Source organism: Pelmatolapia mariae, linkage group LG3_W, assembly GCF_036321145.2.
Source record: "Pelmatolapia mariae isolate MD_Pm_ZW linkage group LG3_W, Pm_UMD_F_2, whole genome shotgun sequence".
Taxonomy (NCBI): Eukaryota; Metazoa; Chordata; class Actinopteri; order Cichliformes; family Cichlidae; genus Pelmatolapia; species Pelmatolapia mariae.
In genome coordinates this window covers 60938592-61010680 of record NC_086229.1, presented here as the reverse complement: position 1 = coordinate 61010680, position 72089 = coordinate 60938592, and the positions used below count along the sequence as shown (strand labels likewise).

Here is a 72089-nt window from a genome sequence, read left to right as displayed (position 1 = left end):
GTTTACACCTCTCCACGCTGCGTGCATCCATTAAAATCAATTGTTTGACCGACCTCTTCTGGACCATCATTGTTTTACTCTCGTCCTCAATTTCGAACCCGTAACATTTGGTGCATTGGCCGAGGGTTGAGAGAGGGAGAGAGTTGGAGATTGAGACCGAGAGGGTCCGAGGTACTCAAACAGGCAGACGCGAGTCAGTGGTCGAAGTGAGTTGACATAAGCCGGCTTATCTAAAGGTAAGGCACTACCTGTTGAATTATTTCCAAACTGTGCCAGATTGACGATTACAAAATTGAAAGTCTACTCACTGAAAATTACTGGTAAAGGTCTGTTTTGATTTTGGTGAAAATCTCATGAGAATTGAAGTTGAACTAATGATAATGTAAGGTTAAGTGACAGTACTGATTAAAGGAAATGCAGTTGGACTGCTAAGGAAAGAGAATTTAAAGTAGTTGGACTACTGAATAGGAATAGGTAAAAGTAACGGAAATAGGAAAAGGACAAGTTAAAGTAGTTGGACTACTGAATTTAGGATATAGGTCATTTGAAATCTGTATATGGTCATACAGTTATAATTGAATATAAAGCTGGGCTTGGACATCAGTAAAGTCGGTTTGGTGGTTTCATAGGATGTCTTTAAAAACATAAGTAAATTTATGTAGAACGGAACTGTGGGATGTTCTAAGAAGCGCATTTCTCGGAGGTGACGCTCCAAATTTCCTGGGGACGCTTGGGATTTTCCTTTGGAAGGGATAGTCCGATTGGCGATCGTGGAGAACTTGGGAACCTCCAAAATAGCTAGTGGTTGGACCACTTTACCGTTTGGAACGGTACTTGCGCTTTTTTGGGTAGCAAAGGTTGGACCTTGGGCGTTGGACGCTTTTAAATTGACTTAGGAACTTTAGCAATTAGACCAGATACAGGTTGGACCTGATACTGTCATTGATTATCAAAAACTTGGAGTTTGTCCCTTGGAGGGTTAATTCAAATTTTGTCTAAATTATGTAGGTTGTGCAATTTAAGGCCTTGTAAATATTATTTAATTTATCAGACGTCTCTGTGTTACAATTTCTATGTTTGTATATAGGCTCTGTCTGCCACGGGCGCTGCAGCAGGCTGGTTATTTTGAGAGTGTGTCTGTGTCTATGTAAATGAGATGCCTGTGACTTATTTAGAGTGACATTTCCTGTTTACTAATGAGTGGCTAATGACTGACTGCAGAGCCTGGGTTAAGGACGACTTATTGGTGTTTTAAGGGAAGAATTGCTTTTATTTCTACTTTGTTGGCATTACGGTTGTTAAATACGATGATTACTTTATGATAGATGTCTGTCTCATTTTGCATGTGTGCGATTGGCTTTCAAATGTAGTTTTGTAATGTAACCTGTACACTCCATGGAGGAAATAGACCATGGAGTTTTGGAAGACGATAGCAGAGATATGACTGGCTTTACGTTTAGTCTTGTGTTGACTCCAATAACGGATGGTCAGACAGGGCTGGTTGAAACAGAGGTGCGTGTTTGCTGTGAAATAGAGGCCACTGACCATGACTCAAAACACAAAGGCTGTGAGATTAAAAATTACTGTGAATAACGGTTTGACTTTTGACTAGGGAAATAATATGCTTGCTTTTGGGGCTATGAAGATATTTGACCTTGAGTGATGTTATGAGAGGTTGAGTTTGTTTTTCTGTTTAAAAACACATAAGTATATGCACTTAGTACACCCACTCAAGAAATGATTGTGTGACTGATGCTACAAAACTGACCTAAAGAATGGTGATGTGTGTGGAGAAGTGTTAGTTGTCCTGATATGTGAAAGAGCGCTATTAAAATGTGTGTGAGTGAAATGAAGGCATATTGCTTTTAAATAAAGATTTAGTAGAATTACTGATTATTTGTAGACTGTGAAATTAAAAAAAAAAAAAAAAAAAAAGTCTCTGCAGAAGCTGTAGAAACAGGAAATACTGTGCTGCTGTGTGGGTGAGAGGAAGGTGTGTGAGTGATTGATGATGTGAGGGGAGCACCCAGAGAAATAGACAGACCTTAAATTCTAAGAAGATTAAGCGAATGCATGTTTTAAGAAAAGTAATAAAGTAATAAAATTATATTAATTACAGGGTTTAGAAAAGAGACAGACCGAGAGAAATAAATACATGAACTAACAATTACATTAATGAAGGGAAAACGCACGTACACAAACTGTTACATGTGAAATTATTGTTGGAAAGCTTAATACACACATGAAATAAAGAAAGCAGTTTACACTCCTTTAATTTCCAGAACCAGTGTGTCCCCCAGACCTGATAACACCCTTGCCCAGTTGGCCCCCGTATCAGGCGAGCATGGAAGGCTGGACAGCCCATGACGGGTAAGATCCCACCTCGAAACCCTGGGACAACCTAAGGCAAGGCGCAGTCACGATTGCTTGTACCTAAGTCCCGGAGTGACCTTGGAGTCACTGGAGGAGACGGGACTTCAATGGGTAAAGCTGCTGGGTACAGGCGAAGGGGAAATGCCACTAACAATGACCAGTGATGAGCCAGAGAGAGAAAACACACCCTGTCAAAAGGAGTCTGAAACACTGCAAAAGAAACATTTACGAGATCACAAAGATCACGAATAAACATTTATAAAAATCACACATACAAACAGAAAATGCACTAACCCTACAGAGATAAGCTCATGAAGAGTAATGCATAGATAGTGATTAAAACCTGCCTAAGAACACAAACATATGTAATTAAATGAGCTTGCTAATTTCATGAGTGTTAAACTAGTGTGAATGTTGAAGAAAATAAACTTAAAACACACTTGGATAAAATAGAGTTGTGGAATAACTCAAACGAAGCTGTATGACAAGGGAGTGAGTTATGGAAAAAACAAAAACAAAAGAGAAGTGATTAAAGTAGTGTTAAGTATTTCACTATAAGCAAAGTCATGTCCAAGTGACGAGATGACGTCAGAGAGGTGCGTGCCTGCGTGCACGAGATTGTTATTGTTTTCTCTTGTGAGCATGCGCAATAAAAAACGGTTAGTGTGGTTCCCAGGCCAAAAAGGAAGATGGCTATCGTTATTTTCTCTCCGTGAATATTAAGCCACTAAAGAGTGCAAGCTAGCCACTTTGGAGAAGGTTTACACGCAAGACTGCTGTAGTAATGTCTACCGCTACAGGTTATGGGCCCAGTCATACCAGCCAAAGGTGGTTTAAGCTTTTATTCGACGGCGATGAGAAAAACTATGAGCTCTGGGAAACGCGGTTCCTCGCGCACATGGAGTTGCGCGGCCTCGGTGCTGTCCTGCAGCAGGAAGCAGAGGACGACGAGGATGCCCGCGCCGAAGACGAAGCGAAGAACGGGGAAGCATACGCAGAGCTGGTACAGTGCTTGGATGACAAGAGTCTGTCACTGGTCATGAGAGATGCAAGAAATAACGGAAGAAAAGCGCTGGAGATTCTCCGCGAGCACTATGCAGGAAAAGACAAACCACGTGTCGTAAGTTTATACTGTGAACTGTCCTCCCTCCAGATGACTAGTAAAGAAACAGTGACTGACTATATTATCAGAGCAGAGACTATATTCACGTCATTAAGAAGAGCTGATGAAAATATAAGTGATGGACTCCAGATAGCCATGGTAGTAAAAGGGCTACCTGATTCATATAAACCCTTTGTCGTGCACATCACTCAGACAAATGACACGGTAACGTTCAGCGAGTTTAAAACAAAACTGCGGAGTTACGAGAGTACCGAAAGATACGGGAGGAGTGACGTGAGTGTAGAGGAGGACAACGTGATGAAGACCATCGGCGGGACAAGGTCGCGGGGAAGACAGAGAGGAAAGAAAGTGGACATGGCTACTATCGAGTGCTACACCTGTGGTAAAAAGGGACACATGGCCAGGACTTGTCTTGCAGATCCCCAGTTAAAGAGAGAGGAGCAAAACTGGGGCACACCACAACGAGGAAGAGGACGCGGTCGTGGACGAGGACGTGACTACATGAATAAAGCAGAGGAAGAGGCTACATCCTTTTGTTTCTTTAAAATGAGTGACTGTCCTATGCAACAAGAAAAGAAAAGTCTTTTAGTAGACTGCGGTGCCACCACACACATGATTAACGACGCCACAAAGTTCAAGACAGTGGACAAGAACTTCAAACCAGAGAACCACGTGATCGAACTTGCAGATGGAACCAAGGTGAAAGGAATGGCGAAGATGAGGGGCGACGCAGAGATCTACATCCTGGACAGCGAGGGACGGCAGGTGAAAACAAGGCTGAAGCAAGCACTCTTCGTCCCATCGTTTCCTCAGAACATTTTCTCAGTTAAAGCAGCAACAGCCAACGGAGCCGAACTCCATTTCAAGAATGGGGATAACTGGTTATTCCACAAAAATGGAACCAAATTTGAGGTGAAGGTGTACGGTAGGCTGTATTACCTGAACACTGTAGAAAAAGAAAATGTTGATGAGATATATGGTTGTCATGATATTCAGACCTGGCACAGAATACTTGGTCATTGTAACCTAGATGATGTTGCAAAACTTGAAAAGGTGGTTAAAGGCATGACCATAAAAGGAAAACAGGGAGGGTCCAACCAAAACTGTGAAGTTTGCATACAGGGAAAATTCACACAAAACAGAAACAGACAGGCAGATGCTAAAGCTAAAACTATACTGGAGCTAGTACACACAGATTTATGTGGCCCTATAGAGCCAGTAGGCAAAGATGGGTACAAGTATGCGATAACATTTACTGATGATTACAGTGGAATGATTTTTCCGTACTTTATAAAAGCAAAGAGTGGCACAACAAAAGCTACAGAAAAGTTCATTGCAGATGTAGCTCCATATGGAAAGATAAAATGTATAAGATCCGACAATGGTACAGAGTTTACCGGGCAACCGTTCCAAACTTTACTCAGGAGTAATGGGATAAGGCACGAGACTAGTGCACCCTACTCACCACACCAGAACGGAACTGCAGAAAGAGGTTGGAGAACCTTATTTGAGATGTCACGATGCATGCTGTTGGAGAGCAAACTCCCAAAGCATTTATGGACGTATGCTGTGCAAACAGCTGCCCAAATCCGCAACAGATGTTACAGTAGGCGACTGGAACAGACTCCTTACTGTGTATTCACTGGAAAAACACCTGACCTATCAAACATGAAGGTATTCGGTTCTGAGTGCTACGTGTACAAACAGGATAAAAAGAAACTGGACTCTAGATGTGAAAAGGGAATTTTCCTAGGCTATGACAAATATAGCCCAGCCTACAATGTCTACTATCCTGAAGTAGGAAAGATCCAAAAACACAGGCTGATAAAATGTCTTACTAAAAGTAGTGCAGACAGTCAGACACAAACAGATTTTGACGTCAGAAATGTTTTTGAGATCCACAAAAATACACCACCAAACATGGTTGACCAAAATGACGTAGAACCAAAGACGAGTGTAGAACCAAACCTAGATGAGTTTACAGGGACAGATTCAACAGAAAGTACTCAGGAAGGAGAAGAAGTGAGGTATCCTACAAGACAGAGAAAAGCTCCAGAGTATTTAAAGGATTATCAATGCAAAACTGAGTGTGACAATGATGATGATGAAGGTGTAGACTATTTCTATAAAGTGGCTTATGGGGTGCCAATAACATTCAAAGAAGCCATGGACTCTAAAAAATCAAAAATGTGGAAAAATGCCATGAGAGAGGAAATGAACTCTTTAAAGGAAAATGAGACTTTTATTTTGATGCCACTGCCAGAAGGTAAACAAGCAGTGGGAGGCCGTTGGGTGTATGCAGTAAAGGAAAGCCCAGATGGATCTGAGACTTACAAAGCAAGGTATGTTGCAAAAGGATATGGACAAAAAGAAGGGATTGACTATAAAGAGACTTTTTCACCAACAGCGAGTATGACGTCTGTTCGAGCTTTGATGCAGGTGGCGGTGCAGGAAGACCTCACACTGCACCAAATGGACGTAAAGACTGCTTATCTCCACGCTCCGATGGACTGTGAAGTTTATGTGGAGCAACCAGAAGGTTTTGAGGTAAAATCCAAGACAGGAGAACACTTAGTGTGTAAACTGAACAAGTCACTGTATGGTTTAAAACAGTCGGGACGTAACTGGAACTTGTTACTGCACGATTACCTTGAAGAGAATGGTTTTGTCCAAAATGATGCTGATCATTGTGTCTACAACAGAGGTTCTGAGAGTGGGAAGGTCATTCTATTAGTGTGGGTAGATGACTTGATCATAGCAGCAAGTGACAACACCTTACTCAGGGATGTGAAAGAGATGTTAAAGAAAAGGTTCAAGATGAAAGACATGGGTCCACTTAAACATTTTCTAGGCATCGATTTTTCACAGGATGAGGGAGAGATTAAAATGACTCAAAAAAGACATATTGAAAAGGTGCTGACAAAATTGGGGATGTCCGATTGTAAACCGAGATTCACGCCAGGCGAGCAAAAGTTAAGTTTTGACAGTGAAGGAGAGATCATTGATCCTACAGGGTACAGAGAGATGGTGGGAAGCTTGATTTACATTATGACATGCACCAGACCCGATCTAAGCTGGATCGTTAGTAAATTATCACAACATCTTGCGGAACCAAAACAACAGCACTGGTCTGCAGCAAAACATCTATTGAGATATTTGAAGGGTACTAGAGACCAAGAGCTTCACTATCACAAAAGTGAGAAAGGTCTAAAGCTTGAAGGGTACAGTGATGCTGACTGGGCGTCAGATAAAGATGACAGGAGGAGCACAACTGGATACTGTTTTAGTCTAACTGAAAATGGTCCAGTTATATCCTGGAAAAGCAGAAAACAGTCAACAGTAGCTCTATCTACGTGTGAGGCAGAGTATATGGCGCTGGCTGCTGCTACTCAAGAAAGTATGTATCTTGTACAACTACTTAGAGGAGTAGATAGTAGAGAGCATGTACCTGTTAAGATATATGAAGACAACCAGGGGGCGATAGCTTTATCAAAGAACCCGGTATGCACACAGAGGAGCAAACACATAGATATAAAGTTTCACTTTGTTCGATCTGCGCACACTGAGGGAAAGATATCTATTGAGTACTGCCCTACTGAAAATATGATAGCTGATGTTCTTACTAAGTCAGTGACAAAGGTCAAGTTCGAGAGTTTCAAGGAGTATCTATTTGGAAAATAAAATGGATCAGCACAGAGAATCCTAAAAAATGAACAAAGGAGCGATGCAAAAGTTTTTTTTGGTATGGCCAGTATTGAAAAATATATCTGTATATTTTTTTTGTTTGTTCTATTTTCTATTACAGAGAACAACGAACATGTCTTTGAGTGGGAGTGTTAAGTATTTCACTATAAGCAAAGTCATGTCCAAGTGACGAGATGACGTCAGAGAGGTGCGTGCCTGCGTGCACGAGATTGTTATTGTTTTCTCTTGTGAGCATGCGCAATAAAAAACGGTTAGTGTGGTTCCCAGGCCAAAAAGGAAGATGGCTATCGTTATTTTCTCTCCGTGAATATTAAGCCACTAAAGAGTGCAAGCTAGCCACTTTGGAGAAGGTTTACACGCAAGACTGCTGTAGTAATGTCTACCGCTACAAGTAGTTTAAGAAGGGTGACTTAGGAGCGCTGTTGCACTGATTGATAAAAAAACAAGTGATTAGTATAGAAAGAAAATGAAAATAATTGAATAATGTGATAAGGTTTAAACATGTATTTATCTTGTGACTGAGTATGAAAATTAGTTGGAGAGCTAATGTGAGTGATGACAGAGGAGCTTGCTGTGTGTGTGTGATTGAGGCCTTGAAGGAGGAGTAGACAGTTCAGAGGTGCAAATTTGATTAAGAGGTTTATAAATTAGTGTTGACATATGGTGAGAACGTGCTTATATGTTTGGTTGAATGTGAGTTTGGTAAAGTGCTTAAAGGGGGATATTGTGTACGAAACGGTGTAGCTTTTTACGTTTTGGGTGTGTTCTATGGGTGAAATTTAAGATTGTTGAAGATTTTTGAGGTTGTTGTTTTATTTTTAAAGAGGGAGTTTTAATAAACATGGACATGTTTAAGGGGTTTTGTAACAGTGCACTTATAAAGAAAAACCTGTCAGGTGATTTTGTTTTGTACTTTGATGAGCTAATACTCAGCTCTCTTTTTTCTCATTTTTGTTCTGTCAGGTGATTTTGTTTTGTACTTTGATGAGCTAATACTCAGCTCTCTTTTTTCTCATTTTTGTTCTAAGCAGGCCTGCAAAAGAAAACAATGAATAACGGCGCCGACAATAGTCTCAGGAAAACAAAAAGTAAGGTGACCTTTTCCGAATTACAATGGGTCAGATTGTGGGTCCCTGTCTAAGAGGATTGCAGCGAGCCAATCCAGTCCAAAAGTATAAAGAACTATTTTCTTAAGAAACGAGTAAAAAGAAAATAAATGATTATATAAATAAACTGAGTTTGCTGAAGGTGGTAAATCTGATTATTTGTGTGGAAGTCTACCAACACCCGATGTTAATGCGTGTGAGTGAATGTGTGGGAATGGACAGGTGGATGGACGACCAGGCAGACCATAGGTTGGACCGACTGGACACTGACAAAAGACTGGACTAAGGTTGGACACATGACTGATAATTGTTCTGTTTTAACTTTTCCTTTATAACACAGGTTGGATCATAAGTGGAGAAAGTGAGTATAAAAGGTGATGTTCTAGTTAACATACAGGCTTTTGTTTATAGGACGTTTCAAGGATGCAGGCTGTGGATGGAGCCAAGAAGGGATTTTGACATGATGATTAATTTGATTTCATTCCTTAAACACAGGTTTGAAGGCCCGGAGCAACTATACCTAATATGATATGATTAACTTTTCTTTTAATTCCCTAACCTGAGTGAAGGATTTTGAGTTTGTAACACATGAGATGTGTCACAAAAAGGGGGGTCTTAATATATGTGATTAGCTACATGAAATGTGCTCTTTTAGGGTTACTAAGCAAATGTCTACGTGACCTTTACCTAACAACCTTTGTGATGATAAACTTGTTTACCGACTTGCTTTCTTGTAGAACATACAGACTTAGGAAAGGGGAACTTCAGCTCTGAGTTTTGAGAATAACTCTGTTAAGTTGACAGGAAACACGTCGGAACAGCCATATAGGGCAAATGTATTAGAGCTTGTAATTAAATGTGGGACTTGAAAAGAGGAAGCAAATTTGGTACAGGACGTGCTTGAGATGATCAGATGAGAGAAGGAGAAGGTCAGAAATAGTTTAAAGTAAGATTGAGAAATTAAATGGGGTAAAAGGGGGTGTAGCTTCAGGGCAGTTCACAGCCCGGCGTAAACGCAAGGTGCTGTTACACAGCTTGAGTTATTTGTTGGATTTATTTTATGACAAAGTAATGAGGAAATATTAAAAATATACAACACGTTGAGGAGATCTTTTTTGTTATATGTTAGTGTTTAACATGAAAGATGCCTCTCTGGAGCTTCTCTCCTGATGCTACTCCACCAAAAGACGCTTATCCATAGAGACTATGTCAGCTCCCAAACAGACAACAACAAACCAAGACTAGAAATAAACAATCTAAACATAAATAATAACAAATAAAGAACAATACAGAATAAAAATTTGAACCAAAGAATAAAATAGTGAAATGTGGATTATTAAATATTAAGTATTTCTCTTCAAAAGTCTCTGTTAGCTGACGCCAAGCGGTCACAGCAGATGGCTGCCCGTACCTGAGCATGGTTCTGCTGGAGGTTTCTTCCTGTTAAAAAGGGAGTTTTTCCTTCACACTGTTGCCAAAGTGCTTGCTCAATAGGGGGTCACAAGATTGGTGGGTTTTTCTCTGTATATATGAAGCACCGTGAAGCAATTTTTGTTGTGATTTGGTGCTATATAAAAAAATTAAATGGGAATGTATTGAAGTAAACTTAAATGTCATAAACTAGGAATTAGTTCATTTCTCAGGGGAGAAATGAAAAAACGGGGACTGGTGTTAGGAATAAAAGCTATATTTTTAATATGAATCTCCTCATTATCTTGTTTTATGTACTTTAATAATGAAGGCTGGCTTGTAGAGCAAGGCCACCTTTTACTCACAAACAAGTGCTCAGCCAGACTGAAAAACAGGAAGTTTTAGTGCACAAGGCATATTAATAAATATAGACACAAAAAGAGGAACTCCCCATATAAACAACATTCAAATGAGTGAAGTATAAAGTACCGAAATAACACTATATAAGTCACAGCTGATGATTCTAATGTTAGAGAGCTCTTGCAACTGGCGTCTGAGCTGTGCAGAGGTCGCTCTTAAGACAGGTACTTATGTAGGTTAGCATAAGGTTGAGTCCAACAGAAGCAAGGCGCCCTAAATGCGCACAGCATGCAGCAGGGGTGGCCAAAATAATATAGGAAACAGCACATGTAGGGAGAGAACACCCACTAAAAGTTCTGACTACACATAGTGTGGTGGCTTATGTGAACTTGCAGGCGTTCACTATGACATCATTAGCACAACAGAGACTGAGTAAAGTTTTAGATGCTCGAAATCTGACACTTACTCATGAAGAAATCAATATGGCAGATTTAATGGGATTAGGAGGACCTAATTATTGTACTAAGAAAGCAGAACTTGAAGGGAAAGTCAGGGAAGATTTAAAAACAGGACCTGTTGGGATTTAGAGATTTTTATTGCCATTATATAATGTGCCTTATGATGACTGCATTAATAACAGGTTGTACAGTATAATTTTAATAGTATTGAATATGTTTGTCATAACAGTGATGTCTCTATTTACAGGTTGAGTTTATTTCATACACAAAGCATAACTGTGCTTGTTTAGAGTTCATGTTCCGTCCAAAGGGTTTTAAGCTTCACGGGTGAGAGTGTCCAGGTGATACATGTTGAGGGAAGATGAGAACATAGCAGGTTAATTGCATGCACGCTTACAAACACACATGATTTAAATATAGGCCAGGCCGAAGGCCTGGACTTTATGTAGCTTTTAAATTTACAGCTCCTAACTTGCAGGAATGGCGTGGAGTGTAATGAATGAATGGAAAACATGTTTACAGACACAAACATGAAATGGATTTATTTTACAGGGTAAAGGTGGAACACATGTTGCTTTGTTTCTGCTTAGCAACTGCTGAGGTAAAAGGTGTTAAAGATAAATATGCAATAAGTGAACAGGAAATGTGTGAGGGTGAGTCGGGTGAAACAAAATGTTGTAGATAATAGAAACTTGTCTAACTGGTATGAACAGTAACTTTTGCATGTTATGTATATGCTTGAAGCAAAAAGAGGCGTAAATGATGATAGAAAATTTTGAAGTGTGTTTTCTGGTGGAGATTTAGGCTGACATAGGGATGGTGTATATTTTACCCGGGGTGTTTTTAATAGAACTAAAAGCGTTGCTCACACACATAAAGAGAATTGAGATTAACTAAAGTTAATATAATGGATAGAGCCCAGAACATGATATTGTCAACAAACTTTGAATAATTAAAGGAATATTAGATGAACAAAGTAGGTTAGTGAGGTGTAGCAGAGAAAGGCTGCTTGTTTTTTATCCCTTACAGGAGAAGATTTCCACTAGAGAGGGACCCAGAAAAGGAGCAGAGACCACTTAAGCATGAAGTGTTTTCAAGTGGGAGCTGGTGTTTTATTACTGGACCACCTAGAGGACATGAGGTGGTTGTCTGATTTGCTGAGTCAGAGGACGGCTAGAGAGGGTCAGAGTGGGTCGAGGAGTGACCCAAGGAAATGGTGTGGTGATGTCTCTGGAGAGACATCAAGAGAGGGAATTGTAATATTTAAAGAAATTAGTTTACTGCTGAACTGTATATAACCATCATCCTTAACATTACATTAATTATCATTTCATCAAAGTGTTTATTGAAGCTGTTGGCATTATGTTATAAGTTATATTATAGGGGTTATCATAATCTAATATTAACATGTTTATTACAGGTGCAGTTATAACTACTTTAAAATGATTGAGTTAATATATATATATCATAACTCATAGCCTGAGTATATTGTTACAGTAAAATAGTAGCTGAGCAAAGGCCTGAATGTATTCAGCTTCTTGTGGTATTTGAGTTTGCTTAGTTACAGGTGACGAAAGGATGTCCAGTCCATGGGGACCTCAAAGGCCTGAGATCTTCACCATATTTGGATGGATGGGGAACTTCTGTGTCTGCAGTTATCTCTTAAAATACATGAATGTTTTGTACATGCAAATTATGTGACTGTAAACGCAAGAGGGGGCGTTACAATACCCTGATGGGATAAAAGCAATCTAGAGTGTATTTTGGGCAGAGATGTACAACTGATGTTTTGCAGTTTACACCTCTCCACGCTGCGTGCATTCATTAAAATCAATTGTTTGACCGACCTCTTCTGGACCATCATTGTTTTACTCTCGTCCTCAATTTCGAACCCGTAACAGCAGCTAACCTGGAAAGCTGAATAAATAGAGCCAGTGATTCTAATGTTGTAATGTAATATATCAAATTGAAGCTGATATAATAGTCTAAAGATGTTTTATAATAATCAGAGAAAGGCAAAATCAAAATGAAATCTAGATGTGTTTGTCATCTGACAGAGTAAAATTCAGCATCCTCTGTTGCTGTTTGTTAGGATAATTATTGATTTTCAAAGAAAACATTGAAAAGAACAGAAGGATTCTCAAAGTTGAGTTATAAAACACTCCTTTGTTTTTGATAGAACAGATAACTGACAACAGCAGCAACAAGAACAGCAGAAACTGACAGACTGACAATCAGTCCAACAGATACAGCCTCTTTGTGTCCTCCTGCCTCCTTCCCTCCTGCCTCCTTCCCTCCATCCTCTGTGTGTCCTCCTGTGTGACCTGCAGGTGAGAAACAGGTGTGAGGTGTCAGCTGTCAGGTAGGTGATGAGTGAAGAACAGAACAGAATCCATTTCCTCTTCAAACTGCTGTCAGACATTATCTACTGCACTCTGATCACATCACTCAGACCAGCTGCTTTCTACAAAGTCTCATCAACAACATCTTTAGAAACAAACATCAACAACCAGGAAGCAGCTTCACCTCTGATCACACACACACTCAACTCTACTCACTCACCTGGAGGATCAACAACACTCAGGTTGATGATGCTGGGGGCATTTTTTGTTCCTCTCATGATGACACGACACTCGTATGTTCCAGTGTCATTAATCGTCACATTCTCCAGAATCAAAGACACGTCTCCATCCTTCATCTGTCTGTCCTGCAGATCAGACCGGTTCTTAAAAGATGGATGCTGTCTGGCTGGATCAAAGTGCCCATCTCGGTACAAAAGGACATATTCTTCTCTCAGGCCAGTTTTGCTCCACTTTACAAATCTGATTGTGTTGTTGTTTGGAGTTTGACATGGGAGAATGATGTTCTGTCCAGACATAACTGTGATGTTTTTCTGCTCTGAAAGAGGAAACAAAACAGAGCAGAGAGGATAAATGTCCAAGTACAAATGTTAGCCTCTGTAGCAACCAGACAAACAGACAATGCATTTGCCCGAAATCCTTCTTGTAGCAGTGCTTGCACCTGGAATCCAATACCTTTGCCACAACTCAGACAGCACGTGGTTATGTCCACCGTGCCTTGTTTTCTGATGTACAGGTCGAAGCACAGGGTCAGAAAATTGAAGATCCCTAGATATAATAGCAGGATGCCTTGCCTCCTCAGGCATAGCTGCTCTACTGAGCATACTTCCAACTTGAGACACACAATCCTCAAAGCTCATAGAGATTGCTGCTCTTCTTCTTCACCCTCTCATTCTCATCTATGTATTCATTTGCCTCAACAGCATTAACTAAAATTGCCATTTTAACCTTTGAATGATTTGAAGAGACCTTTCCACTGTCAGGCTTCACTGAACAATTTATTTCTAGTTTAGAAAGACACTTTGGTCCTCTAAACCAGGAATCAGCCTTCAGAAAAGATTGTACCTCGACTCCCCTAGAAACCAGATCAGCAGGATTACATGATGTACTAACATATTTCCACTGAGAAGGTTTGGACATTTTAAGTATTGCTGCTGTTATAGACAGTGTTGTTGTTAATGTATGTTTGGGGGCGTTGCATCCCGGAACCTTCAGAGGTTTTTCAGGGTTCTCCCTGCCGGAATGTTATGTGAGGGACAGTTTCCTGTATGTGTTGCGACTACCTGTGGTTGTTTCAAAAAAGTGGTCAGTAAACGTCCTAAAATTGGCACTTGAGTTTCCGAGAATTTTTATCCTGAGTTTATAACAGCCGCCATCCGGTGTGCTACAAATATTTAAAACTTTGAGGTTTCATTTGTGATATATTACAATACAGAGGTGTTATCAGTTCAAAAACTGATTCCTGCAACTACATTTGCAGCTATTTTCTCCACATCTTATCCATTCTACTTGCAACCAATGCAGCTGTCAATTCCATGCAAGTTTGTTTCAGTGGAGCAACCCATGATTTTGGGTGCTGCGCAGCAACAAGTAAGTGACTGTGCCAAAACCATTCTCACTTGCATCTGCGACTGAGCAGAAGCAACCTCTCTGAATTTGGAAGTTTTAAAAGCAGAGGTCAATGTTAAAATCTGCAAGAATGCAAAGATCATTCACCCAAACCGTCCGTTCTTGTACAACAGTAACTGGCAACACAACAATGCTAAAAAAAACCCAAAGGGTTATAGATCAACCACACAACAGACAACATCCCTCTACACTGTAAAAACTGTGATTTGGGTTAATTAGTATCTAACAGGAAAGTAATAGTAACTATTACTCAGTAAAAACATGTATGTGTTGTTTTAATTAAATCTAAGCAAAATTAAACATTTTTGAGATGTTCAGTTATTTAAATTAACACAATTTACACAGTCCGTTGTGCCACGTGCAGGACACACACGCTTCAGCAGTGGATGATCTCAATTTTGTCTGAGGTAAGATTATCTTAATTCATACGAATATACGACACGTTTTAAAAAATAATGTATAGCAGTTTTGAGTAAAAGTTCTGAACAGTATAATACGTCAAAATTAGATTAAGAGTGACCACTGTAATGACAGTATTGTATTTTTACGCAAAATGGCATGAAGTGGACTGTTAGCATAAGGTCACTTTCCAAGCCTTCGTGGCTGTGTTACTTCAGAGCTTTGACTAACCACATGTTTTACCTTATTAGGGCTGCCACAAACGATTATTTTGATAGTCGACTAGTCACCGACTATTTTTGCGATTAGTCGACTAATCAGATCATCATTGAACGTACAGCTTATTGCACCAGCATGCATCTGCTCTTATATAACTATCATTAGCTTACAGCTTTAAGTGTTTAAGGTATGTGCTAACTAAAAATAAAGATGATAGTTTATTAAATTTAAATGAAATTTGCAGATTGTTTCGGTGAAGTTTAATAAACTCCTTGCTATCTAAAATATAACAGGACACCAGAGTATATTCTCAACCATCTCACACTTCTGATAATCAGTTGTCTGCTTGACGTTTATTCAGCTGTGTAAAAACTTTAACTGTAATCTCATCCAAATCGATTTACTCAGGAACAAATAAAATACTAAAAAAAAGCCAAACAATAATATTTTTAAGTTATCTAAGTGACTTGTATATGTTTAACCTGAGTAGTGAAAGACAGCGGTGAGTTTGAAAACGATTTGCAGGGAGTCCGGTGTTCTCACGGGCTCTAGTGAGCCTTGCCCCCGGCTAGCTTTTAAGCTGGTGGGTAACAGACGTCTCTGAAAACGTCGGAGCACTTTTGAAAATATGTGGTGTCTTGATAAACTGATCAGATATTTGAGGTTTACACAGCTACATTCTCGCCTGAAAATATGTTAAACATTCATTTTGTGACCCAGAAAGAATAATAAGAGTAATATTAAAACTAACTAGCTGCCGCCATTGTTGGAAACTGAGCTGGGCTGCGCTATGAATTCTGGGACAGAGCTACTTCATCTTTGGGGTTTAACGGCAGCTGGCATCCTTGTACATGCAGTGCTGCCATCTTCTGTTTCAGTCCGTTATTACACTCTTAAATCCTACTACTTATTCCTGCGTCTTTTGGGATCTTACAAAGCTTCAAACGACACATCGACTATTAAATTAGTCGTCGACGATTTTGATCGTCGACGTAATCGTGACTAGTCGACTAGTCGTGGCAGCCCTATACCTTATTAAAAAATATATCAATGATATATTTCGATGGGCTGTAACCTCCCTCATTTACTTTTAAAATTTTATGGAAAAGTTTTTGCACTCTGTGCTGAGTGATGTAGTTAAAATCATTTGTGCGGGATTTTGTCAGTCACAGGTTTTTGAGGCTTTTGTCTCCATGCAGTGTTTTTCAGTTGTGGTAATTAAGCTAAGGTGGCTCAGTCCAACAACATAACTGGTTTTCATTTTCATGCTGTCGGAGTCCTGTGACTTTAGTGCAGGCACAGATCACATAGGGGGATGATGCGAGTTTCCAGTTAAACTTGGTTGGTGTATCAGTGAGACACAGTCACAATGTTTCTGTAGAACAATCTTCAAGACAAAGGTACATTCAGGAAATAATATAGTAATACGTGTTTAAGTGTTTCATAATTTCTATGTTTAACACCCAATGGTGTTTGGATAAAGAGATGACATTGTGTAGATTAAAAGGACGTCTTTTCAAATATGGGAAGCTATATACAGTATATAAATACATAAATAGTGTTATTTCATGTCATGATCTGTCACCAAATCGGTACAGAAAATAGGGTCTATCCCCTTTTTAATCTAATAAAGAGTTTCATTGTTTAATATGTGAACCTCACCTTTAAAAATGTAAGTATTAATTCAAATTTGTCTTTACCAATTTGTGTGTGTAAAATTTTTACTTCGGAGAGTGCGGTTGTTATTAATGTTGTGTTCTTTTCAGTTGTTGGAAGATCCCTCAACTTAAATTTAGCTGATCAGTATGTAGACTATGCATTTTAAATAGGTTGTGATGGATGATTGTATTAAATTAAACTAGTAGTTTTGAAAGCAGCAGAAAATGACCAAGTTGACCCTACTTAATCTAACTTAACTCTGCCCATTTACATTTTATTCTAGGTTGAACGAGATAGAGCTCCATGCAATTACTGATGACCAAATCGAGAAGTTGGTTCTTCCATCAGGGATCCCACCAATAGTAGAGGAGCTGCAAAGTGTTGTGAAGGATACCTTTGGGATTTCAAACGACTTCAGTCTTCAGTATTTTAAACCACAATTTCGAGACTACTTCACTATTCGCAGAAGTGACCAGGATCAGCTAAAGTTGTGCATCACCCTGGTCATCCTGCCAGTTTTCAGCAGCCCCTCTGATCAACTGTCAACTGACTATGACTCATCATCCAATCCAGTTGTATCCAGTGCAGACTCTGCTGCAACCACATCTTCTCAGGACAAAATTATTCTCAAAAGGCAGAAGTTCACAGAACGTCGTGAGCCCTGGCCGAGCTGTTCCCCATTCCACAGTCTTCATATGAAACCGAAATGTAACTGGAAAGAGCCACTGAGAGTATAAAAAGAATGGAAATCTTTTGGCCACCTCCAAAGTAAAGACTGACATTCTCGAGAAGTTGGCTGAAACTGTATTTTCAATTATGGCCTATTCTTCCTATTATTTTGGGGCAAGCACTAGTGAAGAATTTCAGTGCATACAATCTAAATCAATCAGAAGAATGTTATATTATACATTTTGTATATGTTTTATATTCCACAATAAAAGTTTGAATGTTCTCTTTGTGAAATTGATTCATTTTACTCAGAAAAGAAGTTAAATTAATTTCATTTTCTCTTACTATTAAGTCATTATTTATAAGGTTTAATTGGAAAATTATTGAATCCAATTTGAGTTTTACTTTGTAATGGATATTTTAGTCAGTTTTTACTAAACCTTTGACTGATTGTTAGTAAATTCGAAGTAATTTTTCTCTGCGATTCATTTCAAATGAATTAATTTTTTGTTACAATTAGGCAATTTTAACCTTCAACATGAGATTTTGTCTCTAAATACAACACATATTTACAAGTGATTGTTATTAATATCTATTTTTGTTTTTTGTTTAAATTTAATTAACATTTTATATAAATTTTACATAAACTGCTTGAAATTAAAATCTACTTAAGTAAATTAAGTGTCACTTTGTTGCCATAGGTTTTTTTAAGTAACCTCTACTCACAGTTTTTACAGTGTATGTGAGGGCTTTGTTTGTCTTGAACTTGAACGCATCCAGCTGGATACACCACTGCACACCTAGTGCTCTCTCTACTGGCAAGAGATCCCTAGTCAAATCAAAATCCTTAACTTCCTTGGATTGTTGCTGCAGCAAGTACCAATGTTCTGTTGCTAATCCATTTCGTGAGCTTAATGCCTCCTTTAGCACAAAGAGCAACAAGTTCTTGATAAAGCAACACTGCCTCCTCTTCAGAACCGAGGCAATCATCCCAACAACACACTGCAAAAGAAAAACCTGGCCCTGTTCCTACTTTCCTAGGTCAATGCTGAGTAATAAAATATTTTACGTTTATGGTTTCATCTGGGTTTTTTAATAATGCCTTGAGGTGGCTGCTGTTGTGATTTGGTGCTATGTAAAAATAAAACTGATTTGAACAAAACTAATTGTCTTCAAAATTGTTCACAATTCTTTTTTCTGCATCTTGAAAGTTATCTACTTGAAGGTGCACATTTGAAAGTTGGACCAGGGAGTTAAAGCTCTCTGATATGATTTGGGCTTTCAAAAAAACGAAAAAAAAGCTCTGCTGGTGTTACAGATCATATTCATCACAGTGCAATATGCCTTAAAATGTAACCAATGATTCTGACTTTTTGTACAACCATTTAAAACTCAGAGCTGATCTACAGAGGTGGTATGTGCCACCACTTAATAAAGAACATTGTCATTTACACAACTACGGTGGCACTCGGTGTGGCAAGAGTTTATATCAGGGTGGCACATGCCACTCCATGCCACCTCTGTAGATCTGCTCCTGGCTGTATACTGACTCCTGAAACTACAACACATCACACGGACACACACATTACACTTCTTTGTCTCTGTGAGATCTGATCACACCGACATGTTAGGTCCACACAGACTCCACCCAGCCTCGTGTCTCCTTCACAAACACGGAAAAACTGAATCAATATGAAAATAAATCTTCAGGAAATGTTGTTAACATGTAAAGCAGACTGATGCTTTTCCTCTCTGTCTCACAGAGTGAATCTCACCTGCAGAGACAAACACGAAGAGGCCGACAAACAGCAAAGTCGAGCAGAGCGACGCAGACACAGCAGACATTTCCGTCTTCTTCAACTCCGACGCTTCGATTGTTCTAAATGTCTCAGGATGGTTTTATTGAAATGACTGAACCTGAGTTTAAATCCTGACTACATGAGATTAAATTTAAGGTTTAAATGATCCTGAAAGTCTCTGACTGTGAGAACAGATCTGACTTTTTAGACACTCGTTCAAACTCAATACGATAAGTTCATCGTCTCTGAAGGAAGTAACGTTAGAGTCACGTGTGTTTACGCTGCTGTAGGGTGACCATAAATAAGTGCGTCATAACTAAAGCAGTGAAATCTAAAGCAGGTCTGAGTGTTAAACAGGTTCAGTTCTTGAATGATCTCCACAGAACAACACAAACATCTCATCATCAAGCATCAGCTACACACTAAAGACCATCATCAGCCAAAGAACTTCAACATGACGTCACTGTATAAAATGTATATTGTACTATGGAGGAGGCAGCATTTAGCTGTAGCCTCCATCAAACCACAGAGAACTTTGTCCACCTTTGATTGTCTTTAAGTTGTGTTGGAGCCACAGAGAGCAAATCTTTGTTCTTTATGGAGAACCAGTGAGGCTGTTTGGACTTTTCTATGAAATATTAGCGCTAAAAAAACATAATTTTATCAAAGACAAATGACAAATTGTCATCAACATTTTTAAAAACAAAAATCAACAACCAGGAATCAGCTTCACCTCGGATCACACACACACACCCGGTACCTAAAAGATGGATGCTGATTGGCTGGTTCAAATCGCCCATCCCTGTACAAAAGCACATTTTCTGGCTCCAGGTCAGCTCTGCTCCACTCTACAGCCCTGGTGTTGGTGTTTGGAGCTCGACACGTCAGAGTGACATTTTGTCTAGACTCAGCTGTGATGTTTTTCTTGTCTGAAAGAGGAAACAACACAGAGCAGAGAGGTTAAAGGGATCAAACTGCAACTGTTCACTTCTAAAGCAGCATACAACATAAAGGACAATTATGCTCAAAGTCATTACAGTCAGTGCAATATGTGATCACATCATATTCAAAAGGTCATTAAAAATCATCCTTGATAGCTGATGTGAAACTTTCAAAGTGTTCTTTCTCTCATCCATCCACTTTAAATCTCTGCAAAGTTTCAATTTATCTGCATAATTTAAGAATCCACAGTATCCAGAGTCATTTGCAGTGAGGATGTAACACTGTTAACAAGATACCATGTTGGCAATGAAGAGGATCACAGTGGAATAATTACATCCTTAAATTTAGTTACAGCACTTTAAGAAAGACACTAGATAAGAGAGATACTGTGATTAAATCTATTCCCCACTGTTGTGTAAGTTATTATTTCAAATTTAAATGTTATTTGGATATGATCAGAAAAGAGAGGCTTTTCAGGAAATAATGTTAATAATGCTGCCATTTGTAGTGTCTACATGGATGTTAAAATCAGCCACAATTATCATTTTATCTGATCTGAGCTCTAAATCAGATAAAAGTCTGAGAATCAGACACAAACTGTGAGTAAGGGCCAGGTGGACGAGCAGCCCTCTCATTATAAGACACTGTGAGTCTCTGCATGCTGCCTTTATGGAGCTACAGCTGTTTGTATACACTGAACAAAAAGCTTTTTAGCTGTATACTGACTCCTGAAACTACACACATCACACTGACACACACATTACACTTCTTTGTCTCTGTCACAGGGCTGGATGTAATGAAATGTTCTTGGGAGGCATGGAAATCAAATGGGCAAAATCAAAGTCATTTCTTTACACATATGTAGCTTTTACAATGTGTAATATGCCTTAAAATGTAACCAATGGTTCTGACTTTTTTGTACAACCATTTAAAACTCAGAGCTGATCCATGCCACTCCATGCCAGAGGTGGCATGAAGTGGCATGTGCCACCACTCAATAAAGAACATTGTCATATACGCAACTACGGTGGCACTCGGTGTGGCAAGAGTTTATATCAGGGTGAAACATGCCACTCCATGCCACCTCTGTAGATCTGCTCCTGGCTGTATACTGACTCCTGAAACTACAACACATCACACTGACACACACATTACACTTCTTTGTCTCTGTGAGATCTGATCATACCGACATGTTACATCCACACAGACTCCACCCAGCCTCGTGTCTCCGTCACAAACACGGAAAAACTGAATCAATATGAAAATAATTCTTCAGGAAATGTTGTTAACATGTAAAGCAGACTGATGCTTTTCCTCTCTGTCCCACAGAGTGAATCTCACCTGCAGAGACAAACACGAAGAGGCCGACAAACAGCAAAGTCCGGCAGAGCCACGCAGCACAAACATCTCATCATCAATCATCAGCTACATACTAAAGACCATCATCAGCCAAAGAACTTCAACATGACGTCACTGTATAAAATGTATATTGTACTATGGAGGAGGCAGCATTTAGCTGTAGCCTCCATCAAACCACAGAGAACTTTGTCCACCTTTGATTGTCTTTAAGTTGTGTTGGAGCCACAGAGAGCAAATCTTTGTTCTTCATGGAGAACCAGTGAGGCTGTTTGGACTTTACTATGAAACATCAGTGCAGGAGTCTCTCAGTACATCTGTTTACAGTGAGGACGAAGAAGCAGCACAAACACAGAAAACATGCATGACTGTAATCAGAGTACAGGAGAGTAACTGAGTTCACTTCCTGTTTGTGATTGACGTGATTTTCTTCTTTATATTGTGTCAGTTAAAGTCTGACAGCTTTTAGTTCTTCAGATGATGAAACACATTGAATTCTTTTACAGTTTTTCTCAATTGCTTAAACACTATAACCAGGCCTCTAAACTAAAATTTCAAAACCATAAACGCTATTGGTCAAAAAGCTCGCCCATGTCCCTGAACTATAAACACTATTCCCTGCTTTGACACATGACTCAAATTTGGTGAACTGGTACTGCAAAACTCTACACACAAATCCCTACATTTTACAGTGCTTACACCATGTAGTCATGTAGAAAGCACTAGCATGCAATAATGTTAACTTAAGTCAGCATAGCTTGAGCCCAATTAGCACACAATTAACCAGGTGGAAACACTAGGAGTCAAAATTTAGCACACACCAATCAGAACCTGCGATGGATAGATAAAAGGGCCAAAGTCAGCTCATTCAGGTTTGAAACAATGGATCCAAAGAGATGCAAAGGAAGAGGACGTGGTGGAGAAAGAGGACATGGTGGAAGAGGAGGACGTGGTGGTGAAAGAGGAGGACGTGGTGGAGAAAGAGGACGTGGTGAAAGAGGAGGACGTGGTGGAGCAAGAGGACGTGGTGAAGGAGGAGGACGTGGTGGAGAAAGAGGACGTGGTGAAGGAGGAGGACGTGGTGGAGAAAGAGGACGTGGTGAAGGAGGAGGACGTGGTGGAGAAAGAGGACATGGTGAAAGAAGAGGACGTGGTGGAGAAAGAGGACGTGGTGAAGGAGGAGGACGTGGTGAAGGAGGAGGACGTGGTGGAGAAAGAGGACGTGGTGAAGGAGGAGGACGTGGTGGAGAAAGAGGACATGGTGAAAGAGGAGGACGTGGTGGAAGAGGAGGAGGAGGTGGTGAAGGAGGTGGAGATGGAGAACGACGGCGACAAGGAAGGGGAAGAGCAAGGGCACGAAGACAGTCAGTCTCGGATGAAATTCGAGCCACTTTAGTTGACCATGTCCTTGTCCATGGGATGACTATGAGGGAGGCTGGGCAACGAGTACAACCAAATTTGAGTCGCTTCACTGTTGCCTCCATCATCAGAACGTTCAGGGAGGAAAACAGGTAGGTGTACTTGCAGTAAGACTGTTTTGTACAGTAACGTTTAAGTTACTGAATTTATGTGTCTTGAGTTTCAGTATGTTTCCATTATTTTCCTGTAAAATGAATGTGTGACAGTTACAGTAATGAGTGCTTCTATTTTTGTAGGACACAGAGACGACCACCTGGTGGAGGCAGGTTAAGGCTTTTGTCGGAGGAGCAAGAGAGGGAACTTGTAAACATGGTAATTGCAAATAATGTAATCCGCCTGCAAGAGATTCAAAGGAGAGTGATTGAGGATGATCATCTTTTTCGAGGCATAAATGCCATCAGCCTCTCCACAATTGACCGCATCCTCCGAAAGAATCAATTCCGGATGAAACAGGCATACCGAGTCCCTTTCGAACGAAACTCTGACAGAGTGAAAAACCAACGTGTGGAATATGTTCAGGTATGAGTTTTGATACTGTATAAGGTATTGTGTACCATCACAGCATGGCAGTTTATGCTGCCATTTCAGCACTCTTGAACTTTGGTTCAGGGTACCGATTGACTCTACTGTGTTATGTGTTTTGCAGAGAATCTTTGAGATTGAAGGACGGCCTGTTCCCCATGAAATAATCTTTGTGGATGAGGCAGGTTTTAACCTGACCAAAAGAAGGAAAAGGGGGAGGAACATAATTGGCCATCGGGCTATTGTAAATGTCCCTGGTCAGCGTGGGGGGAATGTCACTATGTGCGCAGCCATCAGCCAACGAGGGGTACTTCACCGCCATGCCGTACTAGGACCCTATAACACTATGCTTCTCTTGATGGTTTAAGACAACATATGTTCCAGCTGGACTACAGGGAACCAGCACAGCCAGAGCAGCCTCACTACGTTGTTGTGTGGGATAACGTCAGCTTCCATCGCGCTGCTCTGGTTCGTGACTGGTTTACCAATAACCCAAGGTTTTCTAATATCTTTCTGCCTGCATACTCCCCCTTTCTAAACCCGATAGAGGAGTTATTTTCGGCATGGCGGTGGAAAGTGTATGACCGAGAACCTTATGTCCGTGTTCACCTCCTCCAGGCCATGGAAGAAGCCTGCCTAGACATATCAGTAGATGCATGCCAGGGGTGGATCAGGCATGCAAGAGGATTTTACCCCCGCTGCCTGGCTGGGGCCAATATAGCCTGTGATGTGGATGAGATTCTCTGGCCTGACCCAGACCAAAGACAAGATGCTGTGGTGGGATAATGTTTCTGGTGTGTGTTGTACTGTATAGTACATGAATGACAATGTGCCACTGTATGTACATTGGGTCTTTTGTGTTTATCATGTGACAAGGGTTTTGAAGGGGAGAACCATAAGCAACCTAATTGTTTTGGAACTATTGTTTTGAATTAATTGTACCAGTGTGCAAAACTCTGTTGTAGTGTGTGTGTTTTTGAGGGCTTGTGTTTGATGTCTGAGGGCAAAGTTTGGTTTTTCAGCAGAAGTGAATAGTTTTGGGTGTAGAGCTTCATTTTGACCTGGAAATAGGATGTTTGGGGAATTGAGTGAGATGTTATGGATTTGTGTTTACTGTTGTGCGGATATGAGGCGTAGTTTCAAGAAATGTGTTTTAGCAATCGAGAAAAACTGTAATTTGATGTGTTTTCACAGACGAAATCGGCCAACAGTGAATCAAATGTTTTACACTAACGTGACATGATGTTCATCTAACCAGCTGAACCAGTTAGTGGTTACAGTAACGGGTTAATCCACTAACGCTCACAGGCTTCAGTCAGCCTGTCAAATTACCTAAAAAACTGAAAGACGTCTTTTTAAACACTTACTGTTTTTCGGAAGGATCTCTGAAACACTCAAACACTCTTGTGATCATCAGAGTGGAAAAAATAAAATTATCTACTGACAGATGAAAAACTGTGAGGTCAGTATGTCCCATCGGTGTTTCAGTAGGTGAAAAGGAAGCGACTGAAGTTTTGTTACACAGAAGTAAAAAGTTACTCAGATGTAAATATTTGACAAATTAAAAAAAATCAAATCATAAAAAATATAAAAGTTTAAAATCCCAAAGTAAAGGTATGTCTGTGTCAAACAGCTACAGACTAAACTAACCTGTACTTTCTGTCAGCTGTTTTATATCAGACATCTGTGACCTGCGTCAACATTTTCACGCCCACCTTTGTTTGTCCTGTTTGAGCAGCTGCAAGTCCAGACATGTGACAAACAAATACCTCAAATTCAAAGGAAAAGAAAGAAGTATAAGAATGAGAACCTTTTTCCACTAACACAGGTAGATATAAAGAGAAGTTCCCACTCCACACTGTCTGTGAAATTACAGAAACTTGGTAAAATTATTACAAGCTCATGAACACTTACTGTTGATCTGAAGGATCTCTGAAACCCTCAAACACTCTTCTGATCATCAGGATGGAAAAATTAAAATTATCCAGTGAAAGATGTTTTTTAAACTGTGTTAGGTCCAAGTGCCCTGTTGTTATTTGTGAGGTCAAGAGGAACTTCCGTAAAATTTTTCCTCACAATCAAAAAAGTTTTAAAAATTAAAAATCTAAAAGTAAAGAGACCTCTGTATCAAGCAGCCACCAACGAGGAAATGCACCTGTATTTCTTTGTTAACCTGTTTTACAAGACAAATCTGTGTCAGCAGCATCACCATAGCAACCACATTCTCCTTCTTCTTATTGGCTCATGTGTTTGACGAATCACAGTGAAAGCTCTTTCAGTGATCTTAGTTTGATCCAAAGAAAAGAACTGGAAACAACAACCATACACAGTCCAGCTGCTGCTGTCAGCACATATTAATGACGATGATGATGATGATGATTTTTACTGTCAGGGCTCACAGACGCTCAGCAGTGAAGGTTTTAGTTGACATGGCTTTCAAAAGTCAAAGCTGTGTGTTCAGCAGAACTGTGTGGGTGGCAAAGAGGCGTGTGTGTGTCTCTGTCAGTATTCTGGACAAACTGGCTCAGCAGTGAGTGTCAGCACATGTTGCTCAGTACAGTTTCATTTCTTATCTGTTGTTTCTGTTCATGAACTGATTAAGTGATTTCATTCTAATCTCAGTGTATCAAAAAGTCAAAGTCAAATGTGTTTAAATGGCACATTTAAAACAAGGTGTTTTGACCAAGGTGCTGCACAATTAAGACAATCAAAAGAAATATAAACATAAGAAGACATGATAAAAACTTCTTGAATGTTGTAGTTTCTGTTTCGATCAGGGTCTGCTTGGGTCCAAATCCAGGGACAAAGTGCAGATTCCAGTGATCAGACTGATGCTCTCTGTCTCTACAAATAGTTTAAACAACTGGAGGAAAATAAGCAGCTCTGTGTTATTTATATGCAGCTTTTATTTCTACACACATCACTGAACTGTGTCAAAGTGCCATTATTGGAACCTGGTACTTCTTTCAGAATTTTCATATTAGAATATTGGACCTTTCCATCATCTTAGTGGATAACACTGCACCCACCAGGACTGCGCGGTGTTTCTCCAACAACAAATCGTGGATTACCCCAGAAATTAAACCCGTCCTCAAACAAAAGAGAGAGCAGATTGTAGAGTTAGAATATAAATACCACGAAAGCATGGATTCATCCTAAACTGTATAAACAGTTCAGGCTGATGTTGGTGGTGTGATGGTGTGGGGATATTTTCTTGGCACACGTTGGGCTCTGTAGTACAAACTGAGCATTATCTAAACACCACAGCCTCCCTGATGGTTGTTGCCAACCATGTCCATCCCTTTTAGACCACAGTGTAGCCATCTGCTCATGGCTGCTTCCAGGAGGATAACACACCACTGATTTCAAACTGGTTTCTTTGACATGATGAGTTAAAGCCACTCAGATGACCTCCACAGTCACCAGATCTCAATCCAACAGAGCATCTTTGGTTCTGGAAATCTGCAGCAACTTTGTGTATTATATCAATTTGGACCAATGAGAAATGTTTTCAGCATATTTTTGAATTCATGCCACGAAGAAATGAAGCAGTTCTGAAGGAAAATGGGATTTCAACTTGATACTAGCAAGGAGTTCTTAATAAAGTGGGCAGTGAGTCTATATTGCATTAACTAAATGGAAAATATGACAAAATATTGTGGTGGTTAAGCAGGCAGCCACAAGTTTATACTGTATCTGTTATTGTGAAGTTTGCTCCATGTCAGTGGTGCAGACAGCCTGTTGTTGCACTTTAATGTCAGTAGATGGCAGCACACCCACCTAATATCAACCTAAACTATAATCTCCTTTCAGGTGATATCACACCTGTTATTCATCAAACTGTGATATTTCTGGTGTAAACCTTCCTTGTCAGCACTAACTGCTGACAGAACACCTCCAAATACAAACAATATCAATCGATACACATAATAAAGTCTCATGAGTTTCCACAGTGGTTTGTAAAAACTCCTTGGAGACCTCAATTTCAGAAACACTGAGCATGTGCAGTGTTTTATTTGATGATTTATGAACCATTCTGCAGATGCAGAAGAATCTCAGTGAAGCTGTTGCTGAGCTTTATTTTATTCAAGATTCAAGACTCTATATTTGTCACGTGCATGGTTACACAGATATGACACGCAGTGAAATGTGACCCGATACGCTCCTCGACTGTGCACAAAAGAGTCAGAACTTTATATACAGAGAATGAGTATATACAAAGAGGACTTTATGTGCAGCTACTGGCTGAGTTATATAAATAAAGATAAAGTAAAACAATCCTAAAATTTACAGCTTGTGTACATTGCGTGGGTGTTAAAGTCAATGTGCGTAACCTTCTGCCTGATTGTTGCACAAGCTGGAACAGTTTATTGCTGGGATGGGACGGGTCCTTCAATATCTGAGTTGCTCTAGTCCAGAATCTCCTGGCATAAATGTCCTGTAGGGAGGGGAGAGCAGTCCTGCAGCATTGTTCTGCTGTACGTATCACTCTCTGAAGAGCTTTTTGGTCCTTAACACAGCTGTTCCCAAACCAGGACGTGATGTTCTGTGTGAGGATGCTCTCCAAGGTGCCTGTATAGAAAGTCCTGAGGATCACTGGAGAGACTCTGAACTTCCTCAGTTGTCGGTTGTAATAGGCTTTCTAGACTGTATGTGGATGTGGGCAGACCATGTCAGTGGTGAGGAGATATGAACACCGAGATACTTGTAGGACTGCAGCCTGTCCACTGGAGCGCCATTGATTGAAATGATTGATTGTTAATTTATTTCAAACATGTAAACAATATACAGGTACATTTAGAAAAAAAATAAGAAAGAAAAAAAACTGTACAAAAATCAATACATTTCAATTGCTATTCTGATTCATTCACATGTTGAAAGGGAGAGGGAAGAAGTAAACACTTATTTAATCCTTTGCCATAAGTTATCAGTTAACATTTAGTCAGCTTCCTTACTGATACAATTTGTTATAAAAATAGTGAACAGATTTCTGATATACTATATAAAATAATATCACATCATAATTTTTTTTAAAATAGAGACATTCACTTCACTTCAATATTTTCCCTTTCTTTAGTTCGAGAAGATCATATTTTTATAACTCTTTGAACTCTCTGAACTGTTTTATGTTTGGACATTGCTTTATATTGCATATTCAAACAGTCCACAGTTTCACTCCATGAACAGAAAGACAAAAGCTTTTTCTTGTAGTACGTACCTTCACTGTTTTGAAGTTACAAAAACCCCTTAAAATATAACACATTTCTTTCAAAAAAAAACATACTCTGGCAGTTCTTTATTTTTTTTGCTTTGAATAGAATTTGTGCTGTTTGGAATTTCACTAGATCATCAACTTTCAATATTTCAGACTGCAAAAATAGTGAGTTTGTATGTTCCCTATAACCTGCATTGTGGATGATTCGAACTGCTTTTTTTAAGTGTAAAAAGTGAATGTAATGTGATTTTATAGTTGTGGCTCCAGACCTCTGCACAATAGCTTAGGTATGGTGAAACCAGTGAACAGTATAGAATATGAAGCGATGTCCCGTCTAATACCTGCTTTACCTTGTTTAGTTTTGCAATGCTTCTTCATATTCTTGATATTCATGATACTTTGGAATGAATATATCTTATGTGAGCTCTCCAGTTTTTCATCTACTATTAGGCCGAGAAATGTATTTTCACTGACTCTTTCAATATCAACACCATCTATTTGAATTTGTATTTAAACCACATTTGTATTTATTTCTGTCACGGCCAGGTGGATCAGCTGCACGCTGATCAGCGCACTCTACCCGTTTCCCTTTCTCTTCTCCTCTCTCTCTCCTTCTCTCTCGTCGGGGCGGAACTCACTGTGAGTTCACGCCCTTGGGAGATGAGACACCTGGGTCTCATTAAGACAATCAGCATTTAAGCCAGGAGGTGACTGCTGTTCTTTGCTGGATCGTTGTCTACCATGCGTGAAGTCAAGCTACAGCAAGTCACGTTAAAAGTGTTTTCCTTTGTGCGTCGTGCTTAACCCTGTCGCCCTGTCTACAGAGCTCCCTGAATTTTCCCACCGTGTGATTCCCGAGTGGCAGTGTTGGAGTGTGAACCTGTGATTGTGTATGTGGATGATCTGAAGGACACGTGCTTTTCCCCTGGACTTCCCTGGAGACCCCTTTCCCTCACTCAGCTGTAAATAGCACCCCCCACACATTCTTGTATATACACCTGGTGAATTGTAAATAAATCTTTCTTGTGAACGTCAGAGCCGGAGTCCTGCGCTTGAGTCCTCCTCCAAACCGTAATAATTTCCAAATAACTTAAGTTTAGATTTATTTAAATTTAATAATAATTTGTTTTTTATCAAGCCTGAACTTCACTTTACTTATTTCATTAGTCATATCCTCTAATAAATTCTCACTGGAGCAAAAAAAGTTTGTATCGTCAGCAAAGAGAACCATTTATAACACTTTGGACACTTTACAGATGTCGTTAATGTAAAAGTTGAAGAATTTTGGACCCAAAACTGACCCTTGGGGTACACCACAAGCAATGTCTATATATGAGGAGCAACCACCATTTAATTTCACAAACTGCTTCCTGTCACCTAAATAACTCTGGACCCAATGTAAAGCTACCCCTCTGACACCATAACGTTCCAGTTTTCATATTAATATATCCTGATCTATAGTGTCAAATGCCTTTGTGAAGTCTATGAATAACCCAGCCACATATTGCTTTTTGTCTATGGAATTTGTGATATATTCTATTGAATATGTTGGGTCTGTCTAGCACAGGCCCACCACTGGAACGAGACAATTTAACTACACAGCAAAATCAAGACACAAGTAGGCAAAGTTCGTTGCGTTACTCATGCATGAGGGAGACCACCACCACCGCCTCTGTTCAAAGATGGTCGCTCACAGTGGACGTAAATGGCTTCTTTCACTCGTCTTTCAAACCATCTGTCTAGGGATGGGTACCAGTATCACCGGTTCTGACATAAACGGTAGTAACTAGTGATGGGTAGACGAGGCCTCGTGAAGCGTTTCAGCACATTCCCCAAACTGTATCGATACTGTGTCGACACAGTGTTGCTGTTTTGCTCCATACTGATACCTGCTGGACCTTAAATATCATTGCAGGCAACTTACTTGAGACTCACAACAGACACTGTAGTCATAGGTGTATACACTGTAAGGTATTGTACTTTCTATGGAATCATTTTATATCTTTAACATTGCAAAAATTGTAGACATCTTTAAAATATATTGTGAATGACATTAAGTGAAAATTAAAATGAAAGTATTGTGAATATAATATTACCCATTTAAATGTAATTGTCTCAGAGATTATAAATTTCTATCCAGAAAAATAAGTTTATCCATTGTTTTTGCATTCAGTCTATTGCCTTTTTTTGACACCATTTCCCCAGCTTTGGAAAACTCACAGGCACAGATGAAGCTGGGCTACACAAAAACTGTAAAGCCAGGTGGAAAAGGTTCAGATAAGATGTCTTCCTATTCCCCCAGTACGTTAAAGGATCCTCTGATCTTGGAATGTTTCTCTCCGACACTCTCCACAATACTAAGGGGTTGACAGTCCTTTATAATAAAATTCAGGACTGCCTGGCCCAGAACAGTCTTCCTAGATGCTTGATTTCAAAATAATAAAACACATATTAATAAAAATAAAAAAAATGATGATGAAGCTGTTCAGTGTCAGTATAGGTCGACCTGTGTTCATTGTCAGTGTTTGTCTCCTCATTTTCATGTTTGGCTCTGTAATGCCTAAACACTGAGGATTACACTGAAACAAAGACAAACAGTTACCTTATTTGCAGTTAAAAGATCAAAATGATCCCACACAGCAGAGACATTTCTTTTTCTTTCGGCCTCTATTTTGATATGGAGAAATGTGTATTTTTTTTTAAATCTTTGCGAGAGTAATTTTGTGTTTTTTTTTTTATGGCGATTCCGTTGGCAGATGCGGTACCATTTAAACACAGCTTGGCGCGTTGGCAATGAGCGATACAGCGGCTGTATCGATCACGTGACTTTTTCTTAAAGCGACGCACGCACCGACACAGGTTTCGCTCTGTGAGCTTGATACAAGCGTCGGTGCGTCAGTGTTGCTGGACCCATCACTACGGTTTAGTGTCCAGGTGTGGAGTTGAGCTTTTGTTGGTGGGTGTAAAGAAACTGTAAGTTTGCTTTGTTTCTTACTTTAACAGTTTGTCTTTAGGAACTTTACTGTTTATTCAGCTGATATTTGATTTCTTCACACAACAAACTGTGTGTTTTTATTTCCGGTCTCTCCATTAAAGGCAGTGTGTAATGTTTTCCTGGTTAACATCAGCTGTGTGCAGCTTAGTTCCCGCACAAGCAGCAGAAATCTGCTGCTCCATAGTTCACGGTAACGGACTCACAGCTGGACCAAAGAGGACGAGTGTGTCCGCCATTCTAAGCTACGTTCGTGTTTGTGTACATAGTTTGTACTTTGTGAGTTCACTCTGAATCCACAGAGGACGCGGCGTACGTGATGACGTCACAGCTCAGCTGCAGTGTTTTTCTCGCGTTTACTTCTTGTCTCTACCTCCTCTATAATTTGTGAATCGTCCTTAATAATTGATGATCGCCAATTTAAAGGAAAGGCATACAATAATACATTTTTAAGGACAATTCTCACCAACAACTTTTTTCTTCTCAACTAAAAGGAAAATATGTGTTTAGAGATTCGACATTTTGACTAAATATCTTTCTTTTCCAATTCCACCTAAAGCAAAAGAAAATGATATATATCCGTCCAATGACTATCTTCACAAGAAATTCCATATAAATACGAACGCATGCACTTTCTGCAATACTGATATTGAAACTACAGCATCTTTTTTTATTCATATGAGAGTTCCAGATGATTTTCAGTACTGGTTAACCTCTAAAAATATTGACTGCCCTTCTCTAACCTTTCAAAGAATTAGATTTGGCCTATAAGCAGAAAAAATAGAATTAGGGATTAACAACTTATTATAGTTGCAAAATTTTTCATTCAAATGTCGCTTCTTGAAAATTACTCCGATCTTTGTTGGCTTTAAAAATGAAGTCCTGCTGTGGAAGGCTTCATTAGACAAGTGTAACTTAAATAAAGCTCACACCTTACTTGAATTTTTGATGCAGCTTTTCAATCGATGTAGCTAGATTGTATTTGTATACTTTTGTTTTTACTTTTATATGATAGGTCACCTTACTGTACTTGTATGCTGCTTTATGGTATTCCTGACCTATACTGTTCTTCTAATGTTCTTTGTTTGATGACTGCTTTGTTCTTAACCATTTATGCTGATATATAACTTTTTGTTGACATGTAAAATAAAGTGTTTGAGAAGATTAATAAAAAAAATCCTTGTTATTTTACAGCGCTGTTATTCAATCGGGGGAAGCTCTATGTTGAGGAGAAAAGCATGAATATGTTTGTATATGGAGGTATCCATTGTTTAAACGTCCCGGGCTTTCCAAAAAGAGGCAGAGCTGTCGAGAAATGCTAGGAGCTAACTGGGCGCTAACTTCAAATTCATGGGCTGCATCCTCCTGAGGACCCGGCCTTCGCTGTCTACTTGGCAGCCCATGAATATGGACACTAGGGCTGCACGATTTTGCATAAAATGAGAATCACAATTTTTTTGCTTAGAATTGAGATCACGATTCTCTCATGATTTTCTTTTCCAATATAAATATGTATTGCACTTATTAACTGCACATCAACTTCGTAACAGTTGAAACTGAATATAAAAACAATAACTAAACATAAAAAACAATAAATGCCTCACATTTTGTTGTTGCCGCAAAATGTTGTACTGCTTGAAATTCCGTCTCCACCGTTGCTCGACACTGCGTGTATAGAGCAGGTAGTGCAACAATAGGAAAATAGTTGCGGGACGGCACTGTGTAGCGTTTGTCTAGGGTGTTGATCATTTTCCTAAATCCCTTGTTTTGCACAGTGTTGATATATCTTTGGTCAGGTGATAAGTAATAGCCTCCGTAATTTCTTTGTGCCTGCGGGAGTTCGACGTGTATAGGGAAGCGCTGTATAAGGTTCCCGTTATTGATGTTTGGGTGGTTGACCGGGACGAATTTTCTCCTGTCACTTTCTCGTCATCCCTGACGTGTTCTCCGTTGTTTTTTCCCTGCTAATTTGAGCATCAGGGCACAGCTTCTGTATCACGTGGTATAAGGCTCCGCCCTTGTCATTTGTTGAGCAGGAAGAGGGAGCGCTTGTTTTCATGCAGATTACGTCCCGGATCAAAATGTGGTACAATCCCCGTTGTTTTTTTTTTTTTTTTAAATTGTTGTCATTTGGAAATGAAATCGCACATAAGTATGAATCGAGATCGCGATTTTCTAACGATTAATCGTGCAGCCCTAATGGACACCCCCATTAACTGTTGCAATGTTGGCAAAGAGAGGAAGTGAAGTAGGATTTACGCATGCGTGGTACTGATCGGGTTTCTGGTACGGATCGGGTAGCAACAACGGCTTTGTCCAAATTCATGGGCTGCATCCTCCTGAGGCCGCATTTGTAGGCCGATTATGTCACAGCAACGCAACGAAGGCTGTCCAAATTCGTAGACTCCTCTGAATGCAGCCGACAAATGCGTCCTCCTTTCCCTGAATTTGATGGATGGGTCGGGTGTGTCCTTCGTGGCCCAACATATCCCAGAACTTATAGCGTGGCCCAGCTAATTCCAGTTTCCAACAATGGCGGCTGCTACTAAGTTTTAATAGTACTCTTTGAGTCATAAAATAAACTTTTAACATATTTTCAGGCGAGAATGTAGCTGTGTAAACTTTAAATATCTGCTCAGTTTATCAAGACATCACATATTTGCAAAAGTGCTTCAACGTTTTCGGAGACGTCTGTTACCCACCAGCTCGATAGCTAGCCGGGAGGTCAAGGTCACTACAGCCGTCGAGAAAGGCAAACTCCCGGCACATCATTTTCAGATCACCGCGGTCTTTCGCTACTCAGGTTAAACATGATATATAAATCACTTAGATAACCTAAAAATGTAATTTTTTGTTATTTTTAGTGTTTTAGTTCTTCGTGAGTAAATCGATTTGGCTGAGTTTGAAGTTATTAGATTAGATAAAACAAAACTTTATTAATCCCTCGGGTGGTTTTCACACAGCTGAATAAACGTCAAACAGAAAACTGATTAAACAGAAGTGTGAAATGGTAGAGAATTTACACCAGTGTCCTGTTATATTTTAGACAGCAAGGAGCAGATGGCTGAGTTTATTAAACTCCACTGAGACAGCTGGTGATGCAAATCTGAAGGCTAGACCATCCAGTTTCACAGCTGTTTACTTCCGGCCTATTCGACCTTCTGAGGACCCGGCCCAAGTAGACTGCGAAGGACGAGTCCTCAGGAGGATGCAGCCTATGAATTTGGACAACCCTTTACTTTACCCTTTACCTCCTTTACTGTCACTTGTTATTAATATTTACACACGAGACACCTGCCAGAGCTCTAACTAGCCAGACAGCATGCTAACGCTAAGCTAACCAAGAACCCAGAGTGACATTAAAGCTGAGTAAATGCTGACCCCAGACCAGCACTGTGACAAAGTGAGCTGTTGCTAAACTTGAACAGGTTATACAACAGGTATAACAGGTTTAACAGGTTAGTGATAAGCAGTCAGCCTGCAGGCTGTTCATGTTTCTACAGTAGAATCACTTTGAAGTGTATTTTTGCTGGTTTCATCTTTGATTTGTGTTCATACCTAAATACTCAGAAAGATCACGTGTGTCCTCATCAGGATCTGTGTTGGTGTGTGGGGCTGTAGCTTTATATTGTTAAATGGTCATAAGTGCTTCAGCTCATTTTACACAGTAACATGAAAGTAATGTTATGCGGGGTATAAGTATTTTCTTGTGGATATAATTAAGTAACGTACTCATTACCTTTAATAAAAGTGTTCTGTGTAATAATTACTTTTTTGAGTAATGACCCAACACTGATAACAACGGCAGGGCTCGCAAAATTTCAAAATCCCTAGTAGCCCTTCGGGCAGGGACTCTTCAGTTTTTGGTAGCCCAAAATAAATTTAAGTAGCTTGAATAAAAAAGGGAGCAATTTTTTTATGTTTTGTTTCCTGTTTTGTTTCCATTACAATATTATGCACTAAAGTATAATATTGTAATGGAAACAAAACATTAATCAAAAAATTGTTGAAACACAAATTACAACGTATAAAAATTACGATCATCAACTCAAATACTTGGATCTAATTGAACAGAAATTTCTATGAACTTGTAAGAACTGTACAACAGGAATCAGTCTGTGTCAGATCCTGAATTTGAAATTTCCACTGAAATCACAGGTTAGAGGCAAGTGGAACCAAGATCTAGGCCATTTGCTTTTTGAAGTTTGCAAAGACTGCTAAATTTTGCCAGTGGTAGTTCACTCTTTGCAACATAGTAGGCTGTTCTAAACAGATTTTTCAGGTTGATTTTTAGTATGTTATTTGCAGACTGAACAATAATCCATTTCTTGCATTTTTCATGGGTTCTAATGAGGGCCTTTCTTAAAATTACTGGTCCCAGTAACAAAGGCACTTGTCGACTCAGAAATCGAGGGAAACCAACAACACACCCGGCAGAACATTATGTTATTTACAGGGGTGCACATAAGTGGTCCGCATGTGCGCATTCGCTGTCAAAATAAAAGACACGCACCAGATAAGAAGTTGCAACGCGCGTTTGCGTCCATATAAAAGGCACCGTTTTTGTCCGCTAGAGTGGGATTTTCACGGCACATTCTGCACCACATCTCTGTGCGTTCATCATTTGTTTAAAGCCAGCTCACCTCCTGCAACCACTTTTCCTAGAATACGCGCTTCTTTTGTGGTTCGGACTCCATCTGACATTTCTTTGGAGGTGGAGGAACACCAAAGTAATTGCTTAAAGGAGCTTCTTCGACATCTTTAAGAGTTCTAAACAAATGTCTGTCCTCCTCCAGAAAATTATGTACGCAAACGCGCGTTGCAACTTCTTATCTTGTGCGTTTTTTTTATTTTGACAGCGCACCTGCGGACCACTTATGTGCACCCCTGGTTACTTAGCTTGTCATATTGCAGCCACAGAAATTCTTTTGTCCATGAAACCATAAAGCTGCACTTTCTTTTTGCCTTATATTCTGATTTGTCATAACTTTTCCGTTTTGTGGTAAGCTTTTCTTTGGCTGTCACTTCTTCACCCTGACCGGTCTTATTTGGCTCAGCAGAACTAAAATATATATCCTGCTGCCTTTACACACGCACTCACATAACGCTCAGCGATTCTCTGCGCGATCAACCTCTCACATGTTTAAGCTTCCTGCGGGAGATTTCACTTGTCATGTTTGCATAGTAAACTAACAATTGATAAGACGATGTCAGAGGAATTGGTGCGCAAATTATTGTCACTCACCAATCAGTACTGTCGCTCTCTATACACAGTTCACACGATTGCAAAGTGAAAGCAAAAAACAAGCGCAAATTCAAATGCGATTTCAATATGTCACATATTGGGCTGCTCGATTATGACAAAAATGATAATCACGATTATTTTCTCTGAAATTGAGATCTCGATTATTTGACGATATTTATAACAGTAACAATGTATTGAATAATGGCTTTAAAAATAGTATAAAATAGTGTGCAAATACTGATAACAGTGCAAATGTTTGCAATATAAAATAAAATGTAAACATCTATGTTTAGTGAACCCATAATGTTTCCACACCACTGAAGGTTTTTTTTTACCTCTCTTTTCAAACAACGGCAGTCACTCTCCTCTCCAAATAACTTCTGCTTAGCTTTCCGAGCTTCCCTCTGTTAGCTCCTCTTAATTGTTGTAACGTGTGTTCGAAACGCAGGGAGGTGCGCTCGATTTGCCACACGGAGCAGCGCGAGAGTAAAGCACGAGGGAGGTGCTAATAATCGGCTCAGTCATTTTTAATGATCGTTGAAAGCCCAGATCGTAATTTACATTAAAATTCGATTAATTGAGCAGCCCTAGTCACATATTGACAGTGGTTCACCGATGCCAAAGACGTATTTACCCAGCTACATTTCCGAAAGAATGCAAAAGCATTGACATATATTTTTTCTTCCTATGATAGCCCGACGGGCAGGGCAGGGATAGATTCTGGTAGCCCGACTGGTAAAATCGCTAGCCCCGGGATGTCGGGCTAGCGATTTTGCGAGCCCTGCAACAAAGAGGAAACACATCCAACATGCACAAACATTTGACCCACAACATGCAGTTGTTTGATATTCTGCTTAATGATGGTGGTGACTGTCAAAGCAGAGCTAATGAGAATCAGAAAACCCACTATTGATCTTGTAATAAGTCATATGATCAATAGTGGGTCAGCGACCATCTTTCTTTCTTTTCCTCAAGGGTTTAAATATCTGGGACTGTGCAGTGTTTGGTTTTAGAACTGAAGAAGCTTCTTGGATGAAACGTCTTCAAGAAATTTAAAGGAGTCTCTTTTCTTTCCAAGCTCTTTAGATCATCATGACCTGGATGACTGAGAACCTACAGACATATTGACCTGGTTTCCATAACTCAGTTACTTCTGTTAATGTGAACTCACTGAGTGTTTTTGGTGTACCTCTCAGACTGACTTTAGTCCACAAGAAGATGATGATGGAGGAAGAGGAGGACAGAGCAGAGTCTGCAGGATCCAGCCGTCCGTCTGTGACCAGTGACCGGTCCAAAGGTCACAATCCAAACTTCAGTGATGAAACTGGACCATTGAGGTCAGAGAGCTGAACTCACTGAGTTAACAGAAATAGTTCTGCACTAACATTATACATTATTATTTTATACTGTTGATTCTGGTTGATTTTATGACTGGGTTGGTTTGTGTGCTGAGAGGAAATGAAAATGAATTTCTAACAAAAATTAGTTTTGTCCAGTTTTCCTGTAAAAAGCTGTACTCTAATCTAAGAGGACTGTTACTGACAGGAAGCAGCTGCATTATCTGCACTCTGTGTGATCAGAGGTGCTTCAATGACTTTATTGGAGAATTTATCATTAAATAAAACATGTTTGTCTGCAGAGGTCAGAGGTCCCCGTCTGGAGGATTGAGCCGTCCGTCTGTGACCAGTGACCGGTCCAAAGGTCACAATCCAAACTTCAGTGATGAACCTGGGCCAATGAGGTCAGAGAACTGTGATGAGCTCCGTTACATGTTTGTGTTTTCCTGGATAAATATGACCTAAAATCCTCTGATTTTTGAGTGAGTTCTTCAATCTCAGCTCACTGTAAGTTTCCCCAATCTTATAACCAGTACATATGCATAATGACTGAAACCAGCCCACTGAGGGAACAATGGGCTGGGAGTTCAGTTCCTTGATTATTAATATGCAAATTCTCATGACCATTGATCAACAACCACTGATCAATTGCCACGAGTACCATTCACAGAGAGTTGGGGAATGGCTGCAATCACAGCATTGTAAGATGGTGAAAGATGTACCCTTAGGCCCCCTCCTCGATTCAGAGATGGTCTTTCCCTTTTCACGTAAATGGCCTCCTTGACTCCGCGCTCAAACCAGCGTTCCTCCCTGTCCAGGATGTGTACATCCTCATCATTGAAAGAGTGTCCACTGGCCTGTAGGTGTAAATAGACTGCAGAGTCCTGGCCTGACGAGGTAGCTCTTCTGTGTTGTGCCATCCGCTTCGCCAGAGGTTGTTTGGTTTCCCCGATGTATAAATCCTGGCAATCCTTTTGGCACTTAACAGCGTACACTATGTTACTCTGTTTGTGTCGGGGGACCCGATCCTTGGGGTGGACCAGTTTTTGGCGTAGCATGTTTTAGGGTTTAAAAGCCACAGAGACCCGGTGTTTAGAAAAAATGCGTCTCAACTGCTCCGATACTCCTGACACATACGGGATCGCTACAGGTTTTCGCTTGGGCAGCGGTTGTCCTTCTCTGCTGGATCGGCTGGAGCTTTCTTTAGGTGTCTTCCAGGTTTGACAAAAGTCCAGCTGGGATGACCACATTTACTCAGGGCCTTCTTGATGTGCTGTTCTTCTGCCTCCCTGGCCGCTGTGTCAGTGGGGATGGTGTTTGCTCTGTGTTGTAGCGTCCTGATGTCACCCAGTTTGTGCTCCAGTGGATGATGAGAGTCAAACCTTAGATACTGATCCGTATGTGTAGGTTTACGGTACACGTCAGCCTTTAGATGTCCCCCATTACTGATGGAAATCTTACCGTCTAAGAAGTGTGTGTGGTGGGAACATCTGTCTGAAGCGTCTTTTTACTCTGTATGGTAAATGGTAAATGGCCTGCATTTGTATAGCGCTTTTCTAGTCCATAGGACCCCAAAGCGCTTTACACTACATTCAGTCATTCACCCATTCACACACTGGCGAATAGCAAGCTACATTGTAGCCACAGCTGCCCTGGGGCGCACTGACAGAGGCGAGGCTGCCGGACACTGGCGCCACCGGGCCCTCTGACCACCACCAGTAGGCAAACATGGGGTTAGTATCTTGCCCAAGGATATTTGGCATGCAGCCAGGATGCAGCCTGGGATCGAACCACCGACCTTCTGATTAGTGGCTGACCTGCTCTGCCACCTGAGCTACAGCCACCCCATTACACACATAACTACACTGACTGGGAGCCAATGAATATGTAAACTATCACCATGACAACAAGTTGTTTGAGGTCAGTCCCAAAGTCTAATCTGTGATTGTTCAAACTCCAGAAACATCTCATGCTGTTGTTGTAGATTCATTGCACCTGACAAAGCTTTACAAGACAGAAGCTGCTAGAAAGAGTGAAGAGCAGGAACAACACACAGCTCAAAGTCCAATACTAATGCGCATACTCAGGATAATTATTGAAATATGCAGATCAGGTGGTTAAATGTTCATTGAGCACCAATTTGCCTGTCATGAGCCACCGTACCTGTGTTGTGTAAATCAGTACACACCTGTGCTTAGATGGATTAACTCTTCAATGAAATAACATCCGGAGTGTTCACTTGACTAACTTAATTCAGATGAAGTTATTTGAACAGAAGTCTACTGGATCTTTATCCTGGGTTTGAACTAATTCTTCATGATTCCTCCACAGAGTGGACCAGGAGAGCTCAGAGCTTCCCAGTGGTCAGTCTGACCAGCAGCATCAAACAAACCTGGACTCCATATTTATGGTCTGTACATGTACAACAACTACTTTTACATCTATTCTGTTCAGTCATCTCCATGCTGCTCTTTGTAGACCAGTGGAGTGTCAGTGTGTCCAACATGGATCTGATGTTTGGTTTCATGATTTCAGTCTGATTGGCTCATTTATAAAGTATTCTGTTCCAGCTGCTGGAGGACAACATCATCACTTTTGTGAAGAATGAGCTGAAGAAGATCCAGAAGGTTCTGAGTCCAGATTACCCAGAATGCTTAGAGAGCCAGAGAAACAGCAGCAGCGAGGCATTTGTGAAGATCACACTGGACTTTCTGAGGAGAATGAAGCAGGAGGAGTTGGCTGACCGTCTGCAGAGCAGTAAGAGGACATCTCTGAATATTTAAGCTCTCTCAAGAGATGAATAACATTTGTTCAAAAAAAGTTGTCATATGGTATTTGTAAATAATGAAGTGATATTCTTTGTTTATTTATTGAGAACATCTTGCTGAAGTTTGTCAACGTAAACTTAAATCTGCACTGAAGAAGAAGTTCCAGTGTGTGTTTGAGGGGATCGCTAAAGCAGGAAACCCAACCCTTCTGAATCAGATCTACACAGAGCTCTACATCACAGAGAGAGGGACTGCAGAGGTCAATGATGAACATGAGGTCAGACAGATTGAAGCGTCATCCAGGAAACCAGATAAATCAGACACAACAATCAGTCAAGAGGACATTTTTAAACCCACACGTGGAAGAGATGAACCAATCAGAACAGTGCTGACAAAGGGAGTGTCTGGCATTGGGAAAACAGTCTTAACACAGAAATACACCCTGGACTGGGCTGAAGACAAAGCCAACCAGGACATCCACTTCATATTTCCCTTCACTTTCAAAGAGCTGAATGTGCTGAAAGAGGAAAAGTTCAGCTTGGTGGAACTTGTTCATCACTTCTTTACTGAAACCAAAGAAGCAGGAATCTCCAGCTTTGAAGACTTCCAGGTTGTGTTCATCTTTGATGGTCTGGATGAGTGTCGACTTCCTCTGGACTTCCACAAAACTAAAATCCTAACTGACCCTATAAAGTCCACCTCAGTGGATGTGCTGCTGATAAATCTCATCAGGGGGAAACTGCTTCCCTCTGCTCGCCTCTGGATAACCACACGACCTGCAGCAGCCAATCAGATCCCTCCTGCATGTGTTAGCATGGTGACAGAGGTCAGAGGGTTCACTGACCCACAGAAGGAGGAGTACTTCAGGAAGAGATTCACAGACAAGAAGTATTCCAGCAGGATCATCTCCCACATCAAGACATCACGAAGTGTCCACATCATGTGCCACATCCCAGTCTTCTGCTGGATCACTGCTACAGTTCTGGAGGATGTGCTGAAAACCAGAGAGGGAGGACAGCTGCCCAAGACCCTGACTGACATGTACATCCACTTCTTGGTGGTTCAGGCCAAAGTGAAAAAGGGCAAGTATGATGGAGGAGCTGAGACAGATCCACACTGGAGTCCAGAGAGCAGGAAGATGATTGAGTCTCTGGGGAAACTGGCTTTTGATCAGCTGCAGAAAGGAAACCTGATCTTCTATGAATCAGACCTGACAGAGTGTGGCATCGATATCAGAGCAGCCTCTGTGTACTCAGGAGTGTTCACACAGATCTTTAAAGAGGTGAGAGGACTGTACCAGGACAAGGTGTACTGCTTCATCCATCTGAGTGTTCAGGAGTTTCTGGCTGCTCTTCATGTCCATCTGACCTCCATCAACTCTGGACTCAATTTGCTGGAAGAACAACAAATTACTACTAAGAAGTTTAAATTATTTAGAAAACTTTGCAATTTAAAATTGGTCTACCAGAGTGCTGTGAACAAGACTTTACAGAGTCCAAATGGACACCTGGACTTGTTCCTCCGCTTCCTCCTGGGTCTTTCACTGCGGACCAATCAGACTCTTCTTCGAGGTCTGCTGACACAGAGAGGATGTGACTCACAGACAAATCAGGAAACAGTCCAGTACATCAAGGAGAAGCTCAGTGAGAATCTGTCTGCAGAGCAAAGCATCAATCTGCTCCACTGTCTGAATGAACTGAATGATCGTTCTCTAGTGGGGGAGATCCAACAGTCCCTGAGTTCAGGAAGTCTCTCCACAGATGAACTGTCTCCTGCTCAGTGGTCAGCTCTGGTCTTCATCTTACTGTCATCAGAAAAAGATCTGCATGTGTTTGACCTGAAGAAATACTCTGCTTCAGAGGAGGCTCTTCTGAGGCTGCTGCCAGTGGTCAAAGCCTCCAACAAAGCTCTGTAAGTAAACGTGTGCTCATAGCTTCATTTGTTGTTTCTATAAAAATCAAAGACAAACAATTAAAAATAATCAAGCTAAACAGTGTATAAGATGCTCTAAAAGTAACAAAACAGTGGAGTGCCTCCTCTTATCCCCCCCCCCCCCCATTTCAAAAGTAATTGGTTACTAGTAACTTAGTTACTTTTTAAAAGCATGTAACTTAGTTACTTTTTAAAAACATGATATATAATCTGAGAGCGTAGAGATCTTTCAGCCCAATTCTATTTTTTCTGCATGATCCATCGTATAAAATTGAATCTAATGGAAAAGTCTCATTTTAAAAATAGTTTTATTAGTTTTAATCTTATAATTTCATGCGCATTACATTGCTTTGTTTTTTTCCTGCCTGTCCCGTTTGGTTCTTCTCTAAATTATTGTCGAAAGGCCAAGAAAGATGACCAACGGATATACTTTACCAAATGGCTTAATGGCTAAATACTAAATATTGAATATTATTGTGCAGCACGTAAAATCGACAGTACAGCTCCCCCGCTGACCCCAGTAGGCACCCCCATACTCTCAGTTCAGCAGCGCCTCCTGGCCCCACAGAGCCCGGGGCAGCCCACCCGACCCCACCACAGAGAAAACTGCACCCACCCCATCATCCACTCATCTCCCAGACTACACAAGACAATAGACACCCAGGCTGAGTTCTTCCTCCACCTCTTCTATATCTCTCCACCACCTGCAGAGTGAGTTCCTGGATAGAGGAGACCTGCAAATATGTAACAGCCTCCCCACCAGTTGAAGAGCCCCTCAGGTGGCTCGATGCACTGGCAGCACCCTGCGCCAGGGCTGATCCCCCATACACCCACCCGCCCACAACCCCGGCGACCACCAACCAGGACCCAAGCCTCCAAGGCCCAGCCAGGGCCCCATTCCGGAGTCGGAGCACCCCCAGAACCCCACGCCCCATGCACATTACATTAAGCACAAATTGAATTATATGCAACAGTCTTTGACTTGGAGAAATTTGTTTAACATTTAAACCTATTTTCTGTATATTCCGGCATATAAAATAAAATAATTTCTTGTTTTGATGGGTATTGGTATCCGGTGCAAGTTCTGACAAACGGTAGTAACCAGACCGAAAAGCAGCGCACATTTCGGTGCTTATTTTTTTCTTGAGATGTCATACACTTTGGATCATTTTACCTTTCCAAGGATAGTAGGCGGGCCCAGGCATGTACGTTCTTTTAGAGCAGAGCTACAGATTAAAAATGCCCAAGGCGAAGCGGTCAAAAGTCTGGCTGTACTTCACAGCAAAAGATGCAAATTCAGCAGCCTGCAACAAGTGTTTTAAGCTGATACTGTGCAAAGGAGGTAACACCTCAAATCTGATGAAACACCGAGAAATGCGCCATATTTGATAGCTTGCTGCAAGACTTCACACCGAGCACATCTACTGCGGGTGTGGTGCCTGTTATCGGATCCCCCAAGAACTCAAAGAGAAGAGTCCTGGCCCCTAGCCCTGCCAGTGTAGCAGAAATGATGACGGATGATGATGGCAGCAGCACCCATTCTTCCCTGGGCGAGTAGCTTAATGTTGTTCATGTGTAATTTACGTTGAGTACGCTAACCACGTTATTAAATTAATGCACGTAAGGTGAACTAGCAAACACCGTCGTAGTTATATGCGGATGGCTTCTTGTTTGATAGAGTGATACCATATACAGTGGGATGCAAACGTTTGGGCAACCTTGTTAATAGTCATTATTTTCCTGTTTAAATCGTTGGTTGTTACAATGGTAAATGGCCTGTATTTGTATAGCGCTTTACTAGTCCCTAAGAACCCCAAAGCGCTTTACACATCCAGTCATCCACCCATTCACACACACATTCACACACTGGTGATGGCAAGCTACATTGTAGCCACAGCCACACTGACAGACAATAAAAAATGTCAGTTAAATATATCATATAAGAGACACACAGTGATATTTGAGAAGTGAAATGAAGTTTATTGGATTTACAGAAAGTGTGCAATAATTGTTTAAACAAAATCAAGCAGGTGCATAAATTTGGGAACCACAAAAAAAAAAAAGAAATGGAAAAATAAAATTAGTAGATCCACCTTTTGCAGAAATTACAGCCTCTAAACGCTTCCTGTAGGTTCCAATGAGACTGGAACCGGTATCGGACGGTATTGGATAAAACCTAAACGATACTCATCCCTAGTCCTGTCGGTCTTAAATCTATTTTCACCTGTTTAGCAGGAGTGGAGCAATTGGAGATCTGCCCAGTGCCACAGCAGTCATATCATTGGGTGGATCTGGGGGTTTCTTTGTTGATTTCACATTGCCGTGCCGGCTTGCCTAGATGGTTGATCAGATTGAAAGTTTCGCAGTAGAAAGAAGTTTTCTTCCCACGAAGAGTGTACAGCGGACACTAATTTTTGTCACATTTTGCAACATAAAATTTGAAGAAATGTAAGTATTTCCATGCTTTTAACGCTGCTGGTCGTTGCCACGGAGGTCGCACACGCTTACATCATTGTTATGAGACACTTACAAACAAACGCAAACTGTATTGCTAAACTGTAAGAGTAACGCAGCGTGCTTACAGAAAAGTAACAGTAATCTACTTTTTTGCAATAGTAATCCTTTACGTTATTTGTTACTTTAAAAAGTAATCGGATTACAGTAACGCGTTACTGCTCATCTCTGGCCATAATTGTGTCCAGTTCAAAGGTAAAGTCTGGACTTCATATCTTAAACTACACTCAGCCTTAGCTCACTATCTTGGTAGCAGCCTCTTTTCTCAGTGTGTGTGTAAACAGACTTCGCCTCCAAGTGAAACTGTGCCAACATCATCGCTGCTGTTGTGTATTTTTAAGCTGCTTCCTGTTGGCTTCAGCTGTTTGGCGTTTCCAGTTTCTAAACTTCTACATTCTGAACTTTCTTCAGCTCTGTACAGATTTTGAAACACTGAATGATTTCAAGCACACACTTTGTCTAATAAACTTACATCTTTCATTCATTATACAGATTGTGGGACTGTGGTTTGTCAGAGATCGGCTGTGATTATCTGGCAGCAGCACTCAAGTCCAATCCCTCCCACCTGAGAGAGCTGGACCTGAGCTTGAACAACCTGCAGGATTCAGGAGTGAAGCATCTGTGTTGTTTTCTTGAGAGTCCAGGATGTGGACTTGTAACTCTGAGGTCAGTCACCATGTTTTAGTTGTGCTGAGATGAATATGATGTGAAAGCTGTGCTGACACTTGGTAGGTAGTCAGATGCTTTCAGGTGAGCCGGAGGCTGAGATATTTACTGATGACATCACACTGAGTGTTGGTGAATACGATGTTTACTTGTGAATGATTTCCAGCTTTGACTGTAACAGTGTGAAGGCAGTGATTCCAGCAATAAGAAGTATTTGGACTGACAGAAACATGTGGACAGCTTTCGCTCTGAGGGTTTAGACAGAGTCTGCCTCTGTGTGTGCTAACTGTGTTCAAAGTGTCTGTAGCTGCCCACTTGGAATTACCACTCATAACGCAGAGAGCTTCGACTGATGTAACCTTATTCTCTCCTCTTTAAACCACCAACAATATGGCACCGTGAAAACTATAAAGATGCACAAACAAATGCAACCTCCTCCATGCGCATCTCTTAGCTAGTCATTACACACCACAAACAAATGACATGCATATACAAACCCCCCCGAATTCAACCACATTGTGTAAACTTTCCAAAGTTATAGCATGTGACAGGTAAATAAAATACATAGTTCTGCATGAGTATTTTCTAATATAAAGGTGTTTACTTACACTGAAGCAACGTGTTCGTGTTGTTTCACTGAGAACAGAACAAGAAGTCTGCGCTTTTATTTTGAAGAGTACCTTAGCACTTCCTCTTTTATTGTGGCAAAGTAAAGTGGCTTTGCCGGCATTTACAGTGTCAGCTAATCACAGCTTCATGTTTTCATTTAGTGACACCATGAACACGCAGTTGAAAATGTTCAGCTGACAGGACTGTTTTATAATCCACACTTTGAAATTGGCTCCGGTTATTTCCTCCTCTCTTACAGTGAGCTGACCCCAACAGTTTAACATACAAGCATTTATTTTCAAAGCAATTTATTAGAAACACATTTAAACTTCTAATTTTTAATATCCCAGGAAGCATAAGTAAGCCTGCAGTCTGAGAGTGCAGTGCTCTGTGAGCAGAATAAGGTGTTAATAAAAAGAATCAGCTCACATTAGATAATAAGATATGTTCCAGGAAGAAGGTTTCTGTTCCAGATCAGCTAATCAGAGTCAGGTCAATCAGCTCTGAGCATGCTCAGTTTGAGTTATGGAGCCAGATACTTCGATTCACCATGGCAACGGGTAAATAAAGAGCAGAGGCTTGGTGTGAATCCAGAGGAGCAGGAATATAAAGACGTACCAGTGCTGACCGTGGTATAAAAACAGGAGGGAAGAAGAGTTTGAATCAGTGTGGGTCACTCTGTCATCATCAAAGACTCAATAAAGTTTATACAAAATCCATCATTTATTATAATGTCAATGCTCATCATTGAGCAGCTTGAACTTTGATTAGATGAATCCTAACTTTACATTTGATTTGAAATCTAATGATTCAGCTGTAAACAGAAACTGTTACTGAAAGCAACCACACAGACACCCCAATAGTTTTACTTGCAAGGGGAGCGTTGGAGAGCAGTGCTGCCACTCGCCTGTCCAAGCAACTCAAACTCCTCTGCGTCCGCCTCACTCTTTTATTGGCAACAGAGGTTACACACAATTCAGTTAACCACATGACAGTTTTAAGCAGGCATGTGTGTGTGAGCAAAGTATACGCCTGTGTGTGTGTGTGTGTGTGTGTGTGTGTGTGTGTGTGTGTGTGTGTGTGTGTCGCTTCCTGACACCATACAAGCCATGATATCAATCACTCCAGTCGCCCTCATACAGAGTGTGAACTTTAACAAACTAACGTGCGTCATGCCGAAACGGCAGAAGTAAACGTCTCGCTAAACTACAAAAACAGGAACTTGCCTAAGGTCATAGAAGTGGGAAATCTAAATTTGTAATGGGGAATTATAGCATGTCTGTGCAAAGCTGAAAATACAGCTCCTAATTATCTATATCTTTCTGCACAATGACAACCATATTAGGACACAAAAAAGCAATGGTCACATGACTTTGTGCAAATGACAATCTTAAAAGACAATCTACAGCAAATCAGGATGCAGAACACAATGTGCTGTGTTTATTTGAGGAAAAAAAAGCATGCAAAGTTGCACAAAAAAAATTGTGCGAAACAGTGAGGCCGCAAAAAGTGAACCACAATATGGCGAGGGACCACTGTACAGTTGTGTAGTTGAACTCTCTCCTCTGAGCTTTGACTTAATGAATGAGGAAATAACTCGGTGTCAGTCAGCTGTAGATCAGTGTACAAGCTTAACCATGTAAGAAAGAACAGCTAACAGATGTGTGCTCCTCACATCTGTATGAATCATGATGATGTGTTTGAGTGAATCTGTGACTGAACTGTAATACTGTTAAAAAGTAAATGTGATGAGAAAATGAATGAAAACAAATTGTGATTAATGATGAAGAATGAGAAGAAGAAACTGAGACCCGCCTTTCATGCTGCTAATGTTTCTCAAGACCTGCTGTACATGTTGCATTTTCAGTAAAGAAACGGTAAATCATTGAGGAGTTGGGCACAAGGATTTCTGATAATCAACAATAATCTGGTTTACTTTGATCACAACCATGTCTAAATATGTGTTGATGTAGAAGTGAGTGAATCGTGTTCTGACTTTAGACTCTAATCATTCGAAAATACTGAGGTGGTACAAGTTCCAATGATCCCAGAGGAAACTGGTACATGTTGAACAATAATATGATGGAGTTTCTTTAGAGCCACTTGGTTTGATTGTTCAATCCAACAGACTTCAAAAGCCTTCTGCTCTTTCCTCGCTGGGTTCTTGATGGTCTTGTACCATCTCCCTGTCGTCCTCCTGGCTCCCTCTTTGCACTCACATGTGGAAAACCAAAGTTTTAGTGAACAGAAAATGATCATCAGTAACACTGTCTTTAAAACACTCTTGTTAGAAATCTACAATTTTAATGTGGAACAATTATGAGTTTTTTCTCTTGCTGTGTTTGTTTGAAGCTGCTTCCTGTTGGCTTCAGCTGTTTGGAGTTTCCATTTTCTAAACTTCTACATTCTGAACCTTCTTTCGCTCTCAACACATTATGAAACACTGAATGATTTCAAGCTCACACTTTGTCTAATAAACTTACATCTTTCATTCATTATACAGATTGAAGAGCTGTGGTTTGTCAGAGATCAGCTGTGATTATCTGCGAGCAGCACTGAAGTCCAACCCCTCCCATCTGAGAGAGCTCAACCTGAGTGACAATGAAAAGCTGCAGGATTCAGGAGTGAAGCATCTGTGTTGTTTTCTGGAGAGTCCAGGATGTGAACTTGAAACTCTGAGGTCAGTCACCATGTTTTAGTTGTGCTGAGATGAATATGATGTAAACGTTGTGCTGAAACTAAACTGCAGACATCAGGCTAATATTACACTGATCCACACTGAGGATCTTCATGGTAGGGCTGTGCGATATGACCAAAATCTCATATCCCGATATTAAGACATCTATCGTCCGATAACGATATAAATTACAAAAATGTAACATTTTCTGTAAATTCTGTGAATCTCGGGCAGCTCGACTTGCGTGAAGTGTTTCCAGCTGGGCGTCGCGTACCTGGAGTCGAGTGTTTTAACTGATGCAGGAAACGATACATTTTTAGACATAGGTTGAATGGCCGCCGTTTTCTTTGTGAGTATTTATTACACGGCGTGCTGCGGGGAAAAGCCTGTTCTAATGTTTGAGTCTAAGGTTTATTTTTTAGCACCTGACGGCTCTTTTTTGCTTCTCATCCGTAAATACTCTGCATCTTTCACGTGATTCAGTTTATTTTGAATAGTCTCAACAGGATCTTGAGCTTTATTGTGAAAGGTTTATGTGGAAAATAAACAAGCGGACACGCCGTGGTTTTACCGTCATTGTTGCTAACGACAACGCATAAAAACAAGCGCTTATCCATCTGTAGTGTGGTTATATTAAATATAAGAGAAAGAGAGAAATTTAAGAAATTAATATAGCCACTACAGTGACCATCAAAATAATGAAAAATATTGCCGTAAACAGTTTATTTTGCGACACCACGAAACAAACGATAGCGTAAAATGAAACGATAGACGTTTTTATATCGTCATCCGATATATATCGTTATATCGAACAGCCCTACTTCGTGGTAAAGTCTCTTTTATTCTTCTCTGGTTTAGTCCATTGACTGTAGCAGAACAATGTTCACATTTCAAACAGTGATACTCAACATGTGGCCCGCGGTCCACACACAGCCTGCCGACCTTTTCTAATTAAGAGAGTGGACCCTGGTTAACTGTGTAGCATTCTTCCTCATGGTTCTAAGTATCAGACACAACAATGAATAATCCACAGCTGACTCTCTTTAGTTGACAAGCAAAGGTCACGGCACACCACAGTCTATGAAAGAGAAACAGTCTGGAGCAGGAATTATTGCACATTTACAAACTGACACTGCTACACGGAATGCTGGGTAATGGTAACTGGTCAGGTATCGGTGTGTTAACGGCCATGAGAGCCTCCGTGGCTGCAGAGCACTGAAGAAAAAAAAAGAAAGATGGAGGATGTAGAAAAGAGACGGAGATTAAGCAGAAGTTTAGCTCAAGAGAGGAGCTGTGTCTGTGTGGGTGGGGCTCAGGCAGCTCTGCCCACACAGTGACAGTGAAGCAGGTGAAGAGTAATAAATAAAGACTTTAACAGCAGACAGGATTTCATAAGCTGATGTACAAACATGTAGAATGATGTACCTGCCTGTTTTGTGGCAGGTACAAAAACAGGTCCATAAAGACTGAAGCGTGTCTCCATTCCTTTGCATATTCCATAAATTATACTGAGAGTTTCCAGAAGAGCAAACATCAAACGTTTAAAACGTTTTGCCGGAGTCCGGTGTTCTCACGGGCTCTAGTGAGCCTTGCCCCCGGCTAGCTATGGAGCTAGTGGGTAACAGACGTCTCTGAAAACGTCGGAGCGCTTTTGAAAATATGTGGTGTCTTGATAAACTGAGCGGATATTTGAGGTTTACACAGCTACATTCTCACTTGAAAATATGTTAAAGGTTTATTTTGTGACCCAGAAAGAATAATAAGAGTAATATTAAAACTAACTAGCTGCCGCCATTGTTGAAACTTACCTGGGCTGCGCTATGAATTCTGGGACAGAGTTACTTCTTCTTCTTCCGGGTTTAACGGCAATTGGCATCCTTGTACATGCAGTGCTGCCATCTTCTATTTCAGTCCGTTATTACACTCTTAAATCCTACTACTTATTCCTGCGTCTTTTGGGATCTTACAAAGCTTCAAACAACGCGTCGACTATTAAATCAGTCGGCAACGATTTTGATAGTCGACGTAATCGTGACTAGTCGACTAATCGTGGCAGCCCTACTTTAAAATACTCTTGTTAGAAATGTACGACTTTAATGTGAAAAATTATGAGTTTTTTCTCTTGTGTTTGTTTGAAGCTGCTTCCTGTTGGCTTCAGCTGTTTGGAGTTTCCATTTTCTAAACTTCTACATTCTGAACGTTCTTCCGCTCTCAACACATTATGAAACACTGAATGATTTCAAGCACACAGTTTGGCTAATAAACTTACATCTTTCATTGTTTATACAGATTGAAGAGCTGTGGTTTGTCAGAGATCAGCTGTGATTATCTGCGAGCAGCACTGAAGTCCAACCCCTCCCACCTGAGAGAGCTGGACCTGAGCTTGAACAACCTGCAGGATGCAGGAGTGAAGCATCTGTGTTGTTTTCTGGAGAGTCCAGGATGTGGACTTGAAACTCTGAGGTCAGTTACCATGTTTTAGTTTTGCTGAGATGCAAATAATGTGAAAGTTGTGCTGAAACTAAACTGCAGACATAAAGCTGTATTATACTGATCCACACTGAGGATCTTCATGGTAAAGTCTCTTTTATTCTTCTCTGGTTTAGTCCATTGACTGTAGTAAAACAATGTTCACATTTCAAACAGTGATACTCAACATGTGGCCCGTAGTACATACACGACATGCTGACTCTTCCTAATTCAGAGAGAGGGGGGATCCTCATTAACTGTGTAGCATTTTTACTCATGGTTCTAAGTATCAGACACAATAATAAATAATCCACAGCTGACTGGGTCAAAGGTCACGGCACACCACAATCTGTGAAACAAACTTTTTGAACAGGAATTATTGCACATTTACAAACTGACACAGCTGCATGGCATGCTGGGTAATGGTGACTGGTCAGGTAGTCAGATGCTTTGAGGTGAGCTGGAGGCTGAAATATTTACTGATGGCATCACACTGAGTGTTGGTGAATATGAAGTTTACTTGTGATTTGTTGATTTGAAATCTAATGATTCAGTTGTAATATGATTACATTTCATGATGAAATGTAATCAAATTACAATAACAGCGTTACCAGAGCAGCTACCTTGAAAATGAGTTCAGTTTAAGTCTTAAAATCATTTCAGCCTCATCTTCACTCAAATATTTACATCATCATGTCCAAGATCCAACTGTGACATACACGTGTCCATCAGTGCGATTGATTTTAATCAAACAACGATGGATCACCAATCAGTGTGCAACTGTTTGCAGTGCAGGAAACTTCGAATTTGACAGCAACACTGTCCACAGAGTCTGAGTTACAAAGATTGAGATTATAGATTTTATCCTGAGCTGATGATAAATCTGTGATGCTATAGCCGTCTCCACCCTAATATAATGATCACTGATTGGCTTTAAAAGCTTCATGTTTAGCAAACTAATATTTAACTGTGATTTATGCTTTTGTAACAAAGTGCACTTGTGCAGATGAACTCTCTCCTCTGAGCATTGGATTTTATGAATGAGGAAATAACTCAGTGTCAGTCAGCTGTAGATCAGTGTACAAGCTTAACCATGTAAGAAAGAACAGCTAACAGATGTGTGCTCCTCACATCTGTATGAATCATGATGATGTGTTTGAGTGAATCTGTGACTGAATTGTAATAGTGTTAAAAAGTAAATGTGATGAGAAAATGAATGAAAACAAATTGTGATTAATGATGAAGAATGAGAAGAAGAAACTGAGACTCGCCTTTCATGCTGCTAATGTTTCTCAAGACCTGCTGTACATGTTGCATTTTCAGTAAAGAAATAGGAAATCATTGTGGAGTTGGGCACAAGGATTTCTGATAATCAACAATAATCTGGTTTACTTTGATCACAACCATGTCTAAATATGTGTTGATGTAGAAGTGAGTGAATCGTGTTCTGACTTTAGACTCTAATCATTCGAAAATACTGCAGTTGTACAAGTTCCAGTGATCCCAGAGGAACCCTGGGACATGTTGAACTAAAATATGATGGAGTTTCTTCATAACCACTTGGTTTGATAATTGTGGAAAATATCCAAATATGGCTGCCTTTTAACCTCAGGCTTTTCCTGCTCATTAAAGTCCAGCACTGAGTTTGTACAACATGTTTGTCAATCACTTGGTTTGGTTTATGAGTAAAATAATTCAATAACTTCCTTCTAATAGACAACATTTTATCATATTTCCTCATAACCCTCTTTTGTTTGACCATTTGAATCACATTTGAATTTCCAATAAAGGACCCCACAGAGTTCGGTGAAAATAATGACTGTAGATGTTTCTGTGAAAGTGCTGGAAGCAAATTTGTGTGTGATGTTCTTTGATTGTTGCACTTTGTAGACGGTCCCTGAGCACTGGTCTCACAGCCAGCTGCACATAGAGACCAGTGTTGTTAGTCCAGGTCAGAAGATGACATCATGGAATGAAAATGAAATAAGCTTTTAGTTTGTCTACTTTAATAATTTGATTGGAAAAAGGTGTTGTTGGACTTCAAGTACGTCAATTTCTATCCAACTTCACCTTTCAAAGTGAAGCAATGTGGTTCCTTTAATGAAAAGCACGACTTTTATGTATGTTTAGTGTTTTATGATAAATGTACAACTTTAATGTTGAACCTTCTACATTCTGACTTTTGTCTAATAAACTTACATCTTTCATTGTTTATACAGATTGAAGAGCTGTGGTTTGTCAGAGATCAGCTGTGATAATCTGAAAGCAGCACTGAAGTCCAACCCCTCCCATCTGAGAGAGCTCAACCTGAGTGAAAATGACAACCTGCAGGATTCAGGAGTGAAGCATCTGTGTGGTTTCCTGGAGAGTCCAGCATGTGGACTTGAAACTCTGAGGTCAGTCAGCATGTTTTAGTTGTGCTGAGATGAATATGATGTGAAAGTTGTGCTGACACTAAACTGCAGACATCAGGCTGATATTATACTGATCCACACTGAGGATCTTCATGGTAAAGTCTGTTTTCTTCTTCTCTGGTTTAGTCCATTGACTGTAGCAGAACAATGTTCACATTTCAAACCTTCAAAGAAGAAGAAGCTTATTATTGTGCTATCTACTGTACAATATAAAGCGCCTTGAGGCGACTTTTGTTGTGATTTGGCGCTATATAAATAAAATTGAATTGAATTGAAATTGAATTGAAGAAAAATCCTTTCTCATCAGACACTGCCACCTAGTGGAAGAAGTCTTAGTTCCATTTGAAGCTTCATTTTACAGTTAGTTCCTTTAAAAAGAGGTGGAGGTGTAGGGGCCGCTGGACCATCATCACTGAGTGCCATAGGACACTTAACCTTTGTTTCTATATGCTGGAAACTTTCTGATGTTCCAAGGAGGACTGGAAAATGTGTGAAAATTGCCCAGTCAGTTCCTCACAGCACACTTCAATTATTTTCCTCCCAAAGCTACAGGACCAGGCCTTTGATTCAACTAAGACATTCACACACAAACACCTCATCAGTGGGGCTCTCAGAGCTACCAGCCCTTTGCTAAAATCACAAAGCTCTTCATTGAAATCAATGATATCAGAGCTAGAATCAAATGAGTCCAAGTCTTCTGCTGATTCAGCATCACAGTCATCTTTGGTCCTTGTTCTGCATCCCCACCATGGACTTCATTCCTTTTCAAGCCAGCCTTGAGTGTCCTTTATTCAGCTCATCCTCTGCTTTACTTTTAGACCTGATTGTAGCTGCTTAATCTCTCTTTAAACAAGTTTTTGTGCCTCATTCTTTTTCTTATCTTCCTCATAACAAGACTGCTTCTTCTGCCTGAGAACATGTTTGAGTGATTTACTAATCCAAGGATGCTTATGGGGGTATAATAGTTACTGTTTTCAAAGTAATCCCCATTTTTCCCAGAAAGAAATTTAAGTAGAAATCGATGATCTAAGTGAGAAAATTAGCCTTTAAAAAGTGCCAGTGGACAGTCAAATCAGTCTCTCAGTTCCAGTATAGAGTCTTTGGTGCAGACTGGAACACCTGTGTGCTCAGTTTGAGCTCTCTTCAGTCCTGTGACCTGACAGACCCAGAGGAGCCATCACATTACATTTAGAATCTCCCCTAATGGAGCCACAACACATGTCCAATACTTAGTCTGTCTTGTTGGACAAACTGGAAGAAATGATTCAAGGACTTTGACACAGAACAGAGATTCAAATCTGTTGGCTTCAGCTGTTTGGAGTTTCCATTTTCTAAACTTATACATTCTGAACAGATTGTGAAACACTGAATGATTTCAAGCTCACACTTTGTCTAATAAACTTACATATTTCATTGTTCATACAGATTGGAGGGCTGTGTTTTGTCAGAGATCAGCTGTGATTATCTGGCAGCAGCACTGACATCCAACCCCTCCCATCTGAGAGAGCTGAACCTATGGAGAAATGACCTCCAGATTCCAGGTGTGAAGCAGCTGACTGATCTTAAGGAGAGTCCAGACTGCAGACTGGAGACTCTGAAGTAAGTAGAGTGTTGGAGTGAGTAGGTGGTGCTGTCAGCAGTATTGTATTAAACACAGTCAGTATGAAACGAAGATCCAGTGTTTCTTGTAAAGCTGCAGCTTCTCAATGAAGCCGTGAGAGGAGAATGGTGACAGGTTTCAGGACTGTAAACAAACACTTCCTGTTTCTGCCTTTTTGTGACCTTTATGGTCACCATAGTAACGGCTCACGCTCAGATCAAACAGTGTCAACAGCCAAACAGCTCTCTGAACAAAGCAGCACGCAAACCAATAACAGCATTCATTTCCAAGTTTAAAGCAGTCTGTAGGTAAGGAAGAATTTAGTGAAACCAGATTTTTGGATGGAATTCCTCCAGTTAACAGCTGGAAACCATTCCATTTGGATTGCTGGGGCTGTTGGGGTTCCTAAAGAGCTCAGAGTGGACAGTCCAAGGTTATTCTATTGAATGAAAGTCCCAAATGGTGGGAGCCACCAAGCTAAAGGAGGAGTCCTATCAGGCTTGGTTAGCCTGTGGGACTCCAGAGGCAGTTGATGGGTACCAACAGGCCAAGTGGAACGTGGCGCGGGTGGTGGCTGAAGCAAAAACTCTGGTGTGGGAGGAATTCCGAGAAGCCATTGAAAAAGACAAACCGTCAAGCGGTGTTCTACCTGCCCTGTGTATAGTACTTACTTCGACTGAGAAAATTGTCGGGTAGTGGAAGGATTACTTCAAGGACCTCCTTAATCCCACTGGCACGTCTTCCGTGGAGGAAGCAGGGTCTGGGTACGAAGGGGAGCGAGGTCACTGAGGCAGTTAAACAACTCTTTGGTGGCAGAGCCACTGGAATGAACGAGTTCCTGAAGGCTCGGGATGTTGTAGGGCTGTTTTGGTTGACACGCCTCTACAATGTTGCATAGCTCTGGATTGGCATACCGGGGTGGTGGTTCCTATCTTTAAGAAAGGTGGAACACTGGATCAGCTCTTCATCCTCACAAGAATACTGGAGGGTGCATGGGAGTTTGCCCAACCAGTCTACATGTGGAGAAGGCATTCAACCGTGTCCCTCAGGGGGTCCTATGGGGTTGCTCTGGGAGTATGGGGTGTCTGTCTGGCTCATTGCTATGGGCCATTCAGTGCTTATACAGCCGTCTTAAGAGCTTGTTCTGCATAACCGGCAATAAGTCGGACTCCTTCCTGGTGGGTGATGAGCTCAAGCAGGGTATTACTTTGTCACTGATTCTGTTCATAATTTTTATGGACAAAATTTCTAGGCGTAGCCAAGTGGCGGAAGGCTTTCACTTCGGTGGTCTCAGGATCTCATCTCTGCTTTTTGCGGATGATGTGGTTTTGTTGGAATCATCGGCTGATGGCTTCCAGCTCGCCTTGGAACAGTTCGCAACCGAGTGTAAAGAATGAGAACCAGCATCTCCAAATCTGAGGCCATAGTTCTCATCTGGAAAAAGATGGAGTGTCCACTCCGGGTCAGGGATGAGTTTCTGCCCTAAGTGGAGGAGTTTAAGTATCCCCAGATCTTGTTCACGAGTGACAGGAGCGCGAGATCGACAGAAGAACTGCTGCTGCGGCTGCTTTACTGGTCTGTTGTGGTGAAGAGAGAGATGAGCGTAAAAGCAAAGCTCTCAATTTACTGGTCAATCTACATCCCTACCCTCATCTATGGTCACAAGCTTTGGGTAGTGACCGAAAGAACGAGATCGCTGATACAAGCGGCGGAAACGGACTTCCTTCGAAGGGTGGCTGGCCTCTCCCTTAGAGATAGGGTGAGAAGTTCGGCCATTCAGGAGGGGCTCAGAGTAGAGCCACTGCTCCTCCACATCGAAAGGAGACAAGTGAGGTGGTTCAGGCATCTGACAAGGATGCATCCTGGGTGAGGTGTTCTGGGCATGTCCCCATGGGAGGAGGCCCCAGGGCCGACCCAGGACACCCTGGAGAGATTATATCTTTTGGCTGGCCTGGGAACGCCTTGGTGTTCTCCTGGACAAGCTGGAGGAGGTGGCTAGGGAGAGGGAGGTCTGGGCCTCTCTGTTTGGGCTGCTGCCCCCTCAACACAGCCCTGGATAAGCGGAAGAAAATGGATGCATGGGTGGATAAAGGTCCAAACTAAAACTAGAAGCGAAAAACATTTTCATGCACTTCAATAAAAATCCAGAGTAAATAATAGAAAATTGAAACAACGAGTACTAGTACAGTCTCAGCCCTGCTGCTCTTTATACTGGATGTGCTGCATCACTGACTGAAACCTGATGAAGAGTCTCTGGAAACACTCGTTTATCTCCTCTGCTCTTCCTCCTTCTCTCTGCAGGTGGAGCTGATGATGGTAAACAGGACAGTGTCTGTGCTGAAAGAGAATGAGAGGTTGAAGCCACAGCAGCCTGTGTGTAGAGACGCTCTGACTGGGCCATGTTACTGGGAGGTGGAGTGGAGAGGAGAGCTTCATCCAGCAGTGACTGACAAAGGAATGAGAAGAAGTGTAGATGACTGAACTGAGTGAACTTCTCTGACAACAGCTCCACTGTCAGACACAATGTAGAGTCCAGCATCATCCCTGTGTCGCCCTGGATCTTACAGAGGATCATCAGTGTATCTGGACTGCTCTGTCCTTCGACAGTCTCTGCATAGTCTCTGTCTGACACTGGTTTCAGATCCTCCTGGATCAAACTCACCTGGAAAGGCTTTCAAACAACTTTGAATAAAAAAACAATGTTTTTATAAGATAAATATGATGTGTTCATGTATGTGTGCAATTTACGCCTCAGTGGATGAATAATTGCTTAATGTTTAATGTGAATACTCATGATTAATAAGTGTGCTGATAGGAATCAAATGAACAGAGGTGGGTCGAGTATCATTACTTTAAAATATTATTACTCAAGTAAAAGTAAAGAGTAGTTGTCAAAAAAGTACTTGGTGAAAAGGCTACTCAAGTACTGAGTAAATAGCGAGTAACTGTTTGAAATGTCGGATTTATTTTTTAAATAAATGCTATCAGACAAACAAAAATAAATAAATATACAAATTTTAGTATTTTCAAAAGGAATATATGTAAAAAGATCCACAAAATAAGGCACAACAATTCTAATTTCAAGATTTCAGTTTTTCACAACGTAAAGCTTTTTCAAGCAAAACCCACAGTAAATATATTCGCATTTATAGCAGCCTCAGAGAAAACATTAGAACGAGGCAACTTCAACATAACAGACTACAGCTGATGTGCCAGAATGTCATACTAGGGCTGGTTCTTTTAAATACAAGGAGGAATTAAGTAAATCAGAAACAAATGACACAGAGATGCAACAGGTATAATCAGGAAAAGTTTATTCCCAAGGCGGACAGCAGGAATAAAAAAAAAATAAAAAAAAAACAAAAAAACAACACACCTGTGCTAAAATTCCACAAGAATAGACATTCTAACAAAACTTATTTTGTATACTAAAATACCCTGAAGTATAGACAGTGGATTAACACAATGTAATATGTAAAAATGTAAAAACTACACTCACAAATGAAATAAGAGTAAAACTAATTATAAAAGACAAATACAAATTCCCACTATGTGGATGTACATATGTGTATAGCTCACTTTCCCATAAATTGTGTCTTCAGTCAGTGAAACGGTGCTTCAGCTTCAGCAGCAGTTGGCTCTCAAGGTTCTTGCTGTGAAGCTGTGACCGTTTGGCAGTGAACAGGAGTCCTGCATGACTAAAAAGTCTCTCACAGGCTGCAGATGCAGGAAGAGCTGTATTAACTTTGATCAACAGCTTCTTGATGTGAGGAAAGCCATGCAATAGCTCCACACCTCCAGTGAAGTGACATGAAAGGTACCTCTCCAGTTCCTCTGCTACTGGCTTTCCTGACCCCATGGATCCATCATCTTCATCGAATAGGCTGCTGTTTGTGCTGGCCTCACCCAGCTCTGTGTCTAGGTGATGTCTGATGAAGTGGAGACCTGTGGAAAGATGTAAGGTTTTCAAAAGAATTAGGTGTGGTCATTATAGTGCTGTATATACTGCCAAGCTGCAGATGTTTGTTTGGAGGAAGCCTTCAAAAGCTGGCCATACACTGTGCGATTTTTGGCCCATTTTGAGCGGATTTTTCAGTCGCACAACCGTTTTGGGGATCGGCCGTGTTTTGCCTTAATCGTGTAGTATACATGTTGTAACGATAAGCAGTTAACACCTCACGACCAGCTCCCAATCATCAATCTTATGGTCGCATGATAATCAAACCAGTTTGAAATCCTGTCGCCTCTCACACTGCGCAGCACAAACACAGAAATGAAAGAAAAGGTGGAGCGGCACGGCAGCGTGTGATCTGGACACAAGAGATGGAGGCACAACTTGTAGGAAGAGGCAAGCTCATCCGAGTACGCAAGCGTAGAGCTGCCACCCAGGTAAAAGAAAAATAGAGCTATATCACGTTATAACGTAAACAGTTTATTGTTCTAACAATATACCTTTCACTTTGAACAATATAATATTTTTATTCTACGAACGTGATAATTATGTATATTGCAATAACGTGATATTATATTGTTCAAACATGAACAGTATATTGTTAGAACAATAAACCTTTCGCGTTATAACGTGACATATTTTTCTTTTGCCCTGGTGGCAGCTCTACGCTTCCGTATCCGAGGCTTTTCAGTGTGGCCTCACAAAATTATCACGACTACAACAACCACGAAAAGAGCTGGATGGACATTGCTGCTCAATCACAGCTGCCTGGTCCATGTTTTTCATTAGTAATTTAGCAAAGTTGATGGTGTGTGTGTGTGTCTGTGTGAGTGAAAGACCGAGAGGTAGAGCGAGGGACAGATTTTGTATGATAAGCTTCATGTTATGGACGCACAGTTTGAGCACTCAGGTCGCATCAGAGCATCAGGTCGTATAGTGTGAGACCTGCATCGTGACCTATGAACTTCTAACCTCTGCGATTTAATTGTACAGTTTGAGCAGGAGCTGAATAACGTGACTGAAAAAACTCGCACAGTGTTTGCCCAGCTTAATGCAGACTGTTTAAACTAGAGAAGCTGTTGTTTCACATAATAAACCCTGTCAGCCGCAGTATTGCTTCTGTTTAACAGTTAAAGCAGTAGAGACGAGCTGTTTGCATGTTCGTGGAACTCTAGCGTCATTAACCAGGCTAGCTGTTAGCTTATAGCTCACGCTAGCTAACCAGCCAGCAGTTAAAAGGACAGCTCAAGCTGCACAAAACACCCACAAACTTATCTCACTACAACGTAGCGCCGAAAATATGACTCGCAACTCGAGCTCGACACAGCTGCTCTAACATAAGACTGACATCCAGCTAACCACAGCTAAAAAGATATTTAGAGAAAACTTACCGTTTCCTCAGTGGTTTCACGCTGAAAAGTTGGTTCGTTTTGGCTCTCCCTGAAGACACCGACACTGCAGACACAGCTGTTCTTTTGTGCTGCTTTTAAGCGAAACATTCTTTGTATGTGAGGCCAAAGGTGTTCATCCTCTTCAGCTCTAGCGTAGACTCTGCCATCACATTTCTTCTTTCCGTGTGTCCGCTAATTTGAAACGCTTGGTCCGCTCCGCCCGCCACGGGTTCAAACTGGTCATGTGACTGTATGGCCACGTCTCATTGGTAAAGAAGTTACCGGAAACTCCACTGACGGCATGTTATCTAATGTGTTAAACTAAAATTTTTTTAAAGTAACGAGTCGAATTTTGCAAATGTAGCGGAGTAAAAGTATCGTTTCTTCTTCATAAATGTACTCAAGTAAAAGTAAAAAGTATCGTGCAAAAAAGGTACTTAAAAAGTACATTTTTTTTCAAAAACTTACTCAAGTAAATGTAACGGAGTAAATGTAGCTCGTTACTACCCACCTCTGCAAATGAATGACTCGGACTTAATCTGTTGCTGCTTTTCTCTCATGTGAATCAGATCCAGACCTCCAGCTTCTGCCTTGTGCCTCACATTAGTCACCCAGCACAGCAGCTTTCCCATTAAAGCTCACTTTTCCCGCCTTCAAAGGAGCCTCAGACACACCTGGAAACACAGATCAGAGAAGTGAGATGAGACAAAGAACAGCTGGGAGAAAAGACACAACACAAGCTTCTCGTCTGTGACTGAAACCTTTGAATCAGGCTAATTTTTTTTTTTCAACTTTATCTTTATTTATTTTTAGGAACAAGAACATTAACAATTACACAGACACAGCAAAGGAAAAAGCTAAACAGATAAGTAGAAGTAGAAATAATATCAATAATAATGATATAGAAAAGTAAAAAAAAAAAAAAAAAAAAAAAGAGGGGAGGGGGGTTCACCCAGGGCTATGGGGAGTTACTAAAAGGTAGTTTTCCTAGCATCATAAGGTGTTAAGACCAGTCAAGCACCGGAAAATCAGGTTAAATGAAAACAGAATGGGAAAGGAGTGAATACTATCATTTCCATACATTATTTACAATCCTTTTGCATACTCGAAAACCATTTTGACCAGTATCTTTGAAATTTGTCTTTACAGAGTCTTAGAGAAAAGGTCATCTTTTCCATTTCACAAATGTCTTTTACTATGGCTGACCACTCTCCAACCGTTGGTGGGTCCTTGTCCAGCCATCTTCTAGTTATTGCTTTTTTACTTGCTGCCAGAAATATTTTAAAAAGGTATTTGTCTTTCGTATTCATTTCAACTGGTACATTTCCCAAATATATTGTAGTAAAGCATAACTCAAACTCAAAACCCATTACTGTTTTAATCCTCATTAGTACTCCAGCCCAGTAAGATTTAATAGCTGGGCAATCCCAGAATATATGGTAGTGGTCAGCCATAGTCTTACCACATTGCCTCCAGCAGTTACCGGATTCAGGTTTGCCATTCCGAAGTGATTTATACTTAGGTGTAATGAAAAATCTCATACTGTTCTTCCAGGAAAATTCCCTCCAAAAAGGGGAGCTAGAGGTAGTTATGTTTATTTTACAAATATTCAGCCAGTCCTCATATGTAAGTGTAATATCTGCTTCTTTCTCCCATCTGTTCTTAACATACTGGGTGGAGTCGGTCCTGTACGATTGTAAACAGGAGTACAGTTTCGAGATCAGTTTCTTATGTATTTTACCTTTATATGTGTCGATAAACATATCAATAAGCCCTCCCTCCTCACTGTCCACCCTTGCAACTTTAATATTTTTATTAAAATGGTGTCTCAATTGTAAGTATCTATAAAAGTCTGTTTTATTTAATCCGTAAGTTTCACTGAGTTGTAAGAAGCTGTCCATATCTGTTTTCGTTGAGATTTTACAGTATGCTGTAATACCCTTCCAGGTCCACTCTCTAAACACCCCATCCCAATGTGCTGGTATGAAATCTGTATCATATCCTACCCACCTTAGTATTCGCATTTTCCTTTCTAAATTGAATTTTTTACTTTGTTTAGCCCATATATTTAAGGCTACTTTGGTGCACTCATGCAATTTACACATGTGTTTTTTCTGTAGACTTATATCACCCAGTAAAGACTGTAGAGGTATATCCAATTGAGCAAGTTCCAAATCTTTCCATTTTGCTTCATATCTGCTATCACATAGTCTAACCAAATACTGAAGCTGTGCCGCATTGTAATAGTCCTCCAGGCTGGGTAAGGATAATCCACCTTGGTCTTTTGGCAACTGCAGCGTTTTAAGTCGTACCCTGGGTTTTTTACTCTGCCAAATAAATTGTGAAATCATTCTTTTCCACTCATTAAATTGTTTTGTGGGAATTTCAATTGGCAGGGATTGAAAAAGAAACAACAAACGGGGTAAAACATTCATTTTCACAATTTCTATTCTACCATATAGACCATTTGTCAAATGTGCCCATCTTCCCAAGTCCACTTTTATATTTTGTGTGATGGCATTATAATTTAAGTTATAAATTTCCGGCAAATCCTTTGGTATGATGACTCCAAGATATGTCAATTTGTTAGTATTCCATTTGAAGTCATACATTTTACGTATGTTTTCTTTTGGTACATAGTTGTAGGTCAGAGTTTGGGTTTTGTGTATATTTAATTTGTAGCCCGAGTATTGGCCAAACTGTTCAAGGCACATCATCAGTTTGGGAAGACTGGCGTCCGGATTTGACAAGGTCAAAAGTATGTCATCTGCATATAAGCATATTTTATACTCCACTCCTTTAACTTGAATGCCCACGATTTTCTGGTCTTCTCTAATACATTGCGCCAGGGGCTCTATAAAAAGTGCAAACAAGGTAGGGCTTAGGGGGCACCCCTGGCGACATCCTCTCTCCAGTGTAATAGTCCTGGACAGATTTCCATTAATTTTAATCCGTGCAGTTGGACAACTGTATAACGATTTTAAACAGCCTATGATCTGTTCTTTGAATCCAAACTGTTTTAGTACTAAATAAAGAAATTCCCATTGCACCATATCAAAGGCTTTCTCCGCATCCAAACTCAGAGCGACTGATTTAAATTGGTTATGACTCATAATATTCATTAGGTATAGTGCTCTTCTTACATTATCCTGTGTCTGTCTATATTTTATGAAGCCCGTTTGGTCGTGGTCAATCAAGTCAGGAATAATGTTTTCCAGTCTTTTTGCGATGATTGAGGTAAATATTCTGTAATCTATATTTAAGACTGAGATAGGTCTATATGAGGTGCACTCTGATCTGTCCCTTCCCTCCTTTGGAATCACAGATATGATAGCTTGTTTCCAGGATACCGGAGTCTCTCCTCCCTTCAAGATATAATTAAAACACTTTAACAGCATTGGTGACAAAAGGTCCCTATACCGCTTAAACCATTCTGCAGGGAATCCATCTCCTCCTGGCACTTTGTTTGTCTTCAGCCTAGCTATAGCTTTATCAAGTTCTGCTTTAGTAACATCTTGAGTTAGTATTTTGTTTTGTTCTTCTCCTATGGAAGGCAAATCTAGAGACTCCAGAAATCCTTGCGCTCGTGATGAATCCATTATTTGGGGTTGAGTGTACAGCTCTTTATAATATAACACAAAAGATTCTTCTATATCTTCAGGTTTATGGCAATAGGTCTAATCAGGCTAATTTTTAATCTTTGCTTTTAAAGTGGGCAGTGGTGCAGCTATGAACAGAGGAGACTTACCTTTGAATGACTCAGTGACCTTTCCTCCTGCACCATCCTCAGTCCACAAACAGCATGTGACTGATTAACTAAACTGATCAATATTCCAGAAGTTTCACAGACTCAATGCTGCACTCTGTTTAAAAAGAGCTTTTATTTTTACAAGCAGGTTATAGTCCACTTCCTGTCACTGCTAGTGTGACATTAAGACAAATCGGAAAGATGATGATCATCATCATAATAATAATAATATCAATGAAAACATCTGAAACACATCACTAAAACCATCAGAAATATTTTATTGTAAGAAATTGAGTGAAATAAAAAAGTGGAATTAGATACATTTAAAATAAAAAAGAAATGAACAACACAATAATATGATCATTAATAAAACATGTGGGTTATGATTCACCATGAAATTAAAGACAAATCAATCACAAAAACACACAAAGGGAGGAAGAAATCTATGAGCTGCTCAGACTCTTCTGCCATCTAGTGGCAGAAATATACTGAGAGGTAAAAAAACAAACAAACCCAAAACATTTCAGTTATTTGAAACATGATTGAAGAAGTTTGTAGTGCAGTAAAAACCAGATGAAGGCAGGATGACAGCCTTTGATTACACAAAGATGACATAGGAGTAAATCATGGAGAACAGCTATTGATTATCCAGAGCGCTAGCTAGTCATATCCTCTGCACCAATAGCTTGAGCTGATTATATCAAATGATAATACAATGTATTTGTAAACAACTCAGCAGGTCATTCTCTTTCTAATGTAAAATACTTTAAGTCACATGAACTTCTCATTTTACATGACTACATACACAGGTCCTATTCATTTAAATTGTTTAACATAAAAACAAATAGATACCAAATTTACCCAGATATACTTCATAACTGTACTGCATGCTAACTGCATTGTTGTTAAGTTGATTTTGAGACGATATTTCTATGATTTATTTGATGGTCAGCAACAAAAAGCCTTTTTTTTTACAAAGACAGGATGAAAATGCATTTCTTTGTATAGAACTTTGTAAACATAGTCACAAAGTGCTTTACAGAACAGGTAAGAACAGTGATTCCGATTGACCTTTGATTCTTTCTCTGTTGGATCCTTTCTAAAGTCTGGCTCCGTCACATCCTGAATATTTTACACCTATTTATACCCACACTCTATACCCATACAGGTTGTTGCACTCTACTTATCGTATTATTTATTTTATTTTCTTATTAGTTGTCATTTCTGTTTGTTAAAAATAATAATAAAAAGAAACAAACAAAAAACAAAAACCCAACCATTTATTTATTACTTTAAAAAAAATCTGTTTCTTCATTATTTTTGTTTCTTTTCACTCCAGGACCATGTGTTCATAATTTCGTTCCACCTCATGTTAACATGTGATGCGAATGACAAATAATGGTCCTTGAATCCTTAAATTTTCTCTTTTTGGGGGATTTCTTCTGTCTGTCTTCACCACAGAGATACTGTGAGTCCAAGAATGGAAATGTGGCATCTGCACGCGACTGTAGAGACTACCAGCTATTTTATGCCACTCATAAATATGGAACTACGTGGATTGGAGGCACTGATGCTCCACAGGTTTTTATCAAAGCTGTAACACTTCTAAAGATGAATCTACCCATCAAGCCCTGAACTCCATATTTATTATTTGAGGGTGTTTTTCTCCTCCGTGAATTGCTACCTTATTGTGGTGGAGGGGTTTGTGTGTCCCAGGGATCCCAGGGTCTATGTTGTCTGGAGGCATTTGCCCCATGGTAGGGTCTCCCATGGCAAATTGGTCCTGTGTGAGGGACTAGACAAAGAGTGATTCAGAAGACCGATCAAGGGAACAGTTCACCCTGCCCGGTGGTAACCCCCAAATCAAATGGTGGACACCAGAGGTGAGGGGAGCCTGCAATCTGAAGAAGTTCAGATAAGCCATGGAAAAAGACTTTCGGACTGCCTCGAAGAGATTCTGGCAAACCTTCAACCGACTCAGGAGGGGAAAGTGGTGTTCTACCCACACCGTGTATTGTGCGGGTGGAGCGCTCTTTACTTCGAATGAGAAAATTGTTGGGCGGTGGAAGGAATACTTCAAGGACCTCCGTAATCCCGCTGGCACGTCTTCTGTGGAGGAAGCAGAGTCTGGGTACGAAGGGGATGACCTGCCAATCTCTGGGGGCGAGGTCACTGAGACAGTTAAATAACTCCTTGGTGGCAGAGTCTCTGGGGTGGATGAGGTCCACCTCTGGATTGGCAGACCTGGGTGGTGGTTCCCATCTTTAAGAAAGGGGACCGGCTCTTTCCTAGAGAGTGAGGCGGCTGCCCCTCTGTTGGTCTTCCTTGGTCTCTTGTGCTCTGGGGGCCTCTGGATGTTGTTGGGAAATCAGTTTTACCCCGGTTCTTTTTATTTTTCGGGCCTTCAGAGATGCACCGGACTCAGTAGCCATTTTTACAAAATCTTTATTCATCTTTATTTAAGCATGCACTTCTAGAAGGGAAGATGAGGCCGGTGTCCCTCTGCAAAATCTTGACCCCTTTGTTAGTCACAGCCAGCTTTATAGTAGCAGCCCTATCATAAAACCCCCACAGTGTGCTCCAAACTCTGTCTCTGTGTGTGTGCACGAGCACGTGAGTGCCTGTGTGTGCGCGTACCCATGTGCCTATGTGAGTGCACGTGAATGACTGTGTGCGGATACCTGGTATGTGTGTGCACGTGAGTGAATGTGCATGTAAGTGTGGGTGCGTCGTAACAGTCAAAGCACTGTTTGTGTGTGTCTCTGTATACGTACTTCCTGGGGGTCATAAAAGTAATCTCACCCAAGTTAAACCAAATTCCTCTACACAACATACAAAACAGAAATAACATATTACAAATATTGAGACCCCCACTCTGCATTCACTGGGCCATTGTCTTACATTTACAGATAAGGTGGAGAGTCTCCTGCAAGCCTACTTCTAAGTTATGGCAATTATGAGTTTTTATTAAAGGTACAAGCATCAGCATCAGCAACCCCCAACTGTAGCTTCCTGACTCCTTTTATTTATGACACCAGACCCCTAGTGTCCATAAATTCCTTTCTCTCTAAAGAATTACACACTCTCAGGCCACAGCTAAACCAAACTGAAACACAGAGACAAATCCTTCCTTATTACTGTGATCTAAACAAATTTAACACATTATATTCTAATAATTATTTTCTTGTACTCACAATGTCTGGAGCCTGGATCTCCTCCATACCTGCTTCATGCCCTGGAGAACGGGGCTGTGGCTCCCCACACCCTCTAGCAGATCATTACATGAAGTAACTTTTTAAATACAAGAGGGTTCACGCTCACATGTGTACACACGGGTGCTCACACACACAAACTAAATCCTTTTTGGCTCCTACCTCAAAGCACACTGTGCGCTGTCGATCTTACGTGCTGCACAATAATGTTTAATATTTAGTATTTACTGTTATATTCACATAGATCATCATGATGTTGTTTATTATATTGCTCTCTCTTTTTTTTAACTTGTTTTCTCTTTTTTCTTTCTCAACAGGTGATCCAGGTGATTGATATATGTATTTTTTGTCTGTTTGTTTTGTTGGTTTTTGTTTTTTGCCCTTTATCACTGTTCCTTTTCCCCGCTCTGTTTCTTCGCTCTGGTGAACTTGATGTTTTTATCCACGGCGTTAATGTGCGCAGTGAAGGATTCCACTTCTTGTGTTTTGATTTTGACCCAGGTGTCGTCTACATATCTGTACCAGTGGCTGGGTACTCTTCCTTTGAAAGAGCCAAGAGCCTTCCTTTCCACTTCCTCCATGTAAAGGTTGGCTACAATAGGTGATACGGGGGAGCCCATGGCGCAGCCATGTTTTTGTCTGTAGAAACCTTCGTTGTATTTGAAATATGTAGTGGTGAGGCAGAGGTCTAACAGTGTGCAAATCTGATCGGATGTGAAGTTGGTCCTGTCTTCCAAGGAGCTGTCTTCTTGTAGTCGTTTTCTGACAGTCTCCACTGCCTCCGTAGTGGGTATGCAAGTGAAGAGTGAGACTACATCAAAGGACACCATGGTTTCATCTGGATCCAGGGTAAGTTTGTGGACCTTGTCTGTGAAGTCGGTGGAGTTCTTGATGTAGTGTGGGGTGTTCCCCACAAGAGGTGCAAGGATGGTAGCAAGGTGTTTCGAGATGTTGTAAGTGGCTGAGTTTATGCTACTGACAATGGGTCTGAGTTGGACCCATTGTCAGTAAACCATATCATATCAGTAAGAGTAGATAAAACCTCTCTCCTGATCTTAAGGTGTGTGTGCATGCCAGAGTGCTCTGGGAGGCACACAGAGTCTCCACAGATTACTAATTATAAAACTCTAAGCATATATGAGAAGATATTTCTAAGCATAAATGACAATCAACAATACAAATCTAACAGCAAGGTTGGGATGGTCCATTTGGTAAAGTAAATCCACTGGGCATCTTTCTTTGCCTTTAGACAATAATTCTGATGGCAAAAGTACCAAAGGTGGGAAAAAAAGAAAAAGAAAAAAAAGAAAATGAGGCTGATATAAAAAGAGGATTTTATTTATGTACTGTTCAAGTCTAATCGTGTGCTCAGTCATAGCCGTGTACTATCTGAACAGTGGTATATGTTATATTTGTTATTCTATATATATATATATATGTATATGTTAATAGTGCATATTTATGTTAATAGTGAATTTTGCACATTTCGAAGAAAAAGGTTTAGAAGGTTTCTGAAAACAAGTTTAAGATATTTAAAAATGAACTGTTTTTTGTCAATTGGTCTAAAAATACAATAAATATGAACCTGAAACACATGAAGGCCAGTTAATGTCAAATAGTCTGACAGGTGATAAACACGACACGCTTATGTTGATGAGAGATTAGAGTAAGGAAGATTTATCCAACATGAGAAAAGTTATACTGACTTGTACTGTGCATTATTTAGTCAAAACATTTTGAGGTTGAATGGTGTCTGAACAACACCAACAAAGGCCTTTCTTAATGTCTGAAAATGAACATGAATTAAATTTATTCACACCAGTGACAAAACAGCCAGTCGTGTTGCTGTTTCTTGCTCAAGGAACATACTCAAATCAGGTTTTATTTAAGTGTAGTGTTTTTTTTATATCTGCTCAGTGGTTTGTTTGGACCCATTGGAGCTCAGATAAAATCTGAATCAACTTTTACAACCACAGAAAACAAATGAGTAAAGAATTAATTAAGAAAACGCCTTTAATACTAATGTGTTTAAAACTTTATTAGTGAAAAAAGTCAGAAATAGGAAACATCTGAGTCTACAGCTACATGGAAATAATTTCTCTCTGTGGTTTTGTAACACTGTTCGTCATAACATTCATCCAGTTGTTGATCCTGATCTCTGTCAGGATTAATTTGTGTTTTTTTAAAACTCACAGAACAAATTCTAACAAACAGCTGAACCTGAAGATGAAACAAACACTGTGATTCTGATGCTGTAACCCAGGGGTAGGCAACCTTTCTGATGGCGAGTGCCATTTAAAATTTCCTCAGAAGTCAGTGTGCCATATGATTGCATTAGCAATAAATTTAATAACGCTCTATATGGACAGTTACACACTATATAGAACCACTTTATAGAATTATATTTGTTTGCAGATGTTGGCAGCTATTAGCGAATAGTTATCAGCTATATTGAAACAAAAAAAAGACACATTTTATCCATAACAAGAACTCCACAACAGAAAATACAAATGCTATTTACGGTCTCCTCACAACAATGATAAGAAAAATAAAATGGACCAATATGACATGTTTGTTAATACAGAGACACACATGTTAATGTGATCTCTGGTCTCCCACTCAGAGACACAGCTCTCAGAGTGTCCAGCATTCAGACAGCTACCTGAGGACACTTGTGTGAGAGAAAATCTGCTCACACAGATATGTAGAGCCAAATACTGTCAATAAGGCCTCTGCAATGTTCTGAAGACAGTTAAACTTGTCAGGTAGTGATGTCCAGCAGGTGAAAATGCAAGCTCCATGAACACACACACAGCTGTGGATTCCAGCTGCTTCGACGTCGCATTAACTGGCGAGACAAATTAGCTGCTCATTAAAGATTTCTGGTTTGATCAGAAAATAAAACATTGGTCCATACACCTGAAAGTCCCAAAAATGCATTATGTCTCGAGTCTACGGATGTATCCGTGTATTTCCGTGGTACTGATGCTGTGCTGAGCGGAAAGCTCCTGAAGCTTTTGAAATGTCGGAATGTGGAAAGCTGACAACGTCCCTCTCATCAGTAGGCTAAGTTATTCTTAGCCAATTACAAGTTGAATCTGGTAGTTGGGGTTGTTAGCTAAGATACTGTCATTAAGAAGAGGCACAACTAATGTGTCTATGCGAGCTGATTTGCGATGTGCACTGCTGGCGCGGCCATTTATTTTTGATGCACCTTCTCAGATTAATTCACTGCGTGTCGTGCCCAAGGCTGGACTGGGACAAAAAAACGGCCCAGGCATTTTGACTAAAGACCGGCCCACCAGGTATTAAAGCCATAAAGCCTTTGAATGAAAACAAACGCTGTTGTGACAGTGATGTACAGTCTTGTTGTTATATGTATGATTTCTATTCATTTTACGTCATTTAAAAACTTTGGTTTTAAGCTTCAGATAATTATTTAATAACAGCCAGACATTTTAAATCAGAATAAGAAAGTATTTCTTTGTGCCCCCCTTTCCCTGTTAATGCCCTACCTGGCCCCCTGGCAAAACTTTGCTAGACCCGCCCCTGCACAGTTACCAGCTGTCAGCTACATAGAAAAAGGATCCTGGTTTTATTTGTCTCTCAGAAACAGTTCATAACTTCCCTTCAACTCATTCATGTCACCTAAAAGGTAAACCTGTTTCTCCATCACCTGTTCAGCTCTGATGATTCAGTAAGGACATCTCCTGGTTTCATCTTCATGTTTCCCTCTCACCAGATATACAAACCAATATCAGGACCAGCAGCTTTTACAGCTGTGGCTCCAGCAAACATCAGCTGATACTAGATATTAATATTAAATAAATTCTAACAACA

General features: G+C 40.4%; 2 protein-coding genes across 2 annotated transcripts; one reads left to right on the top strand and one right to left on the bottom strand.

The window, feature by feature from the left end:
* Positions 1–22173: 22173 nt before the first annotated feature.
* LOC134623826 (uncharacterized protein DDB_G0271670-like) lies at positions 22174–22914 on the bottom strand (the record flags this gene model as incomplete). Its single annotated transcript, XM_063468840.1, has 1 exon — positions 22174–22914. A coding segment is annotated over one exon (483 nt), but the record flags the coding sequence as incomplete, so codon positions are not given.
* An 8692-nt stretch (positions 22915–31606) lies between these two features.
* LOC134617593 (NACHT, LRR and PYD domains-containing protein 12-like) lies at positions 31607–58636 on the top strand. Its single transcript, XM_063462890.1, has 12 exons — positions 31607–31696; positions 38157–38297; positions 38600–38701; positions 40629–40707; positions 40868–41054; positions 41173–42976; positions 46004–46177; positions 49290–49466; positions 51753–51926; positions 54152–54328; positions 55772–55945; positions 58248–58636. The coding sequence occupies exons 2-12, from the start codon at positions 38179–38181 to the stop codon at positions 58255–58257; spliced, it is 3177 nt and encodes a 1058-aa protein (XP_063318960.1). The 5' UTR covers positions 31607–31696; positions 38157–38178; the 3' UTR covers positions 58258–58636.
* Positions 58637–72089: the final 13453 nt, after the last annotated feature.

Coding starts and splice junctions, on each gene's coding strand:
- LOC134617593 (XM_063462890.1), top strand. CDS start 38,179: ATGATGATGGAGGAAGAGGAGGACAGAGCAGAGTCTGCAGGATCCAGC. Junction 40,708..40,867: donor ACCTGGACTCCATATTTATG/GTCTGTACATGT, acceptor ATTCTGTTCCAG/CTGCTGGAGGACAACATCAT. Junction 46,178..49,289: donor TGTGGACTTGTAACTCTGAG/GTCAGTCACCAT, acceptor TTCATTATACAG/ATTGAAGAGCTGTGGTTTGT.